Consider the following 72089-nt stretch of genomic DNA (forward strand, 5'->3'; position numbering starts at 1 on the left):
TTAACAAAGAGACAGAGATTATAAAAACAAATCAGACGGAATGGCTTACAAAGTGGTTAACAAGCTTAGAATAACTGTTGAAAAGTTCAAAGTGTGCAAAGCCAAGCATTTTCAAATGATGTCAATGCTATAACCTAAGCCCATTTTAAAGACTTCTGTTTTTCTCAACATGTGTGTTTAACAAATGATGTCAATGCTATAACCTAAGCCCATTTTAAAGACTTCTGTTTTTCTCAACATGTGTATTTAACAAATATTTTATGTTTATTATGGTTATAACTGGCATTTCCTGGAAAAATACGTTCTGTGATTTTCTAGTCTTTTTTTTCTTCCTCCTCCCACTCCACAAATACTTACTTAAAAGAAACAGCAATCCACCTGGAACATTCTACAAGGGGGGAAAAGTGATAAGCCCAACAATAACAAATTTTTGTACAATCTCAGTAAGAAAGAAAATATAAAATTAATACATTGTGTTTTCTTCAGGAGAACAAGATTGAAAATCCATTGATATATAAAGATGTAGATCAATCTACTACTAAAAGAACAGAAACAAATTGAAAATTGTTATTTGAATCATCAGTTTTGCATGTTGAGGATGCCAACATTACCTTCCACAAACTTCTGGTTTACTCAATAAACCAGAAACACAATGGATTAAGTTTATTTCTGTTAAGTAATTTTACAACAAAAAGCAATGTTAGATCAAACTAAAGTAAATATAGTAACATTAAGTGTCAGAAGTGTTCAAAGTTGGACAAGATTACCTGTAGACTTTGTGATCAGAAAAGCTTAACACAGACACACACACACACCTCATATAAGGACTGGTATAGGTGATGTATTACAGAATTGTACACTTGAAACCTATGTAATTTTACTAACCATTGTCACCCCAATAGATTTAAATAAAAATAAAAAAGTGTTGTTGACCAATGGCTGCATTCCAGATTGTGAATTAGCCACAGCATCTTATAAGACCAATATGACTGGGTTCTTTTCAGGGTAACGGTGGACTGAAGTCTTGAAAAGTATGTTGACATTAAAGAGTTAACGGGTACGCTAAGAAGTCAGGACCTTGGATTCTTTTACTCAGCTTCTCAAAAACCACTGATGGTTTTCCATTGCTAAATGCAAAATGATGGCCTTGAAGAGTCAATGTGGCAGTCATGTAAAGATGGATTGGAGAATCAGGATATTGGAGGCAAAAAAAGATTTCAGAAGTAGGTATTTTCAGAACAGAGTTTGCATGAGAGGAGGCCTGTTGATTACTCCCAGACCTCCCAAATCAAACCAAATGTTAAGCTTCATTTTTATGAACACGAATGTCCAAAACTCTGACAAGTTTACATGCATAATTGAAGAGCATGTGACCCCTGACTCAACCGAAACATTCTTCAGTGACTTTGCATTTTTTCTCGTATGTTACAAGCTTTACGAAACATATATCTTCAAGAAATTTACTGTTATGTATCTTCTAACAGTGTAATTAAACTTGCAGCTCAGCTGTAGTATATATTTTTAAATACTATACACTATCATAAAAATGTTATCCATAGCACCATCTGTTGGCTAAGGTATCTTTAATAGATGAAAACTGTCTTATGCAAATTAGATTACAATATCACTGAGAAGTTTGAATACAGAAAGGGAAAGCAGTTTAATTTAGATTAGAAAAGGATGAACCCTATATGTGCTCAGTGACTAGGAATAAAGCCTGATAATTCAGATTATTTTGGCCTCTGCAAATAGTAATAGCATCAATTATGACAAACTAGCCTAGTAATAATTTACCTTAATCAGAGACAACATAAATGACAAAAAAGTTATACTCTACACATTTCAAGTACACAGAACTCACCTAAAACAGATATAAAGAGTGAATGTAATCAGTTTGAAAAAAAGAATAATGTATTAAAAAAACTTATGAGATAGCAACACCATTTAAGATGCAGTTAGAAGATGAAATTAACTAAATAACTTGTATCTTACATATCCCCCCTTTCTTCAATTTGTGAGTATTCAATGGTGTAACATGTATAGACATGTAGTAAGTTAGGGGGAGAATTTTAGTTATGTTTACTTGCATATCCTTGGGAATTCAAGAATGGAATGAATATGTTTATTTCTCAATATTTGTCTCTTTGTAGGCATTTGTGGCAAGGACATAGAAGATTCGCCTTTGGATTTTTTTTTTTCCTTTTGGTGTTTCTTGAGGTTTTATCTATTACCATTAAGAGAAAACAATAACTGAAAATTATCAAAGAAATTCAAGAGTTCTATTAGATCTAAAGTAGTAGGTAAGACTTAATGCTTTTATCTCTTGCCCTTCTATACTTATTCAATAGCCATTAAATTTTAGCTCCCTGGACTAATTGTTTTTCACTAAGACTTTCGTAGTTCTGTGTGCTTGTACTCTGTGTCCTCCCTTTCTGGGAATGCTTGTTTTCTCTTTCTTTCCTTGGTAAACCCAGAATCACCTTTCAATAGTCATCTCAACTTGCCTTTCCAAGTGCTTTATAATATGGCCTCTGCTTCTTTTCCCAGCTTCATTTTTCATCAATTTCTTACATGTAACATGTTCCATTTATACTGAGCTTCCTTAAGGTCCTAGAACAAGTTAACTTCTCTTTTCTAGATAGTTGAACATGCTGTTATTCTGTCTGCAGTGCTTTCTTTTTTCAGCACACCTCACCATTACTTTATAATTTCAATTCATCCTTCAGATTAGAAATTATGTCCCTTTTGAAACTTTTCCTAATATTCCAGTATGAGTTAAGAGTTCCTCCCAAGAACTGTCATGTACTTCCATGTTTGAGTATTTGCCACAACCATATTGTAAGTTTTCAGTTCCTTTCTAGATTATAATTTTTATATATCTTCTTTAAGACTATATATATATATATACATGTATATAATACATATATTACATATTATCAGCTAGTACATTTTCTAATACATGGTATTGGCACAATAAATATTTACAAGTAAATGAATGTATGAATGAATGATCTCTTTCATGAGAAGCAGAGTTAATTATTCCTTTCTATGTTTCCAAAGAATTTTTGTTTAATTTTTGTCATGATGGTTACTATATTTATTTTAAAGAGTTGTTTATTCCTCTTTAAGTGTAAGGGCAGGGACTGTCACTGCAATTCTAACCAAGCATAATGGAATATAGGGTATGCTTTAAGTAAATGTCTGTTAACATATTAATACTGATAAAAAAACAGGAAATCAGAATTGGTAGAAGATATAGAAAACTGAGATACCATAGTTTGTCTTTGATTCTGCTGTAAATCAATTGTGAACTCAACAAATATTAATCAGACAACCAAAACTCAAAACTTTACTTTTCCACATAAGATCCTACATCTCTTGTTCATGTTTTCTCAGTGAATATACTTAATTACAGACATACAGAGATAGAGATAGAGACAGAGACAGAGAGAAAGAGAGAGAGAAATAAAGATAGATGAGAGATACAGATATACAAATGAAGGAAATCTCTTTATTGTGGGATTTGCTATTGTTGTTACTTCTATGATTTTAAATTTACCTCGGCAACGAACAGGAATATAAATTGCATGAACACTTTGAACTGGCTTTATGCATTAAAATAAGAAGTTGTGGAAGATTTACCAGAAATATAACATATATAGTTTTTTTCTGTTAAAATCTTGAATAAATCTGTATATTATGGAAAAAAGAGCAAGTACTCTTGGGAGGCTGAATTTAGAATGGATATATATATATTAGGTTGCAAATAATTATTTAGCATCTACTAAACTTTTTTTAGATGCTAAGATAGAGCAGTGAGAAATGCAGATACTGCTTATAGAGTTTTAAAGACGGCCTCCCCAAATTAAAAAAAGAAAGAAAATAAAAATAATTACACAAGATAATTTTATATAATTATAACTTCCAGTGAAAAAATTAAATTAAGATAGTAACAAGGTTAAGAGGAGGTAGAACTTGAAATACACTGGTCAGGAAAAGACCCAAGACCTGAAATAGATGATAAAATTGGTAAATGAGCAAAAGAAAGATAAACAATGCTGTAAAATAAAAACAGATTAAAAACTGACTAACCAAAGGATTCATTTCTTTTAATACAAATGTACATTTTACTGGAGGTGTAGCAAAATCATGTCCCTCGGAGGTTCCAGCAGATTGGGCAACCTATAGGGCTGCAAGAGTAGCTTCTTTCCACAATAGATAATAACTCTTGGTAGAGCACCATTTATTTAATAACTGCTTAGGAGTGCCTGCTGACCTGATCTGAGAATTTTTATCACATGTGTTACCTTCTATCCTTCTTGACAACAATAGTTTTTAAGTAAAACATTGCCTAAAACCAGGACGCTAAAGCCACAGAGACCATTACGTAAGGCAAGTGCATTTTTAAGCCTAACAAACTTAAAGGTGTCACTTTGAGCAGAAAGTATTTTAATGGGAAGAAATAGCTTTATTACTTTGTCCTTTCTTTAGGCAGAAGAACTATCCTTTTAATGAAGCAGCTTGATAAGTCTCATGGGATATCATTTGGGCCTCTGAGAAGGAACAGAAGACTGTCGGTCTGTTTTGAAATGTTTGTCCATGGTCATCTAAATCCCTGAAGAAACTTAAGTCTCTGGTCAAGGCTGCTGCTATTGAAAACAATAAATATGTTTTCAGAAACTCAGAGCAATAGAGGGTGAAATATTTCACCTGTAACCTTTTCAAAACTTTAGTTTCCTATTGGGAGCATGGATTTGGTCTTTTCCCTCATTTGGCTATCAATTCTGAGTTGCTTCATTAAATTCTGTACTGGGTTAGAGCCAGGTTTTGGGGGAGAGGATGGAGAAGTATGGACAGAAGTATGGAGAATTGAATGGATATAAGCTGCTTTTGACACGTTTTTCTCTATGCAGTTGGAGTTTAACGTGTTTAAGGGTTTTGGGAGAAGGAGTTGTATTACCTGCAAAGGGACAAATTCCAGTTTAGAAAACATAAAATAATTGATATGTAAGTTAATGGCAATGCAGAGAAAAAATTATTTATATTTTCATTCACCACTATAGTTATTAGGGTAAAGGGCTACTAGTATAAACACTTAGTTATATGATCACCCATTATGTGGGGGAATTAAGACAGTTTCAGCCTGCACACTTTACTTCAGATATTGCCAAATCGATCATCATCATCATCATCAAGATTAATATGAGAGTATACATGTTCCAGGCAGTATTCTAAGTACTTTATACACTTTCTATCATTTAATATTCATAGTAACACTATGAAGTGACTATTTCTTATGGAAACAAGACGACTTATAAAGTTTAAGTAACAAGCCCACTATCACTCCACATAGTCCCAAGTTGCACACAGGTGATTTCAATGTCCCTTGAATAGCCAAAGCACAAGGTCAAAGCCAAATGCAAAGTAGGAGAATTTGGTTTTCTGTTATGAATACCCTCAGAGCCTCTTGATAATTTCAATTCTTTGTGTGAACAGGAAACAAATTTGAGGGCAAGATTAAAGACATGTTCTCTAAAAGTACTAAATATTCATGGTTTACAATTTTTTTATTTATTTATTACAAGTGTTTATTAAAAGAATCTCAGTTGGTGGGATGTGCACTGTGGTAGTGGTTTCCTTGTCAGGAGGTAACTGGAAGTGACAAGTCATACCTCTTCTGTCATCCACATAGAAGAATACTAGAGGCACAAAGTGTAAGCAATGTGACACAGCACTTTTGAAACCTTGGACACTGAGTCCCAAAGTTAACAGACAGGATCCTTATTAAGTCTGAAAGGAACGGAAGAGTGAGCCCATGAGAGTGAAAAGTCCTACTTGTGTTTCTGTTTTCCAATCTAAGAAGCACTGGATTTGCATAGTTGCATTCTGTAGTCATAAGATTTCTAGAAGAAGTGAGCAAAGTGGTCCTCTGTCCCCTCAGAGTCTTGGTGTGAATACTGAACCTCACATAGCTCCTCATACAACGTGAGGAGAATATTAGGGAGTCAGTGTGGTCCAGAGAACATCGGAGGCCGGGAGACCGGAAACCTCTGTCTTGACTACATGACTGAGGGACAAAACCCTAAATCTATTACTTAAAAATGAAGGTTTTAAAACAGTTGCTATTTAAGGTCTTCCCCAGACACCTATAAAGAAATTTTTGTGTTAATGATATCCTTCATAACTTTCTCAATGACCCTCTCCAATTCACGGCCTTATATTTTAGCCGCAAGAGCCATTCTCCTGTGGAATTCCGCACACAGTGTCCTACTTCACTATTGACCTGAATCTTCATCTTTTCCTACTACAAATTAATTAGTTATTATGAAAATCGAATTCACAAGTAATTTTATGTCAACTATGTGTGTCATAGCTAGACACCCTCATTACAAAATTTATTGTACTTTTTGGCAAAGGAAATTGGATCATGAGCCAACAAGAATTTCAAAGGCAGTTGAAAGAAATATAATAATGCAGTGTCTTGTGGTGAGGTGACTTAAAGCAAGGAACACTGGTACATTGTGAGGAAAAAATATAAAAATTGTTATAAAGAGAGGTCTTGACACAAGTTCGTTCACATTTAAACAGGCAGAAATAAAAGAATCAGGTTATTTCTGAAAGTCATTGTGAGTGAGATTGATGCTTCCAGTCTTAGGAAATCGATACTATGTCATTTCTGTAGTACATCTTGATTTGTAATTCATACAGAGTTATGAAATGCTATAAATCTCAAGGAAGAAAAGGGGCTCATAAACTAAGGAGTTCATGCAAGAGAAACTAAAGTTAGGGAACATGATGACTATCCCAGATATTACACCTGTTTCCTTCTCTTTTACCTGTTGATTCTAACTTCAAGCTAAAAATCCATGATTTCTGTAGAAGGTCTGACAGTTAAGGTCACGAACTTGTTGCAACGATGTTGCTAAACTTTTTTGACATCAGAGGGATTATTCATTACGAATTTGTACCAACTGGACAGTTAACCACATTTACTATTTGGAAGTGCTTAAGAGGCCGTGTGAAAAAGTTAGATGGCCTGAACTTGTCGCCAGCAATTTACGGCTCTTGCATCACGACAATGCACCAGCTCACACGGCACTGTCTGTGAGGGAGTTTTTAGCCAGTAAACAAATAACTATTGGAACACCCTCCCTACTCACCTGATCTGGCCCGCAATGACTTCATTCTTTACCCAAAGATAAAGGGAATATTGAAAGGAAGACATTTTGATGATATTCAGGACATCAAGTGTAATACGATGACAGCTCTGATGGCCATTCCAGAAAAAGTTCTAAAATTTCTTTGAAAGGTGGACTGGGTGTGGAATTTAGCGTATGATTGCTAAATTCCCTTCTTTGGGTCAGATGATAAGAATGTTCCATCATTGATTCCTGCCTGGAAACCCTAATTGAAGCCTGTCTTTAGTCAGTCTTTCATTTTTTTTAGCACACCATGACAGATTTCTTCATCACAATAATAGGAATACTACACTCCGCAACATTCACTGTTATGGAATCAACCATACCACTGAACACTGTGTTACACAAATATATCCCAGCTAACTACCCACCCTGTTATTGTTTCCCCGAAAATGAGACCTACCCCGAAAATAAGCCAAAGTTAAGATCGTCAGTCAGATGGACGCATTTAGTATGTTATGATGATGTTCCAGAAGAAAATGACATGACTGTATTTGAATAAATGTAGATTGTTGTACATGAAAAGGTAAGACATCCCCTGAAAATAAGCCCTAATGTGTCTTTTGGAGCAAAAATTAATATAAGACCTGGTCTTATTTTTGGGGAATCATAGTATCTGCTAACTTGGCTTAATAGAAACCGTGGCTATTAACAAGAAATCTTAATGGCTCCACTCTGCAAGCAAATTGGATGATTTTTGGTAGTGTGCTGAAGCCAGTGCTCATGAGAGACAAATTTGCACATCTTTCTCCACTCTGTGTTCAGTGATATCATGTTAGTAGCATGAAATAGACCATGGTGAGGACAGTTACACCATGGGAATGGGCAAACACTATGAATCAGGATTCTTTTTTCCTGATGGCCAGTTGTTAGAAATTTAGTAGCCTACCCCTGGTTTTTCCTTCTTTTCTTTCTTTTTTGTTTTTTCTTAAGAGTATTCTTTTTACCCTATCTCTTCCCATTTCTACTGAAAAAGTAAAAGGTGGTTTTTTTAGCTACTTTTATTATAATCTAATTATAAATGATCATAGCTCAGACAAGCCTTTCAAAATGGAGATATATTTTGAAAAAGAGACTTTCTAATAATTTGCAGTACCTGTAAGCAAATGGGAAAAAAATGCTACCTTTTAATATTCATTCCAAGTATACAATATTTTGATACACTTAATATCTGATAAACCTTACAATCTCTGATAATTTAAAATCAGAAAACATTCCTTCATGTCTAGCCCCATAAATTTGTTTCAGTGAGGACAGTTTTCTTCCTATTATCCCCACCTGCTAATTTGTACTTTGGAGTTGTTTTCCTGCAGTGGTGGGTTGCAGAATATCATTGATAATCTTTTAAGATGAAAGTAAACACAAAAACCAAAAATATTATTAGTGTGAAATTATAATGGGTGTATTTACCCATTTATGCTCATTGACTAGATTTAAATGATATTTTTCTCCTTTATTTTTTGTGTGGGCCTAGGAATTATGTAGCATTTTCTCTCTCATCTTTAATCTAAATAGAATTATGAAATAAGTATGGAATTCACATGGGATGCTTTCCATTTGTTCCATTATATATGTCAGAGTACATATGATTTATACTTTTCTCCTTGAGTCAAACAACATTAGTTTTCTTTGAACATCTGGCTGGCATCTGGGAGATCTACTCCATGCACTATTAATCAGAATATCATTATGAAGTTTGGATAATGACCGATGTGAATAGAATATATTCATATGTAATAAAGTTCACTTTATTGATTTAATACTACTCTGCGTCCTGAAGTGCTTTGGTTTTCAACACAATTTAAATACGTTGCCAAAGCTTTATTTATTTAGTAAATTTACACAACATTTCCTTCCAAAGTGCTGTATAGTAATGGCAATCAGGCAAGATCTAAAAAGCACTTTGTCTTCCTCTTCAGTTATTTTCCCTGAGCACTTTTCTATGTGCTAAATCCAGTATCCAACAGCTGTTTTGTTTAAGATGCAATGCACTTTTTTCCCTTCTAGACTCTCCTGTTTAAATCTTGACACTTTTACTTACCTGTTTTGTGAAGTCTCCCCACTCCAGTCTCTCTCTCTCTCTCTCTCTCTCTCTCTCTCTCTCTCTCTCTCTCTCTCTCTCTCTCTCTCTCAGGAATTATCCCAATCTCCAATAAAGAAAAGTAAAAAGGTAAGAATTAAATCACTCTTTAATGTATTCATATGACTTCTCTTTAGTTTTCACACAACCTTCCTTTCTACCCCATGTGTGTAGTTTGATTTCTGTGACTCTTCTCCTAAGTGTCTCCTATTCTTATCCTAGCTGAAAGCCCTATCACATAAGACAGGGCTATTTATTGTTGTTTAGACATCAATCTTACTTTCTCAATTTAAGAATGAAAAAATAAATAAGATAAACTAAAGGAAAAAAATATTTAAAATGTGAATTAAAGTTAACAAAAAGCTAACTATTTGGTGTTTAAATTATTTTTAAAAGCATTCTTTAAACCCAAACTCCCAATTAGAAAATGAGCACCATATTTAAACATTCCACTCTTGATTTCCATGGCTATTACATATATTTTTGTTAATGTCTGTCGTGCGGGGCAGCCTGCGGGGTCTCTGCTCCCACTCCCCATACAAGAACGCAGGATATGGTGAGGCCAAAAAGGAACACCCACGGAGCCACAGGTAGGGGAATCATACCACTATGGTCTCACTGGAGGCTGGGTTCACAGGACATGCGACCTGCTGTCTCATTTGCTGCCAATCGACTGACGCTCCTCCACGCTCCTCCACGCTCCTCCACGCTCCTCCACGCTCCTCCACGCTCCTCCACGCTCCTCCACGCTCCTCCACGCTCCTCCACGCTCCTCCACGCTCCTCGGTAGCCGTGGCAGTTATATTAGTGGCAAATGGCTCAATGGTTATAGCTGACGGCCAACTAGCCACAGCTGATGGCTACCTACTACCCGAGCCAACACCTTTCCACATGAGGCCGAGAGCCTGGAAACTGCTCTCTGGGGCTCTGTCCCCACAATGTCCCTGTTTTTTTAGCTGTTATTCCTAAGAGCAGGAACTGTGTTTAAATCAATGCATAAGGGACATTGTTCCAAATGGACACAAAAGATACGTTTCTCTGGTGATCAAAATAATAACCAAATGCTAACTAGTTTTATTATTATTATTATTATTATTTTACTTATGGTAACAAATGCTCAGCATAGTGTGAAGCCAAAGAAGACAAGGGTCTCTGATGTCCTTCTCCTCATGATATATCTCTAACAATGGGGCATGAATATGAATACTATCACTTTGAAATACTGATCCTGAAGCCAGAATTACAACTGTGAAGGCAACAGGAGTACCCATGGAATATATACTCGTGGACAAATTAACGCCAATAGCCCAGTATCATTAGTTATCACAGCTCTTTCCATCACATCAGAGATTCTTTGAGATACCAGAGATCAATGATTGATTCTCAATTGCCTAGGAAATATGGAGACTAATCTTGGTTTTAAATAGTAGTATATACTTTTAATTTCTATGACAACTTGAAATTTGATATTTCTCTCTAGTTCCTATCCCAATTTCCAGTTGACTTTGCCCGGTGATGATTATGTGTTATTAGACTCTGACTGAGGTCTTCTCCAGATGTCGCTATATGAGTCACTAGTTAAGGAATTTCTTTACAGATGTTTGGAAAGTGCTCTGGGAGTTGGGGTAATGGAAGGTGTTTACTTAAATGCTGCCTCAGTAAATCAGAGACTGCTATTTCACATAGAGGAAGCCTAATGAGCCAATGGTGACTGCAAAATAAAAGCAAACAGGGTGTTTTTCATCCCACACGTAGCGATTAAGAAGAAGGTGGACCAGCTGTAGATCATGCTGAGTAGGAGCAACAGAACAACCAATTTTACCATTTCCTACTATTGCTTTAACAATCGAGTTCAGCGCTTAGGAGGTCACAGAGTGGTTCTGCATCTAACAGCTGTCACATATTAAAATAATCTGAGTAGACATCTCTCTTTATAAGCAAAAATAAGACAATCTCATGCAAAGGATTTATCTAGCAGATAACAACTTAGAAAGGAATCTAAATAGAAGCAAGCAGAGCAAAGGCAGAAAGAAGGGATGGCCGCTGATTGCCTTCATACTCTCACAGCTACCCCTCAACCCCTTAGTAGCGATTATCTGATGATTATGTAGGTCATTATTATGGTTGGGTGTGGTAAGGGTTGATTATTTTACTGCTGTGTCTGAGGTACCTTTTCCTTGTACATGCAAACTTACAAACACAGACACACTCCCTCCTCTAATTTTACTGTTATCCTGAAATTTCCCACTTATGAGATGAGACTACAAAGAGGAAGTATAGAGAAAAGGAAAGCAGCATGAAATTTCAAAATTTAGGGGAAATTTCTTCTCTCTATAAGCCGATGGCTTAAAACTCCAATCTTTTGGGGGAGGAAGGGTTCGTGCTGATTGAATTGACTAAATTTATAAGCACATTACAGAGTTGTAAGTATGAGAACAGACACAAACAGGAGAGGAAGGAGAGACAAAAGCTCAATTCAGGTGAAAATGTTCCACGTGTTTTTTTGGAACAGAAAATATAATGAAAAAGTGGGGAGCAATACAAATATTTGGGGGAAATGAAGCTATTGCGCTATTAAAAGCTGGGTTGAACCCATATGTCTGTGGTACACACACACACACACACACACACACACAGTCACACATACTTTGTAAGAAACTGTCAATCCCTCTTTTGTACTTTTATTTCACTGTCGAAAATCAAAATCATTGCCCTGAATCGGACTTCAATGTCTAAATACTAGAAAAAGCAGACATAACTGTTTTGCCAAATTGTGCATTTCTGTTCCAAGTTCACTAGTCTACTTACAAATTCCCCATGAGAACTGTGGATTTGAAACTCACTTGGCGTGAGCGAAAGGGTGTACCTTTTCTCGATCCTTGTCGAGCTTGTGGACAGTCATGAACTTTTCATTTTATGTGATCTCATGGGTGATAGTACTGCACACCTGCTTGGCTCAACTAAACTACATTTTTTAAAAGTTTAAATACATAACAGATGCACCAGAGGATTTCATTCTGGGAGGAATTTACTTATAAATTCAGACAGTTAACACATTCCTCAGTCATAATCCTATTGCTATGCCGTAATTACGGTGTAGATTGAGAAAGTTGGCATTGTGTGTTCCTCATGGACATGGATCCAATATATTTTCCACATACTTGTTAGATATGCTCAATAAAACATACTGCACATACGTTTAAAATATGAGACAGCTTTATACATTTTATTGAAAATATAACCTAGCCAAACATTTAAAATGACAGCAGTGGTGAACAGGTAACATTCTATTTGCAAATCTTTCTAGAACGTATCAGAGTCACCATATTTGTCAGATCACTCTTGAAACCTACTTCCTCCAGGAAATTTCCCTCAACTAATTAGGGAGTGATGCTGAATGCCCTTGACATGGAATTTCCACAGATCCTCTGTCCTCAGCTCCTCTGAATGCATTAGTTCTACAAATTTAGCTCTACAAAATGTTTTATTAACTCATTCTGATTTTCTTCAAAGCAGTTATTCTGTGCCATTGCTGTTGTTTGGAACACTAGACGTCATGATGAGAGCCTCTCAAATTTCACTTATTGATGTACTTCCAATAAAATGTTTAACATATGCAAGTATAAACTCTACCACTAGTTATAAAATTTTATAAACTTGACTCACTTTATGTGGGAACAGAGTCCCAGAGAGCAGTTTCCAAGCTCTCGGCCTTACATGGAAAGGTGTTGGCTTGGTTATTAGATGGCCATCAGCTGTAATCAGATGACCATCCACTGTGGCTGGGGGGCCATCAGCTGTTACCGGTTAGCTATTAGCCCCTAATATAACTGCCGTGGCTATGCTGACAAGGGTGTTGGTTGGTTGGCAGAGAAGCGGACCACGGATTCATCGTGTGGCTCCTGCTTCCTGTGTCTCCAACCCAGCCGCCAGCGAGACTATAGTGGTATGACTCCCCTACCTATGGCTCTGTTGGTGTTCCTTTTTGATCTCACCATATCCTGTGTTTTTGTGCGGGGAACGGGAGCTGAGACCCTGCATTACACTTTTATACTCAAAGTCATTTATCTGGAAGGGAAATTTTGTGTTACTATTATAGATGTGAAATTAGTATTTTTTCATAAATAGAAAATAAATACAAAGGTAAATCATTGAAAACAAAACAATGTCACTGATTTCCACCTTGAGTTATATGCCAGCTGAAGCTAACTTAAAGCCTGATTTCCCAGTGTCAAACAAAGGAGAGAAGCAAGTGGTAGAGAGATGCTAAGGATTTAATAGTACCAAGCTGATACTTGCCAACTATGTAAGCAGAGAAAAATCCCATGTGTAAAGTTCAAAACCCCTCTAATCGATGATGATGAGTTAAATTCATGGTTAGTTTTGTGTGTTAATGCATGAGAATGGATATGTATGAGATTTCTGGGGACTGGTAGTGTTCCATATCTTGATCTGAGTGGTAGTTACATGAGTGTGTTTACTTTATGAAAACACATCCAGCTGTACACTTAATACATGTGCATGTTTCTGCTGTGTGACATGCTTCAACAAATCATTATTTCATAATAATAATAATAATAATACGAATAATAGTAATGAAAAGATGTGCTTGCCTACTTAAAAGAAAATTCATAGGAAGGTGGCTTTAAGATAACTAGATTCCAGCGGTGTGCTGGAGCTGGCTTGTACTGGCTTGTGAGAGCTAACAGTTAATTTTCAGGAATTTTGTGAGCTGGCTGTTAAACACAGCTATTGCTAAAAATCAAATTATATATACTTGCACCTAAATAAATTACATTAAAAATAAAGGTGATAAACACTCAAAACATTACTTTCTAATTATTTTACTATTATCTATACTCTTTAGGTTGTTATTTCTTCTCCTTCTTCTTCTTCTCCTTTTCCTTCTCCTCATCCTCCTCCTCTTTCTCCTCCTTCTCCTTCTTCTCTTCTTTCTGCTTTTCCCCTTGTCATAGCTTCATTTCTCTTCTGTTGTTGCAGTCTCCATACACATCCGGCACAGTGCTATGTTAGGGCGGCATATAAAAGCACCAGTTTCATCTCCCAACTCTGTCAACTGTTCCAATGAAGGCACACGAGGATAATGATCTTTTAACATATCTGACAACTTAGAAGTCTTGTCTTGAAGATGTCGAGAACATCTAACTGTGTTAGAAACTTCAGCTCTTTAAATGTAGAATTTATTTTGTCAAACTTCATCTTCTTTTTTTCCACATTGTAAGTATGGTGTAGTAGACACATTATATTTAATTAAGCAACTCTCTCTAGTTTCTGTACTGGGAGTTCTAACATCATTGGCTGGATCTTTTGTCATTTTGCTTTCTTTCACAATTTTGAAATACAGCATTTCTGTGATGTTTATTTTCCATTTCCCGTTTTCCTGACTCTACATTAACACCAATATCTTTAGTGTTGACTTCTTGGATTTATTCCTTGGTTGCACAAGCCTCTTCAAAATTTTCTCCAAAATTAACTTTTTCTTGACTCTGCATTGTTAGAATATTTTCAATTGCATGTTGCATCTCTTCAATAGGTTCAGATCCTGCTGGAATGGCCTCATAGATTGTGATAATATTTTCAGTAGGACTTGTGAGTGGTTCAGTTCATGCAGGGCATATCCAATACTGAAGTTCTTTGGCATCTGGAATATTTTGAATCAGGTCACTCAGTGTGTCCAATATTTCTTCTTTTGGGCATCCCTTATTAATCAGAAACTGTCTTGTTTACTCTTTCAGTAAATAATCTTTGTCATCTTCTTCTTCCATGGTAGTCCAAAAAGACCCAAATGCTTTTTCATTTTGTCCTTCAGGTTCAGGCTGGGTAAGTACTGAGCTAGGAGACTTTTTCATATTCTTCCTTTGCCAGTTTTCCACTTACTCAGATGAGCTTTTCTTTCTTCTGCTGTTTCTTTGGGTTGAGCAGGTCTACTATCTATAGTTGCTTTTGCTATAGAATGTCTGCACCGGTCAATGGTTTTTGACTTTCTGTCAGTTTGGTATTACAAGATGAAGCAGGCCTGGCTATAGATTCCATAGTGTCTTATTTCTTTTTACTTCCTGAGAAGAACTGGTTTTGACATTAGATAAAACTAAATTTAATTGTAGAAATTCTCATGAGGCCCTTTCCGAATTGTAACATTGGCAGAGATTCTACTATGCCTCGTTTCATGGAGTCCTGGATATTACTGTGGTGACTGCTAATAGGAGGACGCAAAAGTTGATGATTCGGAGATGTAGTGCTCACAAATTTAGTGGTAGTCTTCACATTTGAGGCTCTGTCACTTTTCACTGTTACACTGCTGGTGTTTATAGGCCGAGGCTTTGTGGCTTTAGAGAAAGTAGTTGAAAGTTTCCTTGTTGTTGCGGAACGCTCCTTTTATTTGTACAGGTTTTCTAAATGAATTAATCTTTAACTGAACAATTTGGCCACGATAAGATTCAAGCACAGGTTTCTTGAGCATGTTAGCATCTTGCTTTGGTTTTTCTGTAGTCACTTGTTTCTTTTTATTATTGTTTTTAATGTGAAACGCTTGGCTGAATGTCAGACGTTGACTTTGGGGCTTATCTTTATTTGGTAAAAACTGCCGAGTTTGATTATTATTCTCCAAATTATGTATGTCAATTGCTATAGTTGAATTGGTTACTTCATTAGAAGATTTTAAAGGAATGCATTTTTTTTCCATTGTTATATTATTTTTCCTTCTTGTAGGTCTACTGATATTTTATCAGCCATTTTTGTCTTAAGTTTCAGAACTATTGTTTCTTCTTGGACTTGACACTCAGATGTCATAACTCTCTGGTCTCTACTGAATGATTTTCCTGCTGATATATAAACATTTTTTTTTCTTTTAAACAGACATTCTTTGAGTTTTTGTTTTTTTTGTTCTCTAAATGCTGGATGGGCCATCTGACTCAGGGAAAGCAACAGGTCTTGTGGCACCTCTGGAGGGCTCACTGCACTGGGGGGCAGGGGGTTGCATCTCTGATTTGACCACTTCTCAGTCCCTCTAACTGAGTCCTGGTGCACTGCTTCTTGAGTTTATTTCTACTTTTTGTATTTCTATGGGGGAAAAAAACACACATAATGTTCTATTGCAACTCTGTTTAGTAGCATCAGATTGTTACCTTGAACTGGTCGTGGTAGGTTTATTAACTCCACAAATATCAGTAAACATTACAAATCAGGGTTTTATTTACTCCTGCAGAGCCAGTCATTAAACATTTATAACACAGAACTGCCAAATTCAGTCTTTCAACAATGACATCAAGCATCAAATGATATTAGTTTTATATATATATATATATATATATATATATATATATATATACACACACACATATATGTATATATGTATGTATATATATATATATATATATATATATATACATATTTATATCTGACAAAGGACTGATATCAAGAATATACAAAAATCCCTACAAATCTTAAGGAAAAGACACTCAAATAGAAAACTAGACAGAAGATCTGAACTGTACAAAAGGGGATATCTAAGTGACCAAACAAATATGAAATGCGTTCTCCCTCCCTCATTAGTCATTAGGGAAATGTAAATTAAAATCGTAATAAGATACAAATATAAATCCATCAGAGTGTCTAAAATAAAATTTAAAAACTGACAAATCCAAATGTTGGTGAGATTGTGGAACAATTGAAACTGTCATACCCTGCTGGTAGAAGAATAAATTTGTACAAATATTTTGAAAACCATGTAGCAGTATTTAATAAAACTGAGCATACAGATACCCTATGTTATAACAGTTCCCTTCTTGGGTATATAGTCAACAAGAGTGCTGACATATGTTCATTGAATGCTCACAGCAGCACTAGTCATAAAAATCCAAAATTGAAAAACAAAACAAATGTATGTCAAGAGTAGCATAGATACATAAATGAAATGCTATATTATGTAACATTGAAAAAGACTAAACACAAATCATGGATGAATCTTACAAAAATAAAGTTGAGAAAAGCAACATGACACACAAGTGTACAGAGAGTAGGATTCTAATTACAGGAAAACTGGTGTAGGGTGTTAGAAGACAGGACAGTTGTGAGGGTTGTAACAAGGAGGAGCTGCTCAGGAGACTCCTGCGTGCTGGTAATATTCTATTTCTTTATCTGGATTATGGTTATATGAGTGTGTTTATTTTGTGAGATAGTATTGCAAGCTGAGGAGACTAAGTTTGAGGGCCATTTACTCTTGGTTAAAAAAGGAGACAAGGTAGTGTTGAAGAGATGTTAAAGATATATGAGATTTTCACTTTAAGACCACCAGAAGGAATGAGTGTAAATTGAAAATAGGTATACTCATACATTAAGATTTGTATACACTCCTACATACACAGTATACTTCAGTAGAAGTTAACTTTCAAATATAAAGAAATACTCGTATCCTATACACCTGAGGAAAAAAGGTACGTAGTGTGTATATACTTCAGGATTGGTAGATTTATTAATTTCAACAATGCCATTATGGAATCTTTGTTATCTCTGATGACTAAAGGGCTGGCTTTATCCTGATCTGATTCCTCCAGTAGTTGTATGGCTGACTGCTTGAATCAACTGGGCTAGATATTCTTTATTTAAGTCTGGCAAAAGACAGAGGTCCCCCAACTCTCTGTTTAAGAATAGGAAAGGACTTTCCTAATCTACAGCAATTTTACCTTTGTATGTCATTGGTCGGAAATTGTCCACATGTTTATTCTTGAATCAGACACCACGGAGGAAATGATATTCTCTTAATTTCTGTTCAAGGAATAAGCCTGACTGGTGTAAATTCTTCAAACCTTAAGCTATTTAACAATTCAGGGAAAATATAATAGATGTTAAAAAATCACTCCTAACCCCCAAACAAGCCACTCAGATGCTTCCCAATGGACACTCTTTAATTTGTGTTCCCTACTCAAGCTAACTTTTTGAACTTGGAAATTCTCAGCATAGGCCACATCAAAATTTACATTGTGATGTAAAACATTAATTCTGAACACCCTGTGAACCAATGATCCTTTAATGTCTTAAATGAAATTCACAATACTTTAATCCACCACATACCAGCTTAAAATTTCAATACAAAGGTCTAATTATAATACAAAGAAAATAATTTATAATGAAATAATGTTTCATTATTTAAAAATGTAGGATTAACTCCCTGATTGACATAATGATGTAGCTGGATGCTTGGAAACATTTTATAATGAATAAGGTTGTATTTAGGAGAAGAAAAATAATAATCAACTGGATGTTTTGACATGTTTTCTTTATACTTGACATTTTAATATGAGGACCAAATAAGCACATGATTACATCAGCTACAATTGCGGACTGACGTAGGTGATTTAACTGATTCTGGAAACTTAAATACCATGGGCAGCAATGTCATGAGTGAAGAGGTTTTCGAAATGGTAAATAGCTCTTGGGAAATTTCCGAACAAAACCAATTCTGATCTTCTTCCTGAATGACTCAGCAATTGCATTTCTGGAATATTCAATATATATTAAAACTTTAAGGACATCTTTCTGTTTACATGCAAAGCAGAATTAGGCTCCAATTTTGTAAAATGAAAAACACGTTATCTATGGTAATCTCTAGGGAAACTTTCAAGTCACATAGCACACAGGTCATTTCTTTATTATGTAAAATTGTCTTAATATTGGAATATGTCTAGACATTATTCTACTATAGAATACTATCCATCAAATGCCAGCAGTAATTCCCAAACATTTTGACAACCAAAAACGCCTTCACAATTTCTGAAACACACCTACAGCCATTAGCAACAGGGTTATAAAACAACTCTCAAAATGGAAAGAACGCGGATCTTTTGAGGTAGAGAGACCTGATTTTAATTCCTTTCCCTATGCCTCATTGCTTGTATAGACTTGAGAGTGTAAATTCAGGGCCTTAGTTTTCTCTTTGGCAGAAGAGAAATAACATAACAGCCTTGTTTTTAGGATTGATGAAATTACTAGGCACAGAATAGATGATCTCCAAAAGTTATTTTCTATATCTTCCTATTCATTTCTTCTCCTGTTTCTCACTGTATTACTCTAGATTGCTCTTTCCAGCATCTTTATTTGCTAAGAGATTTTTACCAAAAGAAGAAAGCATAAATCAAAAATAGACTCCTATCCAGTGTAGGAGACATCGCTAACCATATGGAAAAATATGAAAGGATAAAATCAATGATACTTTCTTGCTTAAAATGGATAATTGATGGTTTTAATTTGGTCATTATTATACTATACTTTAACTCTTTCTTTAGTTCTTAAAATTTGTAAAATAAACTAAAAACTTATACCAGCTTGAATTCCACACTATACTTAGATCAAAGGCTTAGATGATGTAATAATCACCTCTTCACAAGACAAGATAATCTCATTATAGCAAATTTTTCCAAAATAACAATGCCAAGAAAATTATCTAAGATAAATAACCACACAAACCCTTCAATGATTACATTCAGTTGTTCTAGTGTTGCACATAGTATAGTAAATTAGAAAAGGTCTCTTAAACCGATTATCTCGTTAACAATTAACATATTTCAAAGGTGCAACCTCAAATAGTAATCACTTTTTTTTAAGGTGCTTTGGTTTGTTTTTGTTTGTTTGTTTTTTTCTCCATTAGTTCATTAGAAAATCCTGATTGCTTGTCTAAGAATTAATGGGGATTATTCTTTGGAAAAGCTAGAAATATATTTTTTTTCATGTTCCCAAATGGTAAAAAAGGCATTTATGTCTTGTAGTTGAGGTAGGTCTTTGACATGGATGTCTGCATATATTAGGAGGTTTAAAGGGTATGAGTATTATCTACTTACTCAAAGGTTACCAGGAAGACCCACAACATCATTTACCCTAAATGTCAGCAGAATCCATATTAGAAATTTTGCCACAGTGGTTCCTTCATTTATTTTTATTTTAATTTAGGTAAGATGCTTCGTTAATAAGTAAATTCCTAGAAACAAAATACAAATTACAAAAAGGCAAATAAATGTATACACACGCACACAATGCAGCCACGTTTTAGGAAGGATTACATTTCTAAGGACAGCAACATTAGTACAATCAAAGTAATCCTAAAATACTTTTTGATCCTAATGAAGATTTCATATTGATACTGATGTATTATTTCTCAGTATTTCCAATGCTCTTAATGTTGCCTCCACTGTTGGAATAAAATCCTACTTTTTTTTTTTGCTTTTTAAATTAAGTTTATTTAGATGACATTGGTTAATAAAATTACATAGGTTTCAAGTGTACTATTCTATAATACATCATCTGTGTATTGCATTTTGTGTTCACCACCCAACAGTCAAATCTCCTGCAGTCACTATATATTTGACCCCCTCTTCTACTACCCACCTTTCCCCTTCCCTCTGGTAACCACTAAACTGTTATCTGTGTCTATGAGTTTTTGCTTGTTTGTTTATCTTGTTCATTTATGCTTTCAGTTCTGTATTCCAAACATGAGTGAAATCATGTGGTTCTCAACTTTTTCTGTCTTCTGACTTATTTCGCTCAGTGTGATCATCTCAAGATCCATCTATGTTGTTGCAAATGGCACTATTTCATTTTTTCTTATGACTGAGTAATAGTCCATTGTATTTATATACCACATCTTCTTTATCCAATCATCTATCAAAGGACACTTCAGTTGTTTCCATGTCTTGGCCACCATGAATAATGCTTCAGTGAACATAAGAGTACATATACCTTTATGGATAAATGTTTTCAGATTTTTGGGTAGTTATCCAGAGGAGGGATTAGTTGGTCATATGGTAATATTGTTAATGTTTTGAGGAACCACCATACAGTTTTTTGTAGTGTCTGTATCAATTTACATTTCCACTAGTATTATATAAGTGTTCCATTCTCTCTACAACCTCTCCAACACTTGTTATTACTTGTTTTATTGATAATAGCCATTCTAACAGGTGTGAAATAGTATCTCATTGGGTTTTTATTTGAAAATCCTACTTTTTTTATTGAACAGTGGATGATCTAGTTTTTTTATTTTCACTTACAGTTTTTTATGTGTGTGGAAAATACCCATCTTAAAATGTTAAATTCATGTTCAGTAGTTGAGAGATGTTCATACAATAAAAGGCATTATAACCTTAGGATTACTGGATAAACAACAGTTTTATGTTTATAAAAATAAATTTAAACATACAAATGCGAGAGCTTTGTAGAAAAAATAAAATTATTCTTAAAAGACATAAAATTTGTCCTAAATTCAAGGAAGCAATAGTATTTTCATTGATGGGGAAGCTCACTATCTTAAAGATATCATTCTTCTACTTGAAGCTTCCACAACCACAGTGTTTGTAGGAGTTAACAAATTGCTTATAAAATTTATATAGAAGTATAGATGTGCAAAAATAGCCAATAATATATTAAAAACAAAGAAAGGGGAATTGATTTCCAGATATCAACTCTTTTTATAAAGCTAGATAATTTAAATTCTGCTACACTTAAGCAGAAAAAGACAAATAGATCAATGGTACAGAGACTTTAGAAACATATTCTCTTATATCATGAAATCATGGAATAAAACAGTAATGGTTGACAGTTCTTTTCTTTTAGGACTTGAAAATGTTGTGCTGTATCTTTCTGGCTTCCATGGTTTCAGATGAGAAATCCACTGTCATAATTTATCAGTGTTTTTAAGCAATGCAAATTTTTTTAGCATTATAGCAGTTTAAATAAATGAACTATTTAGATCAGTCTATCAGTTTGAATAGTTCTCAAAATACAATATTGACATGAAAAGAAAATCCAGTGGTGAAATAAGATACACATTCGAATAGAATTTACATAATACTTTTAAAACACTCAAGCTACAATAGACATTTATTTGTATGTGTATGTCTAAAATTAATAAATTGGTCTAGAAGTTGTCATTCACAATTTAAATTACTAAATGCTACTTAGAGGTTGAGAGAGAATGGGATGGAAGAAGGGATGAATAACAGTGACCTTATTTATCATATTTTATTTCTTCTCTAAAATCAGATTTGAGAAAAATCTGATAAAACTTATCCTTTTATTCTGAGCACCACACAGAGGAGTACTTTTTTTTTTTCTCAGGAGCTTTTTTGGTCTTCTTTTTAATATCTAAAAAGCAGAAGCTGCCATTTGTGAGTACTTTCATTTCAAACTGTTTTACTCATGGTAATTTTGATATATGAGGTCAGACAATTAAGTTCAAGAACTCATCCTAGAAAAAGTGCTACATATCTCATTGCTGAATATCACTACGGTCACCTTTAAAGTACTCCCCTTGGGAAGCTATACACCAATGCCAGCACCTACTCTACCTTTCAAAGAAATTTTGGAACTCTTTTTCTGGAATGGCCATCAGAGCTGTCATCGTATTACCCTTGATGTCCTGAATGTCATCAAAATGTCTTCCTTTCAATATTTCCTTTATCTTTGGGTAAAGAAAGGAGTTATTGCGGGCCAGATCGGGTGAGTAGGGAGGGTGTTCCAACATAGTTATTTGTTTACTGGCTAAAACCTCCTTCAGAGACAGTGCTATGTGAGCTGGTGCATTGTTGTGATGCAAGAGCCATGAATCGTTGGTGAAAAGTTCAGGTCATTTTCATCTAACTTATTCACGCAGCCTTTTCAGCACTTCCACATAGTAAACTTGGTTGACTGTTGGTCCAGTTGGTACAAATTCACGATGAATAATCCCTCTGATATCAAAAAAGTTTAGCAACATCATCGCAACAAGTTCGAGAACTTAATTGTCAGACCTCATATAAGACAATATTAAATGTAATACCTCTTATGAAATATGCTATAGAGAACCTGGTAAGGTTCAGTGGACACATTTTGGAAAGTCACAGTCCCAACAATGCAGGAGCTGGGACATGGACCCAATTACAGGTCACTTTATTGGTTAAAATATGGACTTTGTGACTGAAAGCTGTAATTAGGCATAGCTCCCTCTGAACTATAATTCTGTTCTAGGTGACTAAAGGAGGTATGCCTAGACTCAAAAGGGGAACTTTTATGATAGTAAGTCATTTATTCTCTTACTATAAATTTTAGAATTGACTTCCAAATCTGTTATTACTGCACATAAACTATAGTAGGCGGTATTCTTTAAAAGTTACATTCTGTGAGGTAGTAAATTATAGGGTTCCCAAAACTACTGGCTTTCATAATTTTTAAAAGCATAAAACTTTCTTTGCTAATGCAACTATACTTACTCAAAGTTAAAATATATATTTAGGTGTTGAAAAGTTTAGATAAATACTTCTATGCCGAATATAAAATTCACAGACCTATGTTAAAGTGTTGACATTTTGATTTAGGCATATAAGAATTTCTCTTTATTAGATATTTCTAGTAAAGTGAAGGAAAGAACAACTTCCTGGAGGAGAAATTTCATTTTTTGAGTCTTCTAGCAGTTGTAAATCTCAACAACTTTAACTTGTAAATCTACTACTTAAATGAAATTTCATTTGTCAAGTGTAGAAGGCTTTAATACCCCACAGCAAATGTAAGGTGCTCTGCATGCATTAGATCTCAAGTTTACTTTGTTAAATTTTCATATCTCTTAACCTGTCATATTAACTGAATGTCAGAGACTTCTGAGTTCCCACCTAAGTGTTTGCTTGTTTTATCAGGCAGATTAGAGTAAAAATCCTACTTGCTTTATTGAACAGTGTTTTAAAACAGACTGTGATGTTATCAAGTTCTTCAAATTTTAATGAAAAACCAGTTACATTTCTGAAACGGTCTAAGTTAAGTCAATATGTAAGCAGTGAGAAGGGCCATACTCACACAATTCCAATGAGATAACATGTCATTAAGCTAATAAATATTTCCTAAGTAGGCCTGCAAATTAACATTGCTATAAAAGAATCGCCTATTATTTGTTTCATTTGAAAATATGCATTAGAATGCTAAGTATAGAATAGTGTGGGGAAACAATGATTTTTGCCCTGTGTAAAAAATATGTGGCTCCAAAACAAATGTATGTGCATTAGTCTGAATGGCAAACTCAAAAGGTTATATTAATCTGGTGTCTACATTGTTAGGGAAATTATCCTTAGTCATTTACTCATTAGATACTCAATGAATGTACCAGATAGAGGAGTAGAGGGAAGGGCAACACACTCATAGGCATGTTATAAGATGTGACATATGAGTACCTAGGGAGCTGGTCCAGAAAAGTGAAGATCAGAGTGCTGGAACAACAGGAACAGACAATAAGAAGTGTGAACATGAAGGGCTTTATGTTCTAACCTCAGGAGAGTTGATGTTATCTTAAAACTATTGCAATCCGTTGGAGAGTTTTAAACAAGGAATGTTATACATGGATTATAATTTTAGGAATGTTATTCTAGCGGCATCATGAAGTTCAGATAGGACAAGCCTAATTGTGTGGGGTTGCTGCACGGTAAACTGAAGATGAGATTAAAAGCTAGTCAAAGTAGGCCTGGAGATCCAGTATGTGCCGTCATTGACATAGGATAGGAACGAACAGAATAAGACAATTTCTACAGGAGTTGGATATTGATGACTGTATTCGTTTTCTATTGATGCTGTAACGAATTAGCACAAAATTAGTGAATCAAAATAACACAAATGTATTATTTTACAGTTCTGGAGATCAAAGCCTGAAATCAGTTTCACTGGGCTTAATTCAAAGTGATAGAGGACCGTGTTCCCTCAGGTGGCTCTAAGGGAGAATTTGTTTCCTTGGCTTTTCCAGTTTCTAGACACCTCCTGCATTCATTGGTTTATGGCCCCTCCTTCTGTCATCAAAGCTATCAGCATAGCACCTTCAAAACTTCCTTTGCCCTCCTGCTTTCCGACCCCGCCTCTCTCTAATAAGGACCCATGATTTCATTGCACTCACCACGTAATCCAGAATAACCTTCTCATCTCAAAAGTCTCAACTAAATCACATTTTCAAAATCTCTTTTGCCATATAAGGTAACAACTTCACAGGTTCCAAAAATTGGGATGTGGACATTTTTTTGGGGGACTTATTCTGTCTCCCACGATGATGAATGAAAAGTTGAGTTTTAGCCTGACATTCACATATTTATCTTGTCAGTATGGATAATTAGTGATACTATTCTCTGATACAAAGAATAAAGAGAACTGGGAAGGTTGAAGGGAGAACAAATGACTTTATTTATGGACTGAAAATCTGAAATTGATCTACCTCAATGTGGGACATCACATAGTTAATCAGTAGAAAGTTGACCATATGTGTTAAAAGATTTCGGAAGCTGAAAATATTTTTTCCTTGGTAGCCCGAGACGGTATTTGTTGCCACAGCTTTGTCTAGTCCATTCTGGTGTTTCAAGGAGGAGAAGAGGTTAAAAGATAAATGGTACGTAATTTGCTTTTATATTAAGTAGCTAGCAGTTTTTAGGAAAATGGTTGAGCATCTGGGAAATGTTAGCGTTGAAGTTCTCTTGTTCCATCAGGTAACTAACATTAGTAACGTGAGATAACATCTTAGAGCTAGGAGTAGTCAAAATATCTTCAGTAGTGCAATGCAGTTTGACCGGAGTATATGCCTTTTCTTTATCTCTTCATGTCAGTTACAACACACAGCTGCCTATCTGTGGCAGACATTCTTTCACAATTCTGTTTGGTTTCTTGATGATTGCTAGTTGTATTAAGGACTGGGGCTGGAGGTACTAAATTTATTTGATGCTAAATCAAGCCAGAGACAAAATGAAAACCAATCTGAATAAATAAATCAATTTATCATGTAAGGATGCCAAAAGTCCTTTCCTGATTCTATATCACCTTACCTTTGGAACTTTCATTTCTTGCCATTGCATTTTTTGATAAATTCCATATTCCCATCTTAAATGGCAAACATCTCCTTTTGACTCAATAATATTTGCATTTATCAGGTCTTTTGAGCTACATGTTTTTATTTTATTTATTTTTTTTTTATTTTTATTTATTTTTAATTAAAATTTATTGGGGGTAACAATGGTTAGCAAAGTTACATAGGTTCCAGATGTACAATTCTGTAATATATCATATTGTGTGTTCACATGTTTTTATCTTCAAAAATGATGACATACAGAAGAAAAAAATATAAGAAAGAAAACTAAATCACATAGCACTCCTAATCCTAAATCCTAATTTTAAGGAGCATCTAACATATTAAAAGGCCAAACCAATAACACTGCATTACTAGGATTTTCTTCAACAATGATATTGATCCTTTTTACTGTAACAACATAAGAGATTCTATCTCAGGCACTGGGACTAATAGAAGATGAAAATACAGAATGACAAGATTAAGAAAAGGAAGACAGACTGGTCAGAGAGAAAATGAAGAGTCACAGGGTGGAAAAAAACAATATATATGCAGATGTGGGGTGATAGAAAGCCTTAAAAAATGAAGAAAATACTGATATAGATAAAGTACGGAGACAGATTTCTTTGGGAGCTGAATTTTATATAATTTGGATGGCAATCATAGTTGTGGCAATACACAAAATAGTAATAAGGTTTTTTTTGTTTTTTTTCATGAACCTTTTTCTAGATCCAATATTCAGGAGATGTCCATTTGATGGTATTCAAGCAGCTTCAAAATAATGATTCAGATTTAGAGGGACTAGATTCCTATATTGGAATAAAAAAGGGTTCTTTAGTAAACAATTATAATAGATAGGTAAATATAACATACAATAGCTTGAGCTATTAAAATATGTAAAAATGTGATGGTGAAATGTATTGCAATTTGCCAATTTCTTTTTCTGGGTTGTTACCATTACAGAAAAAAAAGAAAAAGGAAAAAAAGAAAAGAAATTATGGCAGATCAACCTGAAAATGGTGTGAGAGTAGGCAATCTCTGTGTCATGTCAGCTGGCTTACAGGGCAAGACCAAACTATGACAGTCTATCGATGTTAGTACATACAAATTATTTTGTGGTTTTTATAATTTTAGCTCATATTTAAATTCTAATAAGAAAATTAGCCAGTTTTTCTTTGTTGGGTCTCTGTCAAGATTCCCTTTTTATTGTTCCCCTTGAACTCAGTTCCCAGTTCTAGCATGTCGTTTTCCTTTTTCCTTTTCCATTTTTCATCCTTTTCCATTTTTACCCCTTCCATCTCTCTTTCGCATTTTTATGGGTTGGAACTAAAACTAAACCAAGCAAAACCTGTCACTTCTTGCCTACTGACTTGTGTATGTATGTATGTGCTTGGGTCTGAGTGTATTTGTGTGTGGCAGAAACATGGACGAGGATGACAAGGAAGGATGATGTTATAAAAGAAAATGTCACGAAAACTATGAAAATTGTTACTTGGAGAGATAAAGTAGTTACTGACAAGGGGACAAGAAAAAGAACAAAAATACCTTTAGAGAAAAAGGTAATGCTTTCACTTTTCCATGTAGATTTTGGGTCAATATTCATGTTACTATAGCACTAGAAGATAACAAATTATACTTTATTTAGAAGAAAAAGAGCAATTGTGGTTGTGCAAAAGATGTAGAAAAGAGACAGACCCTAAGGAAATATACTGAAATAAAGATGGCAAATTGTGCCTATGGTTTGCCAATAGTTTATAGTAGAAATGAGAATAATATGATGATAGCAGTTGTTAAAGGATGAAGAAAGGTGGATGAACATAAGTAGGATCCATATAAAGTAATGGGAGGTTTGAAAAAGCATGTTCTGATATTTTCTTCTGTTAGAAGAAAAAAAGGGGGTAGTTCAAGTAAGTGGAAAGTGTAATTAAACTAAGGGGCCCCTCAGAGAAGGAAATGGAGGGAAAAATTCTAGGGAAAGGAGGAGATTAATTGAAAAAAGTTTAGTGGAGGAGACCAGGGAGGATTTATAAACTCTCATTCTGATTGGATTTGAAGATAAGAGGAGAAAATCAGTGAAAGGGTTAGAGGAAATTGTTGATTATTGCTCCACTTTGTATAATCATGTAGTAGCCTGACCTTAGAATGACTTTCTGAAGCTTAGAGAACTCTGAGAGCAAAATTGTACCACGGGGAACTGTAATAGTTAGGAGTAAAAATTAGACTTCGCATGTCGAAGGTTCAGCATGAGGGTCAATTCTAGCAATTTCCCATAACTATCATTCATAGAAGGCCACAGATTTGGTGATAGAGCTCTATTTAAAGTCAGCAAAGGAGAAGCACACATAGGCCCTAGAAATAAAGTGGAGTCTAAGGTGAGGTGGCTGATATTTCAGAGCTATACAACAAAGATGATGTGTTATTATTTCCCTCCTTTTTTTAAACAAGGAAGGAAGATGTCAACCTCAAAAGCCTTCAGAGAAAAGAAGTCCATTAAACCAGAACCTGATAGTTCAGGCAGGGAGGTCAGGAGGAAGAAGCTGGCATACATGAATGGGCACTGGATTGCTGCAAAGAATGAGATAGTCATTTTAGAGTCAGCCAGGTTCACACCCCACATTTCCTAATTTTAGTGACCTGTGTAATCTAGTAAAACAGTCTTCTATTCTGAATTTCACTTCTTTTGAGTAAACAACACATTTTTCCAAGAGTATCTGCTTGTTTGCTGAGTTTACGAGAGTAGGGGAAAGGAATGAACAGAGTCAGCTGGGGTGGGGGGACAGTGGTGTCCCCATTTTCAGATATGGAGCAAGGAAACAAGACCCCAGCATCTAATGCTGAAGGTCACCCAGTGGAATCCATGCACATTAAAATACATAGTCCCTTATGATCAAAGGGGGAACATCTGAGTCATTTATTGAAGCTTCTAGAACAGTCTAACCCTTCCCCTGGGGCTTTGTTTAAGCACATATTATTAACAAAACTCATGACTTAAGCTTGCCATTTTCATCTGAGCAGCATTTTTTTTGGAGGCTACTGATTTATTCTATTTTAAACCAACATTATAATATGACACTTAATTCTATATTGGTTTTCTCATTGTTGCAAAACAATTCCTTTCCCTTTATTCTTGACAAGTTTTCTAGACCCAGAAATAAAAAGGTAATATCACATCACTGTGTACGTCTATCCTCCGGGGTCAGAGATTAGGCCACACCAAAGGGCTTGAGGAAAAGGCATATAAATTAAAATGTAATACAAGGGAACAAGATCACCCCTCTCTCCCACGTAACAAAAGAGTGAGGAGAGGTACACCAAAACTCCAGAGTGATGAGTTATTTCTCTACTTCAATATATATATTTTTAAATCAACATATTAAAATAATTATTTTTTAATAAAATTGATTTAAAATGACTGTGTTAAAACTATGGATTAAAATCATCTGTGTGCTCAGATTCTTGCAAGGTAAGGCCGATGAAATTGTACAAAGATGCGCTGAGGCAGGAGCAGACTGCCTGACCACACTATGCCCAGTTTCGTCTAAGCTTACATTGTCTATTATGTTGTAGACTATTAGGATCTGAAGTTTCTGTGACCACTCTAATTGTCAAAATTATATAGTTGGAGTTTATAAGAGGTAGTGTAGGCAATAATTCCCTCACCTTTTTCTCTTGTAAAATGTTGGTTGTATTTATTTTTTAGCTTTGGGTCATCATTTTTATTTTTGAAGATTTTATCCAATTTCAGATAATAAAATGTTCATGTAGAACATATACATGATGTTCGTAAATTCGTTAGATTTTCAAGTAACCTTATTAAAATTCCCACTTTATAGATATTTTTTAAACGACTCAGTGTTTGAAAGATGTGCCATGTATGGATTGGCTGAACTTTGATCACTGTTTCTGTTGCTTTTTAACTTGTAGGTCATATAGGTCATGTAAATAATTAAACAGGGCCACTCTGTATGTAGGAAGCGGGAGTAGGGTTTGGGAGAGAGAAGGCAGAGGGTGTATGTAGTTAAGAGGAAGAAATAAACCAGAAAACAAGCAAGAAATGCAAAGTAAGGAATTTTAAATTATTCTTTGGCTCAGAATATTGTGTCTCCATAACATAAAGCAGAGAAATCAATTTCTAGTCTATTGTCAAGCTAGGATGTGACAGGTGGCTGAACTTCACCCTCAACTAAATCCCGAGCCTCAATTATGGATTGAATTCCTGTCATGCTTTATATATATTTTTGTTTACTTTTCACAAGAAATAAAATAAATCAATGGTGGTGAGGTGAAAAGAAGGAATGGGGTGGAGAATGAAAAGGAAATATTATATTGACTAAAGACTATTTCATACAGATTTCTTATTCTCTTAAAAGACCCCATCCTGAACCTTAATCCATATTTTCTTCATAATGAAGTTTCTTTAGAGATGGTGGGACTCACACAGGAAGGAAGATTATTATTCTAAGCTCATCTGTGTAATTTCCTAACTTATGTTTGTTAAGCCCATTTTGAGGCACACTCTGGGGTTCGGATATTTTTGAGGTTATGTGGCAGATTTCAACAATAGAGTGTGGTGCACCTCCGTTTTGATATTAACTTCTGACCTACATAGAACTATTTCTGGTCTTCAGAACAACTGTCAAAGGGTTAGCACTTTCTAATAAGCTGGTTATTGGCAGAAGAAGTAAAAGTAGTCCCCAGGTAAATATGTCTGCCTTTTTCAAAGTGTATAAAATATATCTGAAGAATTTAGGTGTGCTTCCATCTAAATGACTGTCTATCAGTTCGTCTTAGCCAAGATAGACTAGTGATTGACAATTGAGGTACTTATTTCATTTTCCTTAGGCAAGCAATTGAAAACTTTGGTGTGAAATGATGGCAGAGCAGTTTAGGCCTTAATTTGTTTCTGACTTTATTCAAAAGATACACAGGCCTGGCTGAAAGGCAGACATCCAAATCCATAGAAGCAAGTTATCCAAACAGATTTTAAATTTATAATTGTCTTGTTTTTGAAAACCGCTTACAGCCACAATTCACATTAAAAACCGAGCCCAGTTTTCAGATAAGAAGGCAGTGGGGGCCTGGCAAAAATCCCTTTGCGTTCTTTGTGATATCAAGCATTAAACATTTTGCATTCAAACCATGTAGGCCCGTGATCAAGCAAATGCAGAGCAGAAAGTGATTTCTTTAAGGTACAGAAAAGCTGCAGGGCTTTGTGGGCACAGTTTGGCCTGAAATTTTATATACTCTGGTGACTACTTTCTACTTAATTTTCTTTGAGGACCCTTAAAGACGTTGTTAAAAGTGATGCTCTCACCTCTTCAGTGTGTGAACAAGTTTTCCTGCCATTTTGACTCAAAATGGAAAATGTGAATTGTTGAATCATATTTATATTGATAGACAAATTACCTTCTTCAGTTTGGGCATCTATTATCATTCCTCATGACTTCAACGGCACTGGGGTTCACAAGGACAATACAATTTAAAAGAAAAGTAAACAACTGTTTCCACCAGTTACTTTTATGAAGTTCCTGCTAACTCCTGTTATCCAGGCAGAGGCCAATTGAAGGTTGTAGATGCAATTGGCTACTGGCAGTCAAAGTTCCAGATAGGAAGGGAACTCTCGCTTGAGGTGAGACTCTTATAGTCTTCCATTCTACTTCTCAATAACAAGAGTAATAATAACTTCACTACAATATCACACAATATGTGTCAGTACAATTATATCTGACAATAACATTTTCAAATATAAAATTATATACGCAATGAGTAACTGTTGAACAATGAATGACTCTTAACATTCATTAATAAGTGATTTTCTAATATTTTTCTTTTGTAATAACTTTCACAAATATTAAGATATCTGTTTTAAGATTAGACAAGTGGTATCCAGATAATTTACATGACGGGCTTAATTTCACATGGCTTAGTAAAATGATAGGGGCAAAATCAGTTCTGCTTTCTTCTCCTGTGCTGCTGTCTTTGGCCCATGCTGTGTGGAAAATTAATTTCCGGTTGCCTATTATGCCAGTCGAGTCTGCCTCCTGTAGAACTAAGGCCATAACCCCTATTTAGGCTGAGGATGTTACATCTTTTTTCCCATACACTTTATTTGATTGTCCTTCCTTCCTATTTAAGCTCACCCTGGGTCCTCTGGAAATCTCCAGCCTTTGTCAGCAAAGATTATTGTGGGCTGGAAGACACATCCACAATTACCCAGGTCAAAGTGCAAGGTGGTGAGCACATTCATTTTATCAGCCTGTATTTTAAGGGAGAGGTTTCTAGGTGAAAAGCCAGGTACATCTTCACATTCTAACCACACTAATGAGATTAACTTCCACTTTTATGTGGGAGACAGCACTGATAATCAACTGAAAGTGAACTGGAGACTTTCCCTTTCCCCTCCTGAAAAATTCTACCAAGTTTATTGAGCATGTAGTATGTGACTAGAACTGTGTGCGGGGCTGTGAGTATAAGGGTGTGTAGACATGCTAGTACAGATGTGCGTTTGGATGGGGAGGAGAACACTGTGTATTTGAAGTGATGATGGCTGTCAGAGACCATCAGGGACTATACCGTAGTATCTGTCTTACAGAAATATCAGAATCACGTGCCATGGACTTTGATTTTTGCTGGCATCTTCTTGAATAGAATATGTCACATCCTCCTATGGGAAAGGAGAAGGGGGAAATCAGTGCTTAGAGTTATTGGGAAATGGGAGATCTGGCAAAAGCAAGATTGAACTTCTGTGTTACTGTGTATCTGGGTACCTTCCCAGAGAGGGCTGGAGGCCGTGATCGAGTCAGAACCACAATCATTTGCACTTATATTCGTCCTAGTTATAACACGTGCTGGACGACAGCTTTTTAAGTCCCTCAATAGACATTAATGCTCAGAGACTGTAGCAATCCTCACTTGCAAGTGCGATTCATGAGGATCCAGTTTTGGGAAAAGGAGACATGCTAGGAGAGGCAAGCCAGCTGGCCTTGATTCTTTATACATTCTAGCAATACTGGTCTGACAGACTCCCCTGAAGCTCATAACTAGGAGGGAAACTCCAGCTTTTCCCATGGCTGGCATGCGCCATGACAATCCTCTAACACCATTGCTACCATTGCATACCAATAAATAAACAAAGAGGATTTTCTAACTGGGTGAACCAAAACCTCAGATTTATTAAAATGACAAAGAGACTGGTTATGGTGGAAGATGAACAGGTTGGTGCTGATCCTGTAGGTTTAAACTCCAAGACCTGACGGCTAAAGTCGTGTGCCCTCTGTCCTTACATGACTATCGCCCTGCTTCCATTCTTTATGTCAGAGAAGGACATCACAAAGCACCAGTGGCATCCTGTATGAGTCATATAAAAGTGGGACTTTACTTGCCCTCTTCCTATGCCTTAACAAAGAATGATTAGGTGATTTTAAGAATGAGTCAAATTCACAAAATGCTCTTTGAACCCAAGGTCCATAAGTTTAGTACCTAGGTTTTCTTCTATGCAGTTTATTGTGTCAGGTCTTATGTTTAGGTCTTTGAGCCATTTTGAGTTAATTTTGGTACATGGTGATAGATAGTAGTGTAGTTTCATTCTTTTGCACATGGTTTTCCAATTCTCCCAGCATCATTTATTGAAGAGGCTGTCTTTTCTTCATTGTATGTTTTTGGCTTCTTTATCAAAAATTATCTGCTTTATTTACGGTGGCCAAGGCATGGAAACAACCAAGTGTCCTTAGATAGATGATTGGATAAAGAAGTTGTAGTATATATACACAATGGAATACTATTCAGCAGTAAGAAAAGATGAAATAGTACCATTTGTGACAACACTGATGGATCTAGAGATTATTATGCTGAGTGAAATAAGTCAGACAGAAAAAGTTGAGAACCATATGATATCACTGACATGTGGTATATAAAACTGAAAAAAACACAAAAGAACAAGACAAACAAATGAAGAAACAAAAACTCATGGACACAGACAATAGTTTAGGGGTTACCAGATGGTAAGGGGGGAGGGAGGTGGTAGATGAGGGTAAAGGGGATCACATATATGGTGATGGAAAGAGAACTGACTCTGGGTGGTGAACACACAATGTGATATATAGATGATGTAATACAGAATTGTACACCTGAAATCTATGGAACTCTACACACAATTGTCACCCCAATAAACTTTAATTAAGAAAAAGAATGAGTTCTGTGGGCGTTCTGAACTTTGTAAGAATAACAGGTCAGATTTTAGGGTATATAATCTATAGACATGTCTGCAACAAACAGAAGTCCCATCACTTCATAGGGAAAAGAGTGAATTTGCCCTCACACCAAGGCGGAAAAATAAAAAAATCACTTAAAGGTAGTCATAGAAAGGAAAATGTGTCTGCTGGTGGGGCTGATAAACTGGATATCTGGTGGGACGTCTCTTATATGTCACATTTGTCAGTTTTTGTGGTATAAATACTTCTACTATGTCAGTTTAACAAATGGAACTCAAAATTTGTGAATGTTTAATAATTGGCACATGCAAGTCACTATAAGGTGGCTCCAGCAAAGACTTTATAACTGCATATTTCCCACATGGGAAACAAATTGACCTTTGTAGAACCTACTTTACTCTTTTGGATTCACTGAAAATAATTACAAAGGATCAATTGTCACTCTCCATTTGTATGGCGACTGTGCAAGAATTGTACCCTTCTGTTTAGGTTGCCAGCCACTAATGCATATCCCAAGAATACCTTTACATTAATGGAATACACTGTGCTGAGGTTTATGGATTAGGGAGATTTCAAAGTCAAGGGCACAGATTTCAAGCCTTACGTTGTCAAGAAAGGAATCCAAAGAACTGATGATAGCAACATAAGAAAAAAGAGCAAGAAGAAATCAAGAATTGTAAAACAACCTAGAATGAAAGAAAGAATTCATTTCTGTAGTCATTCAGTTATTAAACATTAACCAATTTTTGTCCTTATCAACCATATATAGAGAATGGAGAAAGCAATACACTCATAAAAAAAAAGTGGGAAAAGAAGGACTTTTAAACAAGTATTGTTAAAATAAACTAGCCAGACATACAAAGAAAGCTATAAGTGAAATGTTTCTCACACCATGCACCAGAATAAACTCCAAATTGAACTATGAAAGTAGAAATGTATAAAATGAAACCATATAGATACTATAAGAAAGGATGGATAAATTATTTTATTATCTAAGAGTGGGCAGATCTTTTCTAACCATGGTAATGAAATAAACTTTTTTTTAATTATTAGTTTCAGATGTAAAAAACAACATAGTGATCAAAAAAACAAACAAAATCAACAAAAAATGACAATTGGAAATAGCAATATATGCAATTAAGAAAATTTAATGAGTTAATGAGATAGGAAGTGGTCGAGTTGGGATTTAAGTAAGGAACTCAAATATCATTCTGAGAAAGTAGCGTTTGAACCAAGACCTGAGTGATAAAAGAAAACCAGCAAGGCAACGTTCCAGAGTCAGCCATCAGGTGGAAGGAACAAAACATACAAGGTACTCAGAGCCAGGAAAATGCTCTTTAAGTTCAAGGTACAGCTATTGTGGCTGGAACCTGCTGAATAAATATGAAGAAGATTGGTAGGAGGTGAGGCTGAAGAAATACACTAGAATAGGTCACATGGTATCTTGCATGCCATAAAAAGACTATTTCATTCAAATTTTAATGAGAAGACTTTAGAGAGTTTAAAACAATGAGTGATATCTGATTTGCATTTTTAAAATGATCACTCCATTTACTTCCAGGGATTAGGGGATGGAAAGAAAGGAATACTGGAGTAGAGGAGTGTGGATTAGTTTGGAAGAATCCAGAAACAGACACCTATGGTTGCTTATCACATATCCTACTTAGTAGAAATCTGCAGATAGACAGAGCTTACAGGGGACAAAATAGGATGTACAGACTTGGCTTTGAAAGGAACTGACAATTTCTGTATTGAAGAAACACAGAATCACAGGTTTTTGTGAGATTAACTGAATGCAGTGACACCCAATGGCACAGTGTTTCCTGAATAACGCAGTCTAATCCAACGTTTGAAATCAAATGTAAATGGAATGAAGCCTATCTTGACTGTTATATTGATGGTTAAATCTGCAAATGATTGGTTTAGTCTGCAAAATGCTAGCAGAAAAATGAAACTCAGACACCTTCTAACAAATAAAATCTCATGTGCAAAGAATAAAAATTAGTGACTATCTCCACCTCAAAGAAAGAAATGAAGGAGAGACAATTTATTTTCCATTTAATTGGATCAAAAGCCCATTGTGTGATGACTTTAATTGTGCATCCCATGGGCAGACAGACATTTCATGAATTCAACATGGATTTGGAAGGTCATAGACAACAAAAGCATTTCTTCCATTATGTCTATTTATGGTTCTAACTTTCGGTAATTAACCCAGAAATGGAATAAACTATTTTTAATTAACCTGAAGATAAAGCCTTTAAGAAATTCATTTTCTATAAATTTTAAATGACTCTTTATGCATTAGCTCATTTTAATTATTAAAAATACAATTCTAGACTGAGGTTTGAGTCATATACTAATGTACCTCAAAATTATTTAATGTTATTTACCATTAAGAGTCTTATTGGAGGTGAATTTTCAACTTTGTCATTATCATGATAACATAATAGTGACAAAATGCAGTAGCTGTCTTATGTTTTTGAAGTGGTCTTCTTTACAGTTATTTTTATACATGTCTAGAAATTATATATATGGTGATTCTCTTTGCAAGTAAGTTCCTTGCATTAAGCTGTTTCAAACCTGCTACCAAAGACCAATGGTACACTTATAAAAAAGAAATGAGTATGAATGAATTTCATTACCTTTGTAATTAATATGCATTAATTAGTTATTGATAATATGTACAAGAGCATACATGAGACACATGCATCCACAGTATATGCAGTAAATTTTATGAGTATGAAATGTCCTGCAACAAATCGTGCACATAACTTTTTATTTAATCATCATTTTCTAGGTTAAATATTGTACAAATAGTAGCCAAAGATTCATAACACAGTAACAGTTATACTGATCATTTATACTTTGACTGGGAAGAGATAAATACCTCAATTTCTGAGAAAGAACAGGAACTGCAGGATAACTATGCCTCATGAGAGGTTCCCAGGATCCTTGGAAGTTCTGCTGAAGGAATTATTTTGTCAACCTCTCAGCAGCAGAATTGCATTGCTCTTTATCTGCTCCTGTCAGTACCAACCAACTTGTAATGTTTACTCTTCATCTTAAACTAGCTCATCCATTTCCCCTGTGTGAGTTTTCCATTTAATCACAATCTTCCCTGTTTGGGCAGAGTGACACCACCATGAAGGCCACTGGCAAACCTGTACCTGAATTTCTTTTTAAGCTGTGTGTCACTTTTGTGACGTCAACTGTGGTCAGGAGGCTGGGTCAATAATAGCAACAGATTCCCTTCCAAGTGGACCAGGAGAATGGCTGCCATATTGATGTTTGGCTTGTACAGTCACTTAATATTTGAGATATGACTGATTACAGCTCTTAAAGCCCCACCTTTCAGACTCTTTATGTATTTCAGTTAATGGAAATAAAAGGGAAAGGACAGGATCAAAAGGGAAAATATACATAAAGGTCTCATGGCATCCCATAATATTAGAAAGTGAAATAGCTCTTCAAGTAAGCAATAATTCCTGAAAGCAATGCATTCATGTAGTCATTCAATCATTTAGTTATTTGTTTCACATAAATTGGTTTTCTACTATATTTCATGAACTAAACAAATAAGGTTTCAGTCTCTATGCCCCGCCCCCGTGGCTGTCATGGGTTAATTACTTTAGGAAATGAAAAACAAATTAAATAAATGATAATTGAGACTATGAAGAACTTTTTATTTGAAATTAAATGATGATATCTATTTTCTGAGATGAAGTGGGAGAGGCCTCATCGGATAGTTTGCTTAGGGAAGGTATCTCTGAGGAGATGTTATTTGAGCTGAGACGTGAAAAATGAGAAGGAACCAGCCAAAAGTCATGACATTCAATTTTGTATTGCTTTGCAGTGGTGACGATTAATAGGACAGAGCAGGTTTATTAACATCAACTTTTGACATAGCTCATTCAGTGTTCAGGGCAAAAATAGGTTCAATGGCAAAGGTAGGACATAGGAACATTTTCTTCACTTTCTAGTCTTTTAGTACCACAATGGTATATTCATAATAAACCATTCATTGTCTTGCTTATGTAATTTGGGAATAAGAAAATAAATTACCACCTGGAAGAGAATATTTCTCAAGAACGATAGGACAGCATATACCATGAAATTATAGTAACAGCAGCTGAACACTGATCCATCTGGAAACTTTAAACAATGCATCTGGCAATTTATAGTTAAGAACTTGCCACATTTGACAGAAAAGGTCATAAATATTTCTCATTATTACTGAACAAGACACCTGTGAGCTCAGAGTCAACACTTATAAATCTAGAAGCCATACTGGCTGGCTGTCCTGAAGTAAACATAAAGACAGCTAATCTTTCTAATTGGAAAATCCCAGACACACACAAAGAAGTCATAGGTTTGTAAATAAAAGTAAACTGCCTGACACTAGGATGCAGTTGGATTTTAAATATATGTGTGTCATTGACAGGGTCACCAGAGATCCCTGCTTTCCTGGGACTCTTCTGGTTTATGCGAGTTGCCCTGTTGTGTTTTTTTTAAAGTGTCTCCTTTCACTCTCAAACGCATCCTTGTTCCAAATTGAAAGATAAATTATATCGTCTCCTTCGTTTTAACACCCCCTGCTCTAGAATTTAAAAAGACATTAGTTAGAAAGAACTGAACAAATATTTAGATTTCCAACTGTTAGGAAAACAGGTGATGAAAGAGCTGTTACTTATAATGAGGGTATTAATAGCTTAGCATCAGCTACCAGGCTATGATCCACTCTGAGGAGATAAGGAAGGCTCTTAGGGAAAGCAGGCTAGCACGTGGGTGGGTAGGTAGATGATAGATAGATAGATAGATAGATAGATAGATAGATAGATAGATAGATAGATAGATAGATAGATAGATAATGAGAGATGCACACCCTGTGTGATTGGCTAAACTCTGCATTCAGCTAATTGCAACTCCTTTGACGTTCTTTCTGAGAAGTAATGCTGAGCTACTAGCATTTTCTAACTCCCCATGATGTAACTCTTTTTTAAAAATCAGTAAATATGTTTTATGCATACTCTAAAAACCCAGGGAAAGAAAGAAATCATTTATAGAAGAGCTCAACTCAAGCCTAATTTTATAAAGATCAGGAATTACTATATTGAGCATAGAAATTCAAACTTATAGCTTAATTGAATTAACTTATTATGATGAATTCTTATAGATATGATCCTTATTACATCATCAATAATTTGAAACATACAAAATTTTCAAAGAAAAGTCTTTTGAATTAATTGAACTTCGCTAATATTCTTTTGAACAAATAATGAAATTTTATTTGCAATGAGCAATTGTTTCTTCTCATTACAAACTAGTTTCTCCTTTCCTTTTTAATGGGCCATCTTTCCTAAGTTTTGAACTTTGTCTTTTGCCTCAAAGAACTTATTCAACAAGAGTGGCTAGCATTTTCTACATTAAGAAATTGAGCAATTTAAATCTCAGGATTTCATCAGCAGACTAAATTGAATTAAACCAACAAAGAAAAGCAAATTAGAAATACTTAAAGCATGCTTTTCTTGAAGCAACCAGTCCAAATGTACCATGAAATCAGATCAAGGGTTAGACTGTGAGAAAAGCTGGTGAAGTTTAAAAATAAACTATTAGGAGGCTAAATTAGAATTTTTCCAGTTACAGTGTTTTTTTTGTGTGTGTTTTTTTTTAATATCTCAAAGCTGTGTTTTCTATATATGATACATTTTGGCTAAAATCCACCCAGGTGGTAAGAGGAGGAAAGATTAATGCTAATGCATTAATTATCCTCTTGCCCCAATTAAATATGCATGTTAATTAAGATGGTTTATTTCATTATCATCTCAAGATAGTCATGTAATATCTGAATTTCACAAGTTCCTTTTTTTCTAAATTTTGTCTTCAGTGACACAAAGTTGAGCCACATATCAATATATTGATAATTACAATTAAGGTATAGGTATTTGCAAGGTTTTAAATGGCTATCCTCCAAAAGAAAAACATAAATAAGCACTTGATTAGTGTAATTGAAAACATTATTGTACTTTTAGTCACTAATTGCATCTATATGTGTATCTTTTATAAAGAGACCACTTTATCTCTATATGTGTACAGATATAACTATGCTGCTTTTATTGGTGGTATAATTAGATTAATTTTTACCCATACAACCTTACTTCATACAGCTGCTTAAAGGGCACCTTGCAGAAAAGGGTAGTGGTTTTGCGAAGCAGTGAGATAAAGAAACACTCACAAGCCCCTGAGTTTATAGAGCTGTTAGTCTTGTCTTGATTGGTCGCAAGATCAAAACAGTGCATGTTTAGTACAGCTCAAGAAATCTGTCCCCAGGCACCAGCAGCTCTGCACTCCCATGTCTCCAGAAAATGCCAGATCTGGAGACCATATCAACCTGGAAGATGGATATTTCAGACATGACCATTGTAGACAGGTGACTCTTGGGAAGTCGGACTCGAATACGTCTCTCATCATATCAACTACCCATCTTCTCTCACCAAGGAATCTTTTGGCTTATATTGAGGTCTCTTGATATTGCTACCCTTTTCATTTCTTTCCCTTTTTCTCTTTTTCTTATATTCAGGGAAAGTGAAGGTTCTCATTTCCAGGGAGGTCAGGAGAAAGGGTCAATAACACCAATGTGCCTAACATTTTTTGTTGTTGTTTTTGTTGTTGTTAGTTAAATGAGGAAATCTTTAATGGGTTCCTTCTAACTCTCTGGGGAATGTTTTATAATTGTATAATGTGGAGTCCTCAATAGCTACAAACCCTCACTTTTACAGATTATATTTCTGCTTTGTACAGCTTGGTTCTGTCCCGCCTTTGATTTTCTACTCTTTCTTTTATTGCCAAGTAATCTGTCCTAAAATGCAGCGGTCCTTCCTAATAGAAATGCTTTCAGATATTAGATCAAGAATGCTTCCCTCGAGGAAACAGCATAATGAACTTGAACTTCATGTACCTCTCTCCCCAGGAGAGAAAAGTGGTCTTGCTTCTGAAGTCCCAGGTGAACCAAGCTACATGTGATATTTTAATATCTACTTTGAGTTTGCATAATTTGGGGTATTTTATTTTAAAGTGTCGACAGTTTAAAAATTTGAAATCATAGTAACAAATATAATTCTGAGTTAGTAAAAATGTCACTTTGGCATCATATCTTTTCCCTGTCACTCCCTCCTCCAAGATCTGGTGGTGCCATGTGTCCTGTCCTTCAGCTGAGCATCAGGCCAGAATCCCCCCTGCACATCCCAGCTAAAATTACACTTCACAGGCTTTCCCACATCCTGGATGGAGAAAATGTGGATAGTGTGGAAAGCATATGACTCTGGCCTCAGTTTGAATCTCCATTCTGCCAAGTTTCGGACATTACACAAGTCATTTTGGCTTCCTTTTGGTATTAACTTCCTTATACATGCATTAGAAGACTAGCAATTATCTTTTAAGCTTGTTGTGATCGTTCAAGAAGATGAAAGTGTAAATCACCGTTGTGCTGGCACACGTTAGGTTCTCAATATATAATTAAACTTTATACTTTTTCTACTTGGCAATCAAACACGTCTGTCTTCAATCATAAAAACGCATTTATCTTATTGTAATAATAGATAAAATAAGTCCTTCCTTAATGCCTTGATTTTCTTTCTTGTGGGTACTTAATGTCTTAATTTTTTTTCTGTAGAACCTGAGAGTTAAAACTCTAAAACATCACAGAAGCTAAGATTCATCCATAGTTTTACACATTTCTAAGCAGAATCTAGTTTTACTTTTCCCATTTCCATATAATGTTTGAATGTATACAGTTATAGATTTGAACAGTATATATATATATATATATATATATATATATATATATATATATATATGTATATATATATATATATAAAACAGATAAATATATATCTGTATTATTTTCAAATTCTTAAATTATTACTTTTAAGAGTTCTTCATGGTTTTATAGTGGTATTTCTGGTTGTGTAATATCCTAATTAACTGCTGAAAAATTAAGGATACTTCCTAAATTCAACATCATAGATAATGTTGCTATGAAAAGTTTCATTCATATAATTTTTAAAAACAAATCTAAGTGAAATAACTTGTCTGGGTAATGCCTATTTTTTAAGTGGCTCTTAATAGCAATATGTGAAAGAACAGCAGATTTTGGAGGTAACAACTCTGTCTTTACTCAAAGGAATTGTGCTAAAATTGGAGTTCAATTAAAAATGTCTTCCTAATGACAAACCTTAGGGAGATACCTTTGAGCAGCCAATGCCTTTGACTTCTTGAATCCTTCACTTAGGATGGCCTGTCTTACTCACGAACTTCCAGTAAATCACAATAGAAATCTGGGATCACTGCTTAATGTGATGTATTTGCCAAAAATGTGCCTCTAGTATAATGGTTTTTACACATATAATCAATAATACTTATCTAGGAAACAATAAATTATGAAGACTCTCATAAATAATTTGTCCAGTATAGGAAGTTTGTCTTCATATGTGTATTTACTATTTTATTTTCATTTGCCTATTTCCCAGACCCATTTTGATTACTCTTAACGTCTTTACTTTAATCGAATAAGTATGGCATCTTCCTAATGCCAGTTTTTTATTCAGAGTTTCAACTGATTCTGAATATGGAAGATTCTTTCCTGAAAAAGCAAATTGCCCATTTAGTGTACATTTCATTTCCTTGGCAGGAGTTTTCGTGTTCAGCCCTGTTAGGATATGTTTGACTTACCTCTCTTGATTTATGTCACTTTCTTTTTCTTTTTCTGCACACCCCTCTCGCCTTCCAGCCCTTCCCATTCATTCGAGGATATGAAAGTTCAAAGTAGTTGAATTGGCCTCCCTGAAGACAGAGTTTGACACAAATTGCAGAAACTTTCCTATAAAGTTGTATATCAGATGAAGAGATTTTAAAAGAAATAGCTGCCTAAACCATCTCCTTTCATATTACCTGGAGAGTGAGTTTTTGTCAGGAACTATCATAATGAATAGTAGGTGAAGATACATTGCCCAGTATATCCACTAATAACACATTATAGACATTATTCCCATGAATAATTGAATTTGTTTCCCACAGAGTTCACATTATTAGCATTCATTTGAGTACCATGATAATAAATTCAGAGAAAAAAACTCACTCTGAATTTTTAATAATATTTTGCCTCTGTATGATATGTTATATTTTGGAAGTGAGATTTAATGAATTATAATGAACTAGTGAGTTCCACAGATGTACCTTGGAAGCAAGTCAAATACCTTATACCCATTTTGCAGTGTAAAAAACAGAGGATCTGAGAGATGAGAGATTTGCTCCGCATATTCCCATAAGTGTGACATTAGAAGGAAATAACATAAAATTGCTGGGTTTTTTTTGTTTTTTGTTTTTTTCCTGAGGTCTGTAGTCAGAAGACATTTTAATTATTCTGTTAGGAAACAGGAAATTAAGATACAAATGTAATGTGTCTTGTTTCTTATCAAAACTGAAATATTAAGATATACAAACAGCACTGACAATACCTTTTAAGATGGTAAGTGAAACAAAGGACACTGGCTTCTAGATCCATTAAATCTCTTCAATAATAAAGATGACTATCAGTAAGCATTAGGCATATGAGAGAAGGACAGAGTAATGGCAATTTTTAGGTGAATTGCCCTTAAGATTCAGGTCATGTGTGTTCGTGTTAGTTAGGAAAAATAGTTCTACAAATTGATGTGCAGGCTTGTTGAAATACATGAAATTAAGTGTCTTCCTAAGGGCCCTTTTGTGTACAACCTAATTTCAAAGCATTCTGTAACTTGCCATGAAAAATTCAATGCCAAATGATACAATGTATATAGGCATTAAGGGCAATTAAAAACGACTCCTACTTTCTGAAAACTTACCAAGTGGCTAAGACCATTTCCTGAATATTTTCAGTTTATCATTTGCAATCAAGGAAAAGGATTCTGATGTCATTAAATTATGTGTGTGTGTGTGTGTGTGTGTGTGTGTATACACACATATACATATACATATATATGTATACTAGAAAACTATACATATATACATATATATGTATATATACACACACACATATATATATATATTATATATATATATATATATATATATATATATATATATATATTTAGTTTTACTTTTTTGCCATAAAAAACCTATAGAGAAAAATAATCCATTGTAAAATTCTTATGCTACCATAAACTATATTTGCATAAATAAAAGCACTTGGAGCCGTAAAATGTATTATGTATATATAGTTTTATAAAATTTTATTTTAAAGAACTTAGAGTTTTCGTGTGTATTATTCCATCTTGAGCACGGTAAATTGCGACCCATTCAATGCTAACTAAGAAATAAGTGTATTGTCTAAAACTACCTGATCCTAAATAAGATACATTGTTTAACTCAAAACTTCATCAAAACAAACTGCATAGGATGCAAAAATAAGGAACCTAGAGTTTCCAGTTAACCTTGGCATATTTCAGGACTAGTCACGGAAATTCTATAGTCCCTTTCAAAAAATGTCAGAGAAAACAAGATGGTGTTTTCAGACAATGGACTAAGAATAAATATAGGATTTTGAAAGCTGAATACATTGAAAAAAACCTAGGAGATCATGTGCCTAATCTCCTCATTTACAAAGGTTTAGATTGGGGTCCAGAACGGTTTTATCCAATGTTCCAGAACTGATTAGTGGCAGAGATGAAATCAGATTCCTGATCGTTTGACTTTAATTCTTTTTCTTCATCTTGCCTCTTGATGGGAAATGGCAACAAATTGAGAGTTGCCTGTTTTAAAAATTAATTTCTATGTTTCACAACTAAATGTTACAATGTCAAAATACCCCTTACTTAAAATACAAACCTCAGAGCAGTGGAAGCTTATTATTTCAACAACTCTCCATCTGTCCCTACCCCCAAATTTCAGTGGTTCTCTGTTGACTACAGCATAAAATTCCACCCTTTTTGTTTGAGGTGTAAGACGTAACCTTATTTATCTGTAGATAAATATTTACCTTTCTTGTATTTACCCTTGATTCTCATGGCCAACCTGTGTTCTCACCTAAGTGAATCATTTATTTACAGGTTCTTTCCTATTCTTTCTGACTTCCCTGGTTTCATTCATGCTCTTCTCATTACACCGAATTTTATTTATTCTCTCTCCACACAGCCTGAATCTCTCAGCAGCAAAGCTAATCTTAAACTCTGTATCTTCCATAAAGTTTTCTCTGAACCCCAGAGCTAGAATTGAGATCTCTCTTCTCTGAACTTCCTGAGGTATTGACCTACAGGTATCCATTTTTATCACATTCGATCTGCCAGATCGTAAATTCTTTGCAGATTAGATTTCTGGCTGCTTTATCGTTGTATTTCCAATAGCACTTCCAATGGCGTTTTCTCCCTTTATTCATTTGTTCATTCACTCACCGATTCAACTAATATTGCTTTAGGATCTGCTACGTGCTTGGCACTGTCCTACTACTGAGTAGGTATTCAATAACTTATTATTTTTTTATAATAGTAAATGAGAATGAGGATAAAGGGGGTCAAATATGTGGTGCTGGAAGGAAAACTGACTCTGGGTGGTGAGCACACAATGTGATATATCGTACACATGATGTAGCATAGAATTGTACACTTGAAACCTATGTAATTTTACTAACCATTGTCACCCCAATAAATTTAATTAAAAAAATGTGAGAAAAACAGGATCAGTTTGAAACGACCTAAAGGCTGAATAAGAAGGCTGCCTGACAACAGAGATAAACTCTCATTTATTAGAATTTCATGCAGGTTAGTACTATTGTTGGATAAATCCTATACAATACTGTAATGACAACCTCTAGCAGATGCAGTAATTGTAACTAGGAATGAATATATATATATATATATATATATATATATATATATATATATGTATATATATATATACATATATATATATATATATGTATATATATATATATGTCATACATATTTTTTTCCCTATCTTTGATAAACCACAACTGGCTGAACTAGTTTTTGTGGTTCGGAATTAACTTCGAAAGTTAACATTTATCTGAGTTCTGAAGGTGATTTCCACCCACCTCTATATAGTTACTTATATTTCCCATATGTAAAACAGTTTCCTTTTAAGTTAATAACAATTCACGTGTGGCAGAGCTAAAAATATTAATAATAGTTTCTTAAAACTCATAGCAGGCATATACAAGAATACTTAGAGAAAGACTTAAGAAAATCTTTGTGCAAGATGGAAGCAAACAAAAAAATAACTTCCAAAAATATAAGAAAATAAAAATCAGATATCAAGATTTTTTTAAGGCAGAATGTAAATACATCTATTTGCATATTTATGTTTATTTATTTCAAACTTCAACAATTTCAAATACCTTGAAATATAACTCAGGAATGTCTGTTTGCTAAATGCTCATAGGTATTACATGCTGTTTGGCTTATTTAAAATATAAAAAAATATATTTGTTGAAATTCTAAGAAATATTTTCAACATTAATTTTTGGCTTTTAAGAGATGGAAACATACCTAGAATATAATATTTGATACCTTTCAAAAGCCTCTTTAAAGGTGGATACAAATTCTTCATGGTACATATCTTAGCAAACCAGGGCCCCAAAAACATGGATTGTTAAGAGAAAAAGTAATCTTTCACTAGTTAATTTTTTTCTTTTCAGGAGCAGAGAAGAGCTTGAAGAATTGTCCATCGGTGATGGAAATTAAAGAGGAATTTAAAATATTCATTACACACTTGCTGTTGGCTTAGATGTAAATAAAACGTGCACTATTAAGTGAAGTGTATGTTCTTATCCACTCCTTTCTGTGAACTGAATCATGTTAATAGAAGCTACAGTTTGGCAGGTGGGAGCTGGGCTATTGATTGTTTCTCCCCGGAAGGTTGATTGCAATTTTTGACGATTTGGCTCAAATTATTCAGCTCACTGGGGAATCAATATTATCTAACCCTTTTACAAAGTTTAAAAAAAATACACATATAAAAAGGTTATAAATAAGGACATCATGAATTTTCCTATTTTTTTCTGTAATAGTAAATTTAGCTCTCAAGTTCTTTCTGAGAAGGTAAAACTGTGTTTCTTAAAATTGAGAAAATTTCCTTGCATCTTTACTTAAAATTTCTTTTGTATATTCTTTTAGCTTTTGTCATTTGCTTCAATGTAGATGACCTCAATGCATGATTTCCTTACTTTATTTTTCCACCTATTTTCTTATTAATTTCTTAGTCTGCTATATTTTTACCACCACATCGTCAAGTCTACTTGTATTCACTCTGAATGATCCACACTTTACACGTAGGTATTTAAATGGTTCCAGTTATTCTGAATCAGATTATATTTTTCACTGATTCTTAATATTTAATGAACTTTTTCATTTTGAATTCAACATCCACAAATTTGCAAGCCTCATTTGTAGTAGTATTATCTAATCATGTTCTGTCTTTACCCATTTCACCATTTGAAAAAAAAACACACACAAAAAAAACACACTCATGAATGTAAATTACATTGACTTCTTTATTGTAAGAGACTTTTGTACTTTCTAAAATAAACCCCAGGGTAGAATGAGAAAATTTAGGAAGAAAAATCCTTACTTCTGTTTTCTTTACCTTATATTCTATAAATGTATTTTATAATATCAATATCCAGGCATAATGAAAATGTTCAACTATTCATTATTACACCTGCAAGGATTCAGTTGTGTTTCTGGAGCAGTGGAATTATGAAAAGTGAAAGAGAACATGAGCAGTCCTCCACAAAATTTGAGAGTAAAAACAGTCAAGTAAGAAAGATAGTAACAGAGTATTACTGAAAGGAGAAATTATTGAAATTAAATTGTTTAAAATCTCATATAAGTAAGAAAATATGAAGATAAAAATACAAAATAATTATTTAGCATGTTAACTGAATTATAATATGCATGTAAAGTACATAATTCATAAGTATATAAGTAAATATTCACAATGTGAGTACAACCATTAAACCATCACTCAGGTAAAGAAATAGAGCAATGATAGTACCCAGACACCTCCTTTGTGTTACCATAATATGGCACCCCTCCAAAGTTGACCATAGCCTTGCTTTTAGCATCATTTGATTCATTTGCTGGTTTTGAAATATACGTGCTTTCTTTTTGTTACCCTATTGTTTTTATGAGTCATTGATATTGATACCTATAAAAATAGTTCATTCTCAGACTTACATGCATATACACATGTATACATGTATATGTATATATTGTAATATATTTTATTTTTTAGAACAGTTTTTGGTACACAGGAAAATTGAGAAGAAGGTACAGAAATTTCCCATATACCCTCTGCCCCTACATGCACAGCCTCCGCTATTATCAATACGCCCCACCAGAATGGTACAATTGTTATAACTGATGAACCTACAGCACCAAGATGGAGCCCTAATGCATAAATCCATGGGTTTGAACAAATGTATCATGTCCATGATTATAGCATCACAAAGAGTAGTTTCACTGACATAAGAATCTTCAGTGCTCCCTCTATTCATACCTGCCTCCCCTCAAACCACTGGTGATAACTCAGCTTTTTACTGATTATGTAGATTTGTCTTTCCAGAATGTCATACAGTTGGAGCCATACAGTATGTAGTCTTTTCAGGTTGCCTTCATTTACTTAGCAGTATGCATTTTAAGTTTCTTCCATGTCTAATCATGGCTTGATAGCTCACTCTTTTGAATCATTGAAAAATGTTCAGTTTTCTAGATGAACTACAATTTCTTTATCCATTCACCTACTGAAACAGGTTGCTTCTAAGTTTGGGCAATTATGAATAAAGCTGCTATGAACATCCTTGTGCAAGATTTTGTATGGACATCAGTGTTCAAATCCTTTTGATAAATTCAAGGAACATGGTTGCTGAATTCTATGGTAAGAGTATGTTTAGTTTTAAAAGAAACCACGAAACTGTCTTCCAAAGTAAATGTACCATTTTGCATTCCCACCAGCAATCAATGAGAGTTTCTGGTGCTCCACATTCTTGCTTGAATTTGGTGTTGTCTGTGTTTCATATTTTGGACATTCCAAAAAGCATGTAGAGATATCTTGCTGTTTTAACATGCATTTCCTTGATGACATGTGATGTGAAGCATTTTTTCATATGCTTAGTTGTCCTCTTTATATCATGTTTGGTGAGGTGTCTATTAAGCTCTTTGATGCATTTTTCAGTTGGGTGGGTTGTTTTCTTAATGCTGAGTTTTAAGATTTCTTTGTACAACTTGGATAACATTCCTTTAACAGATGTGTCTTTTACAAATATTTTCTCCCCATATCTGGCTTATCATTTTATTCTCTTAACAGTGTCTTTCATAGACCAGAAATATTTAATTTAATAAAGTCCAGTTTATGAATTCTTTCTTTAAGGATTGTACTTTTGTGTTGTATCAAAAAAGTCATCACCAAAGCCCAAATCATCCAGTCTTTCTTCACAGTTATCTTCTAGAAGTTTTATAGCTTTGTTTTGCATTTAGTATTGTGATCCACCCTGAGTTGATTTTTATGAAGACGTAAGGAGAATAAAATGTATGTCTACATTTTTTTTTTTTGTATTTGTATGTCCATTTTTTCCAGCACCATTTGTTGAAAAGACTCTTTGCTCCATTGTATTGACTTTTCTCCTTTGTCAAAGATCTGTTGATTTTATTTATACAGGTCTTTTCTTGTCTCTGTACCCTGTTGTACTGAGCTATTTGCCTATTACTTTACCAGTGCCACACTGTGTTTATTACTGTAGCTTTATAGTTAAGTCTTGAAGTTGGGTAGTATCACTTCTCTAACTTGCTCTTCTCCTTCATGTTGGCTATTCTGGGTTTTTTTTACTCTTCCTGTAAACTTTAGAATCAATTTATCAATATCCAAACAGTAACTTGCTGGGATTTTGCATTGAAACTATAGATCAATGTGGGAAGAACTGACACCTTGAAAATATTGAGCCTTCTTATCCATGAATGTGAAATAGCTTTCCATTTATTTACTTGTTCTTTCATGTCTTTCATCAGAGTTTAGAAGTTTCCCTCATAGATCCTGTATGTATATTTTGATAGTTATACGTAAGTATATCATTTGCAAGGGTGCTATTGTAAATGGTGTTGTATTTTTTATGTAAAATCCCACTTGTTTATTACCAGTACAGAAAAGCAATTGATTTTTATGTACATTAAGTTTGTATCCTGTGATATTTATTTATTTATTTATTTATTTATTTATTTATTTATTTATTTATATTAAAGTTTATTGGGGTGACAATTGTTAGTAAAGTTACATAGGTTTCTGGTGTACAATTCTGTAATACATCATCTATATATCACATTGTGTGTTCACCACCCAGAGTCAGTATTCCCACCCTCACCATATATTTGATCCCTTTTACCTTCATCTATGATTCCCCTCCCCCTTTACCCTCTGGTAACTATTGTCTGTGTCTATGAGTTTTTGTTTCTTCATTTGTTTGTCTTGTTCCTTTATTGTTTTCAGTTTCATATACCACATATCAGTGAAATAATATGATTCTCATCTTTTTCTGTCTGATTTATTTCTCGCAGCATAATAATCTCAAAATCCATCCAAGTTTTTGCAAATGGTACTATTTCATCTTTTCTTATGGCAGAATAGTATTCCATCGTGTATATATACCACAACTTCTTTATCCAATCATCTGTTGAAGAACACTTTCATTGTTTCCAAGTCTTGGCCACAGTAAATAAAGATGTGATGAACATTGGAATACATGTATCTTTACGGATAAATGTTTTCAGATTTTTGGGTAGGTACCCAAGAGAAGGATTGCTGGGTCATATGGTAATTCTATTCTTAATTTTTTGAGGAACCTCCACACTGCCTTCCATAACGGCTGCACCAGTCTGCATTCCCACCAACAGTGTATGAGGGTTCCTTTTTCTCCCCAGCCTCTCCAACACTTGTTACTATTTGTCTTGTTGAAGATAACCATTCTAACAGGTGTGAGGTGATATCTCGTTGTGGTTTTCATTTGCATTTCTCTGATGATTAGAGATGTTGAGCCTTTTTTCATGTATCTATTGGCCATTTGTATGTCCTCTTTGGAGAAATCTCTTCAAGTCCTCTGCCCATTTTTTAACTGGATTGTTTGTTTTTTGTTGTTGTTGTTGTTTGAGTTGTATGAGTTCCTTGTATATTTTGAATATCAGCCCCTTTTCAGTGGTGTTATTTGCAAAAATCTTCTCCCATTCTCAAGAATAGACCATATATTGGGACATAAAGCTAGCCTCAGCAAATTTAAGAAGATTGAAATCATACCAAGCATATTCTCTGATCACAAGGCTTTGAAATTGGATATCAACTGCAAAAAGAAAGCAGGAAAAACCATAAATGTGTGGAGATTAAACAACATACTTTTAAAATACGGCTGGGTCAAAGAAGAAATTAGAGGAGAGATCAAAAGATACATAGAAACAAATGAGAATGAAAATAAATCCTACCAAAATTTTGGGGATGCAGCGAAAGCAGTTTTAAGAGGGAAATTTATATCATTACAGGCCTATCTCAAGAAACAAGAAAAACCCCAGATAAATAACCTCACGTTACAACTTAAAGAACTAGAAAAAGTAGAACAATTGAAACCCAAAGTCAGCAGAAAGAAGGAAATAATAAAAATCAGAGCAGAACTAAATGAAATAAAGAACAAAAAGATAATAGAAAAAAAATATTGCAACAAAGAGCTGGTTCTTTGAAAAGATTAATAAAATTGACAAACCCTTAGCTAGACTCACTAAGATAAAAAGGGAAAAGACACAAATAAACAAAATCAGAAATGAAAGAGGGGAAGTTACCACAGATGCCACAGAAATACAAAGGAGCATCCAAGAATACTGTGAAGGACTATATGCCACCAAATTCAATAACCTAGAAGAAAATGGACATGTTCATAGAAACATATAGCCTTCTGAATCACGAAGAATTGGCAAATGTAAATAGACTGATCAACAGTAAGGAAATTGAATCAGTCATCCGAACCCTTCCCAAAAGTTTCCTGCAGCATTTATATGATCAGTTATTAGTTCCAACAGTTTTTCTGTCAATTCTTTCAGATTTTCAACAAAGATAGTCATCTGTGTATAGATAGCTTTATTTGCTTTTCCCCCCATTGTCTTATTGCACTAACTAGTACTTCCAGCATGATGTTGAAAGGAGTTGTCAGAGGCCTCCTTGCTTTGTTCTTCATCTTCTCGGGAAAGCTTCTAGTTTCTCACTATTATGTATGATACTAGCTGTGGGATTTTTTGTACATATTTTTTATCAAGTTTACTAAGTTCCCATCTAGACCTAGTATGCTGAGACTTGTTATCATGAATGTGTATTTGATTTTGTCAAATGCTTCCTCTGCATCAATTGATATGGTCATGTGATATTTTTTCTTCAGCCTGTTGTTGTGCTGGTTCACAAATTGATTTTTGAATGTTGAACAAGCCTTGCATTCGTGTGATAAATCCCACTTGATCATGGTATATAATGCTTTATATACATTATATTTTCTTGAGGATTTTACATCTATGTTCACGAAAGGTATTGGTCTGTAGTTCTCTTTCCTTGTGATGTGCTGTTCTGTTTTTGGTATTAGGATGATGCTTGTCTTATAGATGCATGTAAAAGTATGCCTTCTGTTTCTATAGTCATAAATTGGTATAAAATGTTTCTTAAAAGTTTAGTAGAATTCACCAGCAAACCCACCTGGGTCTGGTGTTTTGTGTTTTGGAAGTTTATTAATTATTTATTCAATTTCTTCAATAGATTTCAGCCTATTCAGTTTATTCTCTTGTAAATTTTGGCAGATTGTGTCTTTTAGTAAACTGATCCATTTAATCTAGGTTATAAAATTTGTGGGTAGAGTTGTTCATAGTATTCCTCAATTTTCCTTTTAATGTCCATGGGATTTACAGTGATGTCCCCTCTTTCATTTCTGATATTAGTAATTTGTGTTCTCTCTCTCTCTCTTTCTCTCTGTCTCTCTCGTTAGCCTGGCTAGAGGATTATCTTTTTGTTTTTGGTCTTTTCAAAGAACCAGCTTTTGATTTCATAGATTGTCTCTATTGATTTACCATTTTCAGTTCATTGATTTCTACTCTAATTTTTATTATTTGTTTTCTACTTATTTTGGATTTTATTTGTTTTTCTTTTCTAGTTTCCTAAAGTGTAATCCTAGATTATTGAATTTAGATTTTTTTTGTATTCTAATATATGCATACAATGCTATAAATTTCTCTCTAAGCACTGCTTTCCTTGCATCCCACAAATTTTGATAATTTGTTTGAATATACATTTAGTTGGAAATTTTTTGAAGTTTCTCTTGAGATTTCTTCTTTGATCCATTTGTTATTTAGAAGCGCATTGTTTAATCTCTGTATATTTTGTGATTTTCCATCAGTCTTTTAATTGATTTCTAGTTTAATTTCATTGTGGTCTGAGAGCAGACATCATATGATTTCTATTTTTTAAGTTTGCTAAGTTGTGCTTTGTGGTGAATATTGCATGAGAGTTTGGGAGGAATGCGTATTCTGTTGTTGTGGAATAAAGTTGTTTATAGATGTCTATTATATATAATTGATTGATGGTATCGTTGACTTCAACTATGTCCTTACTTTCTACCTGCCAGCTCTGTCCATTTATAAAGTTAGATTCATATCAACGTTTGTTGATGTTTTCTATTTGTTGCCCTTGTTCTTTGTTTCTATGTATGTCTTGAACCCTTTTCCTGCCTTTTGTGTTTCTAATTGAGCATTTAATGTTACTTCATTTTCTCTCCTCTTAGCATGTGGGTTACACTTCTTTTTAATTTTTTTGTTGTTGTTGTTACTGTCCTTCAGTTTGCAATTTATAGTTACAATTAATCTAAATGCACTTTCATTTTATACTATACCACTTCACATGTAGTGTAACTATGTTATAATGACAAAATACTCCTAATTCCTCCCTCTTGTCCTTTGTATTAATTGCTGTTGTTCATTTTAGTGATACATTAGAATACATAAGCATATATAATACATAAGCATGCATAATAAATATATTGTTATTATAATTTTGAACATAATGTTATTTGTTAAATTAAGACTAAGAATATAAATGTTTGTGTTTTGCCTTTTCTTATTCCTTCTTTGATGCTGTTTCCTCCTTTTTGTAGATCTGAGTTTCTGACCTATATCATTTTCCCTTTCCCCAATGAACTTTCTGCAGGTCTGCGAGCAACAATTTCCTTAATTTTATTTTATCTGAGAAAATCTTTATTGCTCCTTCATTTCTGAAGAATAATTTTGCAGGGTACAGAATTCCAGGTTGGTGGGTTTTGTTCCAACAATATAAATATTTCATTCCACTCTCTTCTTACTTGCATGATTTTCAAGCAAAAGTTGGATGTAATTCTTATCTTTCCTTCTCTATATGTGACATTTATTTCCTCCGGGATTTTTCACGAGTTTTTCTTTATCTTTGATTTTTTATAGCTTTAATATATACCTAGGTGTAGAATTTTTGGCCTTTATTTTGTTTTGTGTTCTTTAAATTCTAGATCTGTGTTTTGGTAATTGACATTAATTTGTCCCAACATTCTTTGATATTCTGTTTATATGTTTGTTTTGTTTTGTTTTTCAGTCTTTTTTCTCTTTGCTTTTTAGTTTTGGAGGTTTTTATTGGGATAGCCTCAAGCTCAGAGATTTATTTTTGGTTCAGTTTTAGAATTTTGATCTCTATGCTTATATTGACTATCTGTTCTTTTATGCTACCTACTTTGTCCATGAGAGTCTTGAGCGTGTTAAGCATAGCTTTTTATATAATCAACATCTGAGTCTGGTTGTGACACTTATTCTGTCATTCAAATTGAGTGTTTTGCATGTTTGTATGTTTTGCAAGTTTTTTTCTTGATTACTGGAAATTATGTACTGGGCAAATGGAACTGCTATGAACAGTTTTTTAGTAATGTGTTGGTCAAGTGTGGGTAGAGGGGAAAGGATTCTATTGTCCTGTGATTAGGTCTCAGTCTTTTAATAAACCTGTGTTCTTGAATGTAAACTTCAAGAGTGCTTTTCAATTACCTCCTCCTCCCCCTCCCCGCTCTCTTTAAGTGGGACATGATGGCTAGAGAGATCTGGAGTTGGGTATTTCCCTTCCTTTGGTTCAATTAGACTTTGACAAAACCCCAGCAGGTTAGGCTCTGATCAATAGTTTCTTTTCAGGTCAGACCTTGTTAAGAACAGAATATTCTGGTGTATTTCAAAATGGTTTCTTTTTTCTCCCCCTATTGGAAGCATGAGGAGAGTTTTCTCTGATATTTGCAGAGTGAACAAAAGTTATATTCAGCTTCCCAGTTTTTTAGTTTCTGTCTCAGAATATAGAACATGCAAATATACATAGCTGTTAGACTTAGAAAATAACCGGGAAATCCTTGCGTTTTCTTTCTTTTCCATTTTTTCAGTTTGGGACTACTGTCATATGGTCCTCAGTAAATGCCTGTTATTATTGTTGCTTCTTGATTAAAGTTATTATTGGGTCAATATATCTATAATAACTATTTATTTGCTTAATTAAAAATAATATCATTGTGCACATTACTGCATGTTTTTGGTTTCCAGCTCATAGAAATGCAGTTTTTGAGAAAAATCCAAGAAGATATGTGAGGAGGGACTTAATGTAGAATTCATGTCATATTTTAAAAGGATTTACTTCTCTATATCAAATTAGGAAATGTTACTCTGGATGAAGACATCAGACTGAAAAATACAAAGTAAATAATTTTTTATTAAGTGCTAAGCTAAAGAATCTTCCTAAAATAAGTATTATTCATTGTAGATCTGGGTTTATTCATGTTGATGACAGGTATTTAAACTTGGTCTGGTTTTCCAGATCTTTTGCAGAATTATATGGCCACTCTAGTATAGAACAGTCTATAAATGACCATTTATTCGTGGGTTTATTCCTTCAATACAGTTTATTTAATACCTAATATATTTCAGGCACTTGGAAAAACATTAACAATAAACTATCATGTAATGAATGCAGAACTTGCTCAGAAAGAATGGTTTAATACAATAGACATTGTTATAAGTTCAGTGAAGAAGTATTAAGTAATATATTACTTTGCCAGAGTGTGTGAATCATCAAATAAATAGCAGTGAAAAGTAAAGCAGATGATAGTTTTATCTTAGATATTAAAAAGTCTTTAAATATCTTTACTGTTTGTGCATAGTAGTCATTCAATGCATGTTTAATGACTCACTGTAATTTTCTAAATATTACTGTGATACACAATCATGTCTACATCTTTAGTATTTTTCAAAATTGGAGTATAAGTTATATACATAACCTAATTTAAACCGTTTTCCTTTTTTTCCAACACTTACATAACATATTGGCATGATTATGGATCCCCATACATTGATAAAACAATGGCTTTACTGCAATTTTCAATCATAAACTTCTTCAAGAAACATTTTTTTTTAAATAAAATCCATTTTTTTAAATTAAGTATTTTTATTTTTATTTTATTGGGGAATATTGGGGAACAGTGTATTTCGAGGGCCCATTAGCTCCAAGTCGTTGTCCTTCAGTCTAGTTGTGGAGGGTGCAGCTTAGCTCCAAGTCTAGTCTCCATTTTCAATCTTAGTTGCAGGGGGTGCAGCCCACCATCCCATGCGAGAATTGAACCGGCAATCTTATTGTTGAGAGCTCATGCTGTAACCAACTGAGCCATCAGGCCACCCCTTCAAGAAACATTTGAATAGATTCTAATTATTAAAAACTTATATGTAGCTTGTAGTATTGCATTAGTTCCCCTGAGCTGCAATGTTTAAAAATAGATGTAAGTTGAAATTCTGGGACAAACATAGTCTTTAACTTCCATATCCTTTAAGTACACCTACAGCAGCTCTTCCCTCCAAGGACTCTCCCGAAAGATTTCCTGGACGTTGGAACTGTCAGGAACGTCACTGCCTCTCTTAAGCAAAAATTTAGATTCTATGCACTTGACACATGTACCACTCCAAGTAGGTGCAGTTCAGTCCAATTGCATCTGAGCTGCTGGAAGTCTAATTAAATGACAACAGTTCCTAACCTCCTCCTGTCCCATGTTGTTCTAAACCAGGGGGGAATTTCAGAAACATTTCCAAGGTCTCTGTTGTCTGAAAAATGGGTTCATAGGTCAGCAGCATTGACAGCTGCTATTTACTATGTGTAATATATAAAGCAAGGCAGGTACTATTTGTTCTCTATTTTATAGTTAAATAACATGAAAAAGTTATCCAGAATTACTGACATCCTTTTCTATCCCAGGCCTTGGGTATTACAAAAGGCAGGGAATAAGAGAAGGGGCAGCTACCAGCTGCTGTCCCTAAGCTATGAGCTGCTGTCCCTAAGCTGTACGATGTCAAGGAATACTATCTGACTTTTACTACTGGGAGATTTTAGACCCCAGCACCTATCCTGGGTCAGGAACTAGGCTGGGCCCAGGGAACCCAAATCTGAAAAAGATGTAATTCTGCTTTGAGGTGCGACATGTCTACTGATGGACTTCTGCAAGGAGTTTGCCTCTGTTTCTGGCACATTTATTTTTTTCCCTTGAAGATTTAGAGTGCTTCCAATGTTCAGAGTTGTGTTTACATCTTTGAGACTAGTTTTTGTTGTTTTTCATAGAACAAGATAGTTTATTCTTGCAAAGTTTGATACCAACTAGTTTGAAGTCTCTGTGCCTGAAAATTTGTTGGATTTTTTAAAAAAAAAAGAATCAGAAGAATGACTTCTCATAATAGTTGCTAGAAAATATATAAGTACAGTTTAGAAAATGATAGCCTCTGAGCCTAAACGCCCCATATCTACCGGTAGCAAGATTTGTTCCTATCATTCAGGAAGATGCCAAAGTAAGTCTATCTGCATTTCATCTTCAGTGCCCATTAAGTCCGACAAGATGGAAAGAGAATTTCCAAGCTAGGAATCTCATCATCTTTTAGGGAGGAAGGACCACAGCGCCCTGTTTTTGTTTTGTTTTATAATTATTTTATTATCACACAAGAAATGTATGTTCATTGAAAAATTCGAAAAACTCAACTATGTAAAATGGAAGTGGAGAGCTTCAATTTTTCTTAAGTTAAATGATTAATGTAATAAAAGTTATCATATTAAAAGAAATGATCAGTTTGTAAGGCAGCTGATACTAAAATGAGAGCGTTGAACTCTTTTACGTCCCAAAATATAATTGTAGGCTAGGAAAGCCTCAGGACTTTTAGAGAAGAGTAATCAAGAGGCTGGGGAAGTAGGAAAGCATAGGGACCCACCAAAGGACCTGTTTGGGTTTCCTCTGAGGAAAAAGATATTGACAGAGCGGATGGTTTCTTATCATCAAAGTGTTGAAAAGTCAGCAAGGAGAAAATAAAATTGACTTGAACCAGCTAGTAAAGGACCATCATGACAAGGAAATAACACTTCGGCCCTGTGTGAAAATGAGTTTCCTAACAATTGGTGCTGCCCAGTTATGAGATGGGCTGCCCTTTGAAAAATAGAACTCTCCACACAGCACATACACTTAAGAAAGCACTAGCTGGCTATCAGCCCAGGACATTGCAATAAGGTTTACAGTATTACATGCGAGGTATGTTTGGAGGCCTTTCATTTGGGGGTGCATTTCTGCTTTCTCTCCTTGGCTCTGTTCTCTCCTCTCCTCTTCTCTCCTCTCCTCTCCTCTCCCCTTCCCTGTCATCCCTTCCCCTTCTTTTCCTTTCCCTTCGCTTCCCTTCGCTTCCCTTCGCTTCCCTTCCCTTCCCTTCCCTTCCCTTCCCTTCCCTTCCCTTCGCTTCCCTTCGCTTCCCTTCCCTTCCCTTCCCTTCCCTTCCCTTCCCTTCCCTTCCCTTCCCTTCCCTTCCCTTCCCTTCCCTTCCCTTCCCTTCCCTTCCCTTCCCTTCCCTTCCCTTCCCTTCCCTTCCCTTCCCTTCCCTTCCCTTCCCTTCCTCTCTCCTCTTTCTCTCTCTCTCATTTTAAATATCTAATTTCAGCACATACATTCCCAATAAAGACATGAGAAATAAGTAGTCAGCTTCTGATAAATGGCCAAGAGAATGGTAGGAAGTATTTTCAACACTGTATAAAGGGAACCTCAACCCTCTCGAGATGACAGCCTTGGGCGCTCTCTTCCCAGAACAGTAAATACATGAGGCACAGATGTGTGACTTCCTTTTGCTTTGGTTAAGAGAATTCATCTCTCTTAATATCCAGGGCTTAGCAACATTATGCTCAACTTAAAGCAAACACATTTTATTGCATCTGTACCATACGAGAATACCTAATTTTTCCCAGAAAAATGTATAAGAACATCTCGAATGAATACACACCTTTCTGAAATGCTATTTATACCTTAGATTAGTTGGATATTAAAAAATAATCAAAGCATATGAAATTCTGTTATACTTATGTTCACTGATTACCTCCTCCTCCTCCTCCATTTCTAATTTCAGTTGAAGAGTTTCAAAAATAAAAAGAAAAATAGCAGAACAGTAGGAGGAGACAGATGGCTCAGCTGATGACAAAATCCATTTGACTTTTACCACACATGGAGATGGTGAGATTGATTAATAGTTGGTCAGCCACTGAAACAATATGAAAAGAAAAGCTACTTGGCAAAATGTTTTTTAAATGAATATAAATATCTTATAATTGCTTGATTTCAATGTTCCTTTAAATTACCATTTTGCATCAGTTCTCTTAAAAATGCCTTCCTGAACCAGCTCAAACCAACATAAAAATGTTTCTAGCATTAAGTCTAGAACATGAGCCAATATAAACCTATTTTAGCCACATCTACTCAATTAGGTAAAAAAGAAAAATGCAATTGAAAATTTAGTGCCTTTCCCTGGATGACACTATAATCTATTACAATTACCAAAGAGAAAAAGGATCAAGGGAAGTCTGCCTATACAGATTATTCTTAGAATAATAGAACCTCTGAGTTGGAAAGAGGCTGAAACTCCTTCTAGCCAATTACCATTGTTTTACAAGTGAAATTAATGAGGTTCAGAGGAATAAAGTGATTTTGTTGCGACCACACAGTTTTCCAGTAAAACTTATGCTAGAACCTTATGAATCTAGTCTTCTAATTCAATATGCACTATCTTTTTCACTATCCTTTACTATGTGTAGAGTCAATATCTCATACATGTTGTTAGAATTATTATTTCTTTTATTTTTAACATTTAAGGAGACACTGAATAAATTACATGTGCCTATCCTGTAGAGGTATGTGAAACTGGAAATAATATGTCCCAAAGTAAACTTATGTACATGGCATTACTTAAATGCCATTTAAAAGAATAAGCTCTTTGTAAAATTCTGAGAGGATGTTATAATATGTGTTAATTTTAACTAGATTTATTTGTAAATATTGGTGTAGGAGGGAAAGAGAATTTTCAAGTCGATTCACTTGTGAACATTGGCCAGATTGTTGATGACCTTGAGTTTTATGTACCCAGTTGTAATATTACGGGGGAAAAAATAGCCAATGGGGCAATAACTTAGAGCAGATAATCCTTTGAACTAACATTCTGGGGAAATACATTACAAAGAAAAAAGATTACAGCAATTTTAGCTTCAAATTGAAAAAAAAATGCTCAAATGTTATTATGTCTGTCATGGTTATTAAATAATTACATATTATGTAGATGATTTTTTTAGGGAGTCATCTCTCTATTATTATTTGATCATACTGGAGTGTTTAGACAATTTTATTCTTGGTGTTACTGTCATTTCCCTGAGAATGTAGCTGTACGCACATAGGCACACACACACAAAATTTTTCTGTCTATAGCTGTACAATATCAAACAATACCAGTTGACACATGTACACTGCAAATCAATACATGTGGCATTTTCTTTTCTTGATACATTTTGTATAACTTACAACTGAGTTTCAGGTATATGGTGTGTCAAATGATGTCTTCTGTATTATATCAGCTGAATAAAGATAAAGGTTGATAGAATTAGCTTCTCTGTGTAGATTACTTTTGTCCCTACTTAAAAAATGCTCTCATGTTTTGAACTGAAAGTTATTTGTAAAATTGTGTAAATCAAATCATTACATTCCCTGCTGTCCATTTTAAAGACATTTTTACATTTTCATAGCTTTTTTTCCTATATGAGAGACAGCTGATCATCTGTTTATAGTCCCTAGACTGTGGTTTAAAAAAAAAGTGTTCAGTATATATTTTCCAGAGTGTATACTGAATACTTGTATGAATTAAAAGTAGACATGCTTCATAACTCATTAAATGATAAACTTTAGGTTTGTGTATTTCATTGTATGTAAAGTTACCTCCCCCCAAAAAAAAATTGCATACGGTTGTTGAACTCTAATTGATACTATGTGTGCTGAAGTGTTTAGAGGCAAAGAGAACAAATGTACAACTTTATTTCTGCAAGTTATTTTGAAATTCATCAACATAAATGTAGATGTAAATATAGATAGTTGCATAGATGGACAGACGTGATAAAGCAAATATAGCAAATATTAATGGTAGGATCTGTGATGTCAGTATATGGGCGTTCACTGCACAAACCTTTTAATATTTCTGTATATTTGAAAATTTTCATAAAAATTAATGGAAAAACTTAGATATGCCCAAAATGTCGATACTACTTAAGACTTTTCTTCAAATACCTCCATTCTCAGAGACAATTTTACAGTTCCAATAAAAATAATCAACTCAAATTTTATTAGAAATGACTTGCCACAAAACCAATTTTTAATTTTAACAATCATGGCCTCAGAAATGAATGATACAGTACTTCAGATAGAGTACATTCAATATACACCCACCTGTAAGTATTAGTTTCAAAGAGCAAGTTGTAGACACTAAATAATTCTATTCAGCAGGTTAGCTTGTCCCATTAGCTAGGAATGCAGCATATATGCAGCTTACTCTGGCTGTTTTCAAAGGAAGCTACTGCTGGTAACTCTCACTCTCAAACATTCTAATGTCTGCTGCAGTGTGGAATGCTGGTGTTTTAATTATGAATTGGCCAAGATTATTGAGCAGCTCTGATGTCATATCTGGCAATCCCTTTGTTTACCTTCAAGTGCTGCAGTGGCCTTCCATCTAAGTGAGAACATTTGTCAGAGGGTTGAACCCTGATAAGCAATGTCAACCCAAACACCGACAGAGTATGTGGATATGCCCACAACTCCACAAATACCTAACATGTGCTTTCTGTGCCAAGCTTTGTGCTAGATCCTAAGCACAAAGATGAGTAAAACACAGTGGGGTATTAGGTTTTTACCAGAGACCAATAAAAAATGTCAGTCACTCAGATTCTGTCTAAAAAGATTTTTAAAGAAAGCAACTGTAGGAGGAAGTCATCTATTCTATTGGATTTTCAAGTTTTAATTTAATTATCAACTTAGACCAATAGCCTCGCAGTTGTATGTATTGAATTTGAATATAAAGCTTTCAGGTTTAATCAAGGGAAATAAAAGAATAAAAAAATCACTTCTATCTTGTCACTAAAACTGATTTCAAAGTCATTGTATATATGTATTCCCTGTAAGGTCAAAATAATCAATTAACTTTATAATTAAATGCTAGGAAAATTTTGACTCTGTAGAAAATTAAATATGCCACTTGTTTCAAACAATGAAAGTCATAAAATCTCTTTTTGTCTACACTTCCAAGAAATTCAATTCAATAACTGAACTGACATTAAATGTTCAATAACTGTAAGTATATTGCTTTTCTATTTTCATTTTCACAATTATAATATATGAGGGTTGTTGAAAATGTGACCTGCCAAAATTATTTTTGGAAGAGGATGGTCGTAAAAATACATAAAATATTAGTTATTTGCGTTAAATACATGTTTTCTGTCAAATATATGTTAGAGACTTTAGATTCATTTGTTGAGTTTTTATTTAAATTTATTGCATTGATGAGAATGTCACCTTATACTTTCTGACAGACTACTTCACATTGCTTAAAAGCCAAGGCAAAATACACATGGAAACCAATTAAAATTTTAAAACTAAATCATTGAAATCATTGTATAAGGCAGCAAATCATGTGTATGCATTCTAAAGTCAGAAGAGCATTGTTTATATCTACTGGTAGATGACATGATAGCATTTATTTTGTCCTTCCTGTGTGTATCTTTAAAAAAGTTGAAAAATTAGCTGCATGGCTTCTGATACAGGTCCAGGAAATGAGATTTGAAAAGAACTGCAAGTATTTTTCTGTGATAAACACAGAGCTTTCTAATTCGTTTTATCAGTGTCCTTGTTATTCATCTTCAGGATATTGTATAGTCTCCATATGTGAGCCAAGAGATGGGGGCCAGAGAAGAGAGGGAAGACTGAGAGAAAGAAGGAAAGAAGGATAAAAGGGAGATAGGGAGGGAGAGAGATTGAGAGGGAGATTTTATGTGTTTATTTTTTTCATACTTCTTATTCAAATATATCCATCTCCTATTCTAAAACATTCTGGGATGATTAATGAAATAATGATAACTGTAACACTTAACAGTCTCAGAAAATTTAATGTTACTTTAAAATATTATTATCGGCTAAATAGCAATAATAACAATCTCTGAAAAATATTCTTATTCATTGATTGATAACTGGAAAGCAGTTACTCCCTCAGATAAGTTTTGCAAAGCATATAGAATTTGTTTCATTATGGGATTGAAATGTCCTCATTTCCCCCAAAGCTTTTTTGATTAAATGTTTCATCATTGAGGCAGTCTTTACGTCTTGTGTCTCAGGGAATGAAAGTCAATATAATGCTCTATTAAATCTATATAAGTAATAGATCTATATTATCAGTCAATTATAAATGACTTAATTCCATCTATGCTTACTGTGTTTCTCCGAAAATAAGACCTAGCCGGACCATCAGCTCTAATGCATCTGTTAGAGCAAAAATTAATGTAAGACTTGGTCTTATTTTAATATAAGACCGGGTATAATGTGACATGATATAATATAATATAATATAATATAATATAATATAATATAATATAATATAATATAATATAATATAATATAATATAATATAATATAATAAATACTGGGTCTTGTATATTATATGACCGGGTCTTATATTAATTTTTGCTCCAAAAGATGCATTTGAGCTGATGGTCTGGCTAGGGCTTATTTTCGGAGAAACACGGTATTACTCTGGAAAATGTGGAGCAGTGTCCACTTGTTTTATTCTATAGTTAGCAAATTTCACAAATGTAATAATCTGCAACTCAACCAGCTCTGTGTCCACAAGTACATATTGTTAGTATAAAGACAACATTTGTAAATAACCTTTGGCTCTAAAATTGTAACGATGTATACTTATGCTCAACTGAAACCCTCTATCTCTGTTTACCCATTCTTTCCTCTAGTGGATAATTTTTAATATTTAAAGGTGCAGCTTCATTTCAAATTATTCATTTTAGTATGTTCAGCAAAGCACAATATAAAGTGGTAATTACTGTCCAAATATTACTCTCATAAACATCTAAATTATTTGATGACTGGTTACAGAACGTATTATTTTATTCAAATTAAATAGTGAGATACACAGGAAAGGAGAATATATTTGGGCAATATTAAAGCCCATTTAAATCTTTCAGAGTCTGTGCTTAATAGAAAGCTATTCTGTGAAGAGATTTATTTTACTTATTCTTGGTAAATTACTGATTCTCTTACTGTGGACAACAACAAACACATTTAAGGCATGGACTGTATGCTAGCCCCATCTACACATATTCCACGTATTAGCTCATTTTATTCTCACAGCAACTTAATAGGTAGTGCTATTGTTATCTCCACTTTACAGGTAAGGAAATTGAGGCACAGAGTGATTAAGTAACTTGGCCAGTGTCTTGACTAGTAAGGGGCAGAGCTAAGATCAGAACCCAGATAATCTCCTCTAATATCCATGCTTATAAATACCTCCCTAAAGGTCTTCCAGGAAAACACTTATGAATAACTTAAACATTACTAGGTCTGAAAAAAGCAATTTCATTAATAGCTTAGAGGTAATACATTTTAAACACAGAAGCATAGATTGCATTTTCTTGAATTATAACTGTGTTTAAGATGTCCACCCTTTTAAAATCAAAATACTGAAAAATGAGTTGGACTTTGGTATTTATAATACATTTGATGATTTAATACATCACATTCTACAATTTATCTCATTCTTGTTCACTGCTAATATTTGTGAATAAATTCCTGGTTTTTTGTTCGACTAAATAGTTAGCTGTGTCATTTTAAAAATAATGTGTACAAAGATATTTGAAGAAACCTTATGTTCCAGTAATTTAACTAATTAAATTTGTACTATATACAAGACATGAAATCCAGTATTTTTGGTGAATCAAGAACAAAAACCATGGTCTCTGCATTGATGATCTTATGGGTGGAGGTAAGATGCAAAAAGCAAGAAATCTGGAAGATAAACATACATTGTGAAATCAGATCATAGAAGCAATTGCTCACAATAATGAATAAAAATCAGCAAATGACCAAGGAAGGAGTTTAATCTCACGTTATATAAATTGTAAATTTCAAATAATGAAAAAAATATATATATTTTGGTGCTTCACAGGGTGGTTCCTAATATACCAGGATAATTAGAAATAGCACTGAGGGAAGAGTCCAGCTCAAGATGGGGAATTTTCAGTCATATCTACCAATTAGGAAGGAATCGGGTAGACGCGGAGTACAGAGGCAGCCCTCAATCCCTTACAATGGCAGGATTTCAGAAGGAGGCCATCAGAAGCTCGCTAATTTTGCCAGGTCTTGGATTACATTGGATGAAGAGCTAAAGGTTAGAAAAAAAAGATACTCCCTGCCTGTGTTGAGTTGTCCCTGGTTATAAAGAGTGAGATTAGAAAGCATGGTCAGAACTCCAGAAAGGGTTGTCTTTTGTCTGCAGCACCAGGTAAGCCCTCTTCCTTTGCAATCCTCTCTTATCTTCAGACTACAGAAAAGTTGATAGAATACTTTAAATCAAAGTTTGTGGTGGAGGGAAAACCTGTTTTAAAAGGCAGGGAAGACGCTAACGGGTGTTCACCTGTATTATTTGAGATAATAAGAAGGTCTGAACATATCTGTCCATATAATCACAAAGAGATGAAAACACATAATATGGCAACTGTGCCAAACAAACAAATGAATAATAAGAACAATAGAAAACAATACAATGCAAATGAAAAGAAAAACAAGAAACCATACTAGAAGAAAATTTAACTGAAGGAACAAAAGAAAACTATCTCTTTAGTATTCCTGTGTAATTCCCCTTGCAGAATAGCATTATAACAACACAAATTAAGTAAACCAAGAAGTGAAAAATGAGAGGATAAAACAAGCTGATAAATGAAACTGAAACCCAAATTGGTTTCATTTTAGGGCTAGGGGAAAAACAGGAAATCAGGTAGGAGAAAGAATAAATACTATTGAAAATCAAATTACTAACATAGTGAAAGGCTTTAATTAATCACATTATAAGCAGAGGAAAAAATCAGAGATTTTCAGTAATACTGCAGGGGGAAGATGGTAGGTATGGAAACAGTCAAAGATGACCCAACATAAGGATAATTATGACCTTCTGAGAAAAAGAAAATTGATTGTAATAAAGTAACTGTCAATTTTCCTAGAATGAAGGAAGGACATGCATTTCAAAGCAGTGCACTTAATAACAGGAAGAATGATACCACAGTGCATTCTGAGACATAACCTGGTGAAATTACTGGACTTCAAAGATTTAAGAAGTGAATTTTTTGTCATGTAAGCAGACTGAAGCAAGTTCCCCGCAGACTGGCATCCACAACAATATTCAATTCCATAAAACAATAAAGCAAAGTGTGTAAAGTGCTGAGGGAAAGGGAAGCCTAGAATCTCATGCTCAGCCAAGTTACCACTCAACTACATAAGAACAACAAACACTCTCATATATAAAATCTCAGCTGATCGCAGTCTTCTCCTTAGTTGTTTTGCTAACGGATACTCATTGGACCGAGTTGACATACTGTGGGAAGAAGCTGCTGTCATTCCCATATACTTGGGAACAGGGGACAGAGGATTAGAAACCAAAGTGTTCAGCAAATTCTAGCACAACATTTTTTTGTTTTGTTTTGTTTTGTTTTGTTTTGTTTTGTTTTGTTTGCTTGTTTGTTTAAGTGTGTTCCCTGGAACAGCAGAATCAGAATTACCTGGAACCTTGTTACAAAGGTACCACCCCAGACCTACTGAATCAGAAACTCTTGGGACAGGGCCCAGAAATCTTGGTTTTAATACATCTTTGAGTTAATTCTGATGTTCACTAAAGTTTGAGAACAACTCAGGAATCAAAGGCCAGGGGCAGTCTGAACTGCTCAGGATTAGGATGTCAGCAGTCTCCTCAGCCTAGAGAGCCAAATAAAACATAGACAGACTCTGAGGCCAAGGTTGTATGCTGAGTTCTACATTTACTCCTTCATGTATTGATTGAGTTGCTACTTCTGCCTATGTAGGAGTAAGTGGATAGAATGGAATTGGCCCTCTTAAAAACAGACTGCCATGACCAGTTAAGTCCAGGGGCTTCATGCAAAACAACTGAGGAAACAGATGGCATATGAATTTGGAAAACAAGTAACATGAGGGTGTAGAAAGAATGACAGAAAATGGCAAACAAGCAAGGATGGCACTGGGATTTCTATGTGCACAATGGCTGCTGCCTTGAAAGGAGCTAATGTGGAGGTGTGAGAAAGAGCCCTTGTCTGTGATGTAAGCTGTTGGTCTCCAAAGTCAGGTGTGCTTTTCCCTAGGAGACACACAAGAGTGAAAAGAAACTATTACAACTTTTGTTTCTTTTTCTTTTTTATCTTTCCAAAATGTGTTATTTGACTGTATGGGTTATAAACTATAAATTAGTATATGATATAATAGATAAATAAATATGCATAGGAATCAACCTCAAGGCTATAAATGTACAAAGACCTCTTGAAGATATTTCTTGATGATGAGATCTAGTGAACAGTGAAATGAATAAAAACATAGGTTTAGTGAAATCATTTAAATGCAAGTAACTGGGAGAATTATGATTGCAAAGCAGGAAGTGCTATTTACCTTCAGAAAGAAAATATTTAGAATACAACCAACATGATTGGAATGTGGGAAGAATTATAGTTGCCATATTGCACAACTCCAAGGAGAGTCACTAATAAATAACTAAAATAAAACAGGAATGGTGTTCCCTATAGTTAGATAAGGTGGAAACTCAAGGAGGAAGGGCTGTGAGACATGTGAGAGAACAAAGTCCCTTATCAGATTTCATTATCAGGTAGTCAACCGATGATATTTAAAATTGAAACAAAATTGAAAGTACATAATGACTCTACACTCAACAATTTTCATATTTTTCTTTCAAAAACTTTGTTTTTAGTACTATCTCTTTTAGAAATAATTGAAATTTATTTAAATCCCTTTAGTTTTCTTTCAGCTTCCTTTCTTCTATTGAATTCAAGTTAAAAAAAATTAATATTTTGCTTAATGCATGCATTGTAACATCCCAATTTTAGATACTTATCTATTTGTGATTGCTTTCTTGTGCTCTCTCCTATGTTGCTGGAAATTTTAATAATAAGCATTTACCAAAAAAGGTCATTATTAATAAAAAGCAAAGAATGTCACTTTTAGCATTGTGACCTGGCATTCTCATGGCCCCACGTCTTCACTTTCACAGTGAAGAAAATTAGTTTTGTTCTGTCAGTCAATGAATACTTTGTTATAAAGTCATGAAGTTAATGTTGTGCTTAGTTATAAACACTAAGTCTTGTTCTCAACACTTTCACTCCATTTTAAGTTTACAGAACTTCCTATAAGAAAAACAAAATGAGCACTTAAAACAATCATTGCAGTCCTCTTTCTAATGGACCTTACTGGAGGACTAAGTTTTATGTTATGCTCTCACATTAAAAATTCTGTCAGACCAACAAAGTAACACACACACACACACACTTACACACTCACACACACACAGCTTTCTGACTCTGCTAATATTTTTGGAAAACATTTTGTAATAGAAATACATGAGTAAAAGGAGTTTAAATATTTATGGGGAAAAAGTGAAGTGGTGATATACTGGATTTTAATTCTCAATTCTTGGTAAATTCCATACGCCCTTGAGGAAAGAACCCTATCTATCTCAATGTATACATAATACATAAACAAGCTTGATTAAAAGTATGTGTACTGATGTGATGACAGAAGTGCCATGCTGGAATGGTTTTCTGGAAAAAGAAAAAGTCAATCTCAGAGCTTCAGCATAGAATACGGAGTTTTTAACCACACAGATGTTCCTAGCCATCACTTTTATTGGAATTTTGTCATTAAGTATATTCTTTTCAATTCAGAAAGTAATAAATACTCATTGCAGAAATGTTAGGGGAGAAAGCCCTCTCAAAGAAGAAAAAAGTCAATATGATTATCTTTTGAGTCATGGGAATCATGTATCAGTTAGGTATAAAAATGGTCCAAGACATGAAGACTTGAGGGTACTTAAATGTACTAAACAACATGTGACAAACATTTACTTACTTGATCCGTTTTAATCTTTAAACAATGGTGTATATCTTATCTCCTTTTGAAGATGTGTAAACTGATGCTCAAAAAGCTGACATAAGTTGCCTAGGATCTCAGGAGTAAGTAGGTTTCGATTTGGGAGACAAACTCTGGCTTGGCATTTCCTAAAGCCCATCTTGAAACATACATACTGGCATTCCTCATCCTTAGCTGCACATTACAGTCCCACGGGAAGCTTTTTTAAAGTCCTCATCCTTATAGCATGGACAAGAGGTTATGATTTGGTTGGTCTGGAGTGGGGCTTAGGTATTGGTCATCTTCAAAAAGTCTTCAGGACGTGCAGCATGTAGGCAGGTAAGAAGCAGCTTCTATGCCAAGCTCCCTCACTCTTCAATGAAAAGTCCAGACCCCAGCCGTTTTCCTGGGATCCAGATTACAAATAGTGTGCTCTTGGTTAGTATTTTCAGTTATAAATAAAGATACTGGATGTTTTCATCCCTCATGTCAAACATATTAATTGCCCTGACAAATTTTAGTAGAAGACATAGGATCAAAAGAAAACTTATTCAATTCTAGCTAATATATATGCTAACAGTACATATTTTAAAGATGGATCCAGCATCATCATATACTTTTGACCTGAGCACTACTCCACATATTTTGAGGGTGGAGAGAGGGTGCTGAAACAACAGTTGTTAGATTTGCATTTTACTGAGACTTTTATGAAGTTCCAGGTTTAAGCATTTTATTCATATCAACAAAGATTAGATCAATCCAGCTGGAAAGGTTTTCACTCAAACAAGAATCAGAGGGAATAAAATAAAGGGAAACATCTGCTGGAACGTGGAACAGCTTGTGGGTTGACTTTTGCCGGAAGAGTCAAACCTGTGGTTAATAAGCTCTGCCCTCACCAACAGATGTCACTGCAGTCAAGAATTAACTAGTGAGGTTATTGTGCTGTGGGCAATGGAATCAGATCAAGGTGCTAAAATTTAGTCACACAAACGTTAATGTTTTTCTTCTTTCTTATACAAACACGTATATGAGTATGTGTTGTATACATACATGTTTGTGTATACACACACACACCAAATTTTACTGACTGTCTTTTTTTGCCACTTTCCCCCACTTCCACTCTTTCCCCTTGAGATGTTTCTGAAGAGCGAGCCTTGGTATAAATGAATGAGGGAAAGAAAAGGGTGGTGGGGTCCTAGCTAACTTGGGCATAATTAGTATTGGATCCATGTTTTCGGTTTTTGTCTTCTATATTGATGATTATCAGTGATGTGAATTTCTATAGGTGAACAAATTGTACTCTCTCAAAACTATTAGCAGTGCAAAATACATTTCGCCCTTGACATTGTAATTTTATGACTTTTGACCTTTCTTTTACATATTGAACAACACAAGATTGTGCAATACTCCACTGAGAGTTGTACAGATGAGGAATGAGTAAATGTTTATTATAACATTCATATAACACCATCCCCCATGGGATAATTATTGTATACACTCATATACCTATTATTTAATAAGACTGATCTTGAGAAAAGGAGAGGGGGCCTTGTCATCCATTACTCAATCTAGTACAGAGCCTGTTAGGGTGTTTCAAATTTAACATTTAGTGTTTGGGGTTTTCTTAACCATATTTTTCAGTGGAGTCCAGAGACAACCAAACTTAATTGACCTCAAAGCTAAAGGAAACAAATAAACATGACAGGAGAGCAGAGAAAGTGTTTTTGTATGTGGATCATTCCACGCACTTCTGAATTGGATTCCTTCCGGGAATAATCTAAACCACAACAAATCCAACTGGTTCATTCTGAAAATGGAAGCACATCTCAAGTGAGGATGAAATGAATTGGTTCAGGAAATTTATAACAAAATATTTACATTGCATGTGAAATTTCCCACAGAGAGGGGACTCATAAAGCTGAAAGCCTACTTGTAAAACTTCCTGAAAGTCAAATTCTTGAATGAAAGATTGGACAGAGGAAAGCTGCAAAAACAAGACAGGGAAGAGGAAAAAGTGCCAGCCTGACATGGAAATTCACCACTAAATGGGGAAAGGTCTGCATAGAGAATTAAGAGCAGTTACACATCCTTAGCTAGTTCAAAGAGTCTTTTGTGGGAAAAAGGACTGAAACAG

At 34.5% G+C, this 72089-nt stretch overlaps 1 pseudogene; it reads right to left on the reverse strand.

The window, feature by feature from the left end:
* Positions 1–14257: 14257 nt before the first annotated feature.
* LOC109455157 (cytoskeleton-associated protein 2 pseudogene) lies at positions 14258–43133 on the reverse strand (annotated as a pseudogene).
* Between the last annotated feature and the right edge of the window lie 28956 nt (positions 43134–72089).

Source organism: Rhinolophus sinicus, chromosome 3 (assembly GCF_057876585.1).
Source record: "Rhinolophus sinicus isolate RSI-liver-muscle chromosome 3, RSI-T2T, whole genome shotgun sequence".
Lineage (NCBI taxonomy): Eukaryota > Metazoa > Chordata > Mammalia > Chiroptera > Rhinolophidae > Rhinolophus > Rhinolophus sinicus.